We start from the raw sequence: 72,089 nt of genomic DNA, 5'->3' as shown, positions 1-72,089 counted from the left end.
AGTGTAAGATGATCCTTAGACTTACAATGAATAAGTAACTTCAAGAGACTTCTCTTGGAATGATGTTCTTATCCAAGATGAAATAGATTCAGTAATGTCAAACCATAGTTGGAACTTGTCGATCTACTTAAAAGATCAAGATCCATTTGATGTAAATGGATGTTTAGAAGGAAGTATCATAGTGATACACTAAACACCTACAATGATATATTAGTATCCAAGGGATTTTAGACAAAAAAGAAGGTGTTGATTATTTCGACACATATGCAATATAAGCAATCACAACGAAACTTAGAGTTTCCTTTGCACAGTTTCTTTGCATGATCATTTAGTTCATCAAATAGATGTCAAAATGACATTCTTAAATGGATATCTCGATGAGGAGATTTGCATCGGAAAACTATAAGGTTATGTGTTTCCTGGTGATGAACAAAAGACTCACCAATTAAGGGGAGACACCCACTTAGAGGAAGACTTTTCAATCTTATCAAAACAAGAATTTAAAGAGTTTATCATCTTCTAAAAGGGGAAGATTGTGAGAATATATATTATGTCTAGTTTTGATGAAGACAAAGGTTATCAAAGAAGAAAGGGATCAAAAGTGTCATGCACATCAATGATGTAGTTGATCAAGAAGGTTGAACATAGAAGTTCAAGAGAAGATTTTAGAGAAGTAAACATAACTAAGGTACTCATTGCAATTCATACTATTTATTTTAAATTGCTCATAATTTTATCTCTCACTTCATCTAAAAATCTTCTTGCATCATCATGCATGATTATCTAAAAACCTTCTTCATCTAATTCTTGTGATAAGTGTTTGTATACAAAGTTGTGTAAGAATATTGTGATATTCCTTTGTCTCTCTATGTTGATTACACGTTGAACATTATACAAGAGATGAATGGAATCTTAGAAACAAAGAGGTTTCTAACTTCCACAACCAAGATGAAAATCTTAAAATAGTGGACACTCTTTTCGATCAAAGTAAAGCGAAAGAGTGGGGGTTTAAAATATAGTCAAAACACACTATATTGAGAAAAGTTCCACATTCAAGATGAAAGATCTTGGACTAATTGACACTCTTTTGGGGATCAAAGTAATGCAAAAATAGTGGGGGTTATGAACTTAGTCAAATACAATTTGTTGAGAAAGTTCTTGATAAGTTCAAATTGTCATGTTTCAAAAAGTGAATATTCAATTTGATCTTAGTGTCAAAATGATGATGGAAGAGTTATGGCTATATTAGAATACACAAGTGAAATTGGTTTTCTAAATGCAATGTACTATATGCGATATAGCAGTTGCAAATAGTAAATGAGTAGATTTACTAGAAATCCAAATGGTGAGCATTCGAAGAACATCACAAGGATTTTGATTATCTTTTAAAATCAAATATTGACCTCCATTATGGTAGGTTTCCTGCCATAGTAGAAGGATATACCAATATGAGTTGGATATCAAGTGTTGGAGATCATAAATTTATAACTAAGTTGATATTTACACTAGTTGGAGGTGAGATTTCTTGGAAGAGAAAGAAACAAACATGCATCACTCTCTTGACCATGGAGCCATGATGTGTGGATCTCGCTTCCAATGGTCAAAGAAGTTAAATGGTTGAGGGACCTTCTGTCGGAAGTTCCATTGGCTAAATACAGTGTTTCAAAGGTGTTAACACAATGTGTTAGTAAAGCCAATTTAGCAAGAGAATTCATATAAGTGTAAAATGGAAAGTCTGGAAACTGAGGCCTTAGACATTCGTGAGAAAATTGATTAAAGATGTAATCATTTACTCGCATATATACGATCGATCTATAATTTGAAAAATTCATTTACTAAGTCACTGGCCAGAGACTTAGTAAAAACAACCTCGAGAGGTATGAGGTTGAAACTCCTTAAGTAAGAGTTCCGACAGCGGCGGCAACCCAATCTTACGTTAACAGAACATTAACCTCAAGATTTTCAATGGGTAACAACAAGTCGTGGATTTGGATAATTGTCAAACATTTCATAATAATGTTGACCTTAAAACGAGGGTTGAGTTTTATTTCAAACTCTTAATGAAGTTCAATACCGAGGGTACGTGTCTCGTGGAAAAGGATACAATATGAACTTCACCTATGTGAATTTCGAGATGGTGTCGTCTCAAAGTGAGAGTTGTAGTTTCTCTCATGAAAAATTCATGAAACATGATAGCATATGGCCATAAATAAGTGCTAGGCGAGAAATGTGGGAGAAGAAACCTTAAAGAATGTGTGTAAGGTAACGCCGGTCTATTCACATGGATTAATGGTTTAAAAGCATTGCTACCTAATATTCCGATTAGACTTTGTGTTATCTTTACTAAGATTAAGTTTAAAATCGAAAGATACTTAATTGTAATAATATTCTTTGTTTCCCTTTTTCTGGAATTGATCTTGTCATTATTAAAACAAGTGGGGGATTGTTGGAAATTATTAATACTTAATAATATTTAATCACCATGGGTGTGTTCCAAAATGACAAGAAAAATATCTATGTGAAGTTTGTATTTTGAATATGAAAATAGGCAATACTTCGTAAAGTGTTGCAATAGGAAATTTGTAATTTGAATCAGAAATAGGCAACACTTCGTGAAGTGTTGCAGAATGAAAACATGCAACTCTTGGTAAAGGTTGCATTAGGCCAAACATTGTAACTTTTGGAAAATGAATTGTTTCACGAAGGGTCGCTACCTTATGAAACAATACTAAAGTGGCCTATAAAAACCTCATTCTAGATTCAGAAATTAATAACAAAATTGTATATCTAACAAGCCTATCATATTCACTAAAATTCCAGACAATCTTCGCTACATCTAGGGGTGGGAATAGGCCAGGCCGGCCTACAGGGGCCTACGGCCCAGCCTACATAGGCCTAGGCCAGGCCAGGCCTATTTAATAAATAGGTCAGGCTTAGGCTTTTTTAAAAGCCTATTTCGTTAAATAGGCCAGGCTTAGGCTACTAAAAAAGCCTATGAAGCCTTATAGGCCGACCTATATTTTCATATATATTAAAGATATGTTAAATAAGTTGGTCCATGTATGCATATATTAGAAGAAAAAAAAGCTAAATAGACTACCCTATATATATATATATATATAACAAATGCTAAATAGGTCCACTTATATATGTATATATAGGTCGACCTACAAGACTTCTTAAATTATATAAATTAATTGAAAACTTTAATGAGATACAGGCTTTTTATATAGGCTTTCAGGCCAGGCCAGGCTTTTAAAAAGGCCAGGCCAGGCCAAAAAACCGAGCCTATGATAGGCCTTAGGCCAGGCTTAGGCCTTCTAAGTTTATCGTAGGCCAGGCTCAGGCCTTCTAAAGCCTAGCCTAGCCTAGCCTATTTCCACCCCTAGCTACATCCGAGTTTTCGTAGGTCTTACGCAAACTCGATAAAAGGCTGAATTATCCTGGGTATTCCTGCGTTCCAACTCTAAGACATATCGAGAGTGCTTGAAATACTTATAAGGAAAGTGATTTCGTTCACGATTTAGCCTCGAACCATTTGATTGAAATTGTTTTTTCTAACAGTTGTTATAAAAACAAAAAATACTACTCTAATGCGAGGGAGGAATGCGTATTACGCTTTTAAGAACAAGCAATGATTTATTGTAGCTATTGAGTTTAGTACACCGTACTCAAATCTATACCCACTATCATACCCTACGGTAAAATAAATAAAATAATTAAATATATGATTTAGACCGCCTGCAAATTCGATCAAAAAGACCCATTAATAAGTGTTGGAGACGCCACACAAAACAAGTAAATCTTTGTCCTGTTTGATGACACACGCAAGACACTAAATCATATGCATACAATTTTAACCGTTCATACTATATAAAGATTAATTTGTGTCATTTTAGGCATTCGATTCATTTTCATTCTAAAATTATTTTTCAATCATTCATTAACTTGCGCGATATTAACCTTGCAGATTAAACCATCGCATATGAGATATATTTCATCACTTCATCACCTATATCTAATTCCTAAACGAATCAGTGGTGTCATATGTAGGAACCGACTGCTGATTTCTACCATTTTTGAAAAAACCACCGTCTCTTCACCAGATCATTGATCTTCTTCTCACAAAGTATCGTCCTCTTTATCGAATGGATCACATATCAGACTCCCAGAGTCACGGGGACATTGAAGATTACCAGATATGTCGTTAGCGCTAACAAGGCTCCACCTCCTCCTCCAATAAAAGATGATCCATTTATAGTAACCTCTTTATAGGTTCCTACTTAACAAGATTTTGTTCATCCGAAAATTTATCAGGGAATATTCCAATCCATTCCGTTTTCCAACCTTTTGAAATAGCTTTTCCAAGGACAACCTTTATTGCAACCATTAATACTCAAACAAAAGATGCTCCCAAATATTCAGGAGCTGCAAGCTAGCATAAACATGCAATAAGTTGTAAATCTACATAATAATGTTTATAACTTAGGTTCTGTTTGGTAAAATTAGCTGGTAGCTGATAGTTGGTAGCTTATAGCTGGTGATTAATAACTGATAAGCTAACATGAGTGTTTGGTAAATTAGTTGTTTTACTAGCTGATAGATACAAAATGACATAAAAGATCATTTTAATTAATGAGGATAATAATATTTTGTTAAAATAATAATGGTATAAATGAAGAAAAAAAATGTCAGAAGCTAAAAGCTACAAGTTCAAAAACTACTTCAAATAGCTTTTGAAAAAAACTAAAAGCTAGTAAAAAAATTACAAGCTAAAAACTAAAATAGCGTTATCAAACATAGTTTTTTCATTAATGTGAGCTGAAAAACTAAAAACTAAAAACTCTTTTTTGAGTTTTACCAGACATATCTTTAGTACATGAGCCAAATCTCAAAGCCTTGGCTGATATAAAAAAAAGGAAGTAATCGATCATAATAAATTGATAAAATAAATAAGAGATCAATCATTAAAAAAAAAAACATTCATATGTAAAGTAGCAAAAAGTGCAATAAAAACCATTTAAGATATCATAATAGTAAGATTGATGAAGTATTTATTTATTTTTAACTTTGTTAATATCACATTAATTGGCGAATAAAAATATTAATAATATTATATAAATTAATTTAAAATTAACATTTTGTCAATTATTTAGACACATAAGATTGACTCGTGAAATTGTTATTAATAAATTATTTTAACTTCCTAATTTCTTATTCCTAATATGTTATGTGTCGTGCATATGTTATTTCTAATGCCCTTACACTTTCACTATAATAAGATAAATATTTATTTATTTTAAATTAATTAAAATTAAATATTAATTAGTTAATTTAATATTAATTTAAATAATTATTAAAATATTTAATCAATTAAAATTAAATAATCAATTAATTTTTAAAATTATTTAATTAATTCAAATAAATAATAATAAATTAATTTAATAGTAATTCAATTAAATGTCAATTTAATTTATTTCTACATGATTAATTACTTTAGGATTTACATTTGATTAATTTTATTTTTTAATTTATGTATTATTTAAAATAAATAAATATTTATTCTTAATTATTAAGTTAAATATTCATCATTAAAAATATTAACAAAATAAATTGATTAGTCTAATTGTAAAGTGACTACAATTTAATCTGAATGGAATTAAGTTCATATCTTTTATTTCAAATTCAGAACTGTTTAATATTAATATAAATTGTATAAATTATCTATAAACAATGTACATTGGCCTAGTGGTAAAGGCAAAGTATGTGGCTTAAAGGTCCATGGTTCAATTTCTTCTAAGAATGATTTTTGGTTTTTTTTTATATTTTCAAATCTGAATGGTTTAAAAATAAAATCCAACAATTCAGTCATTGTATAAAAGTAAAAAAAAAAAAACGATTCAAAAAAATATTTTACAGATTATCTAATATGGTTCGATAAAATTTTGTAAGAGATTAGATCAGATTTTTTTATGAAAGATTAATTTAGTTTCTGTAATTTTTGTGAGGGATCAAAATAGATTTTCATCCTTGATTATAATATATTTAATTTTTTAATTAAAATTAATTTTGCTTTCAAAATAATTTTAAGTTAAAATTTGTAACGTTAATAAATTTTAGATTACAATGGTTCAATTCAATTTTACATGAATATATGTAAATATGAATCATTTAATTTTGAACTCATTTTTAATTAAAAGCAAATTTATATAATTATTTATTTAAAATCAATTATTATCATCACCTAATCAAAATACACTCAAATTATCCAAAAGAAAAAGGACTGATGATATTCTTCAAAGATACCGTATGTCAGCACCTCGACAAATCTAGTCGTTCTTGATCAACTTTTTCTTTTTGTTCAGACCCATCATCATAATGAACAAAAAGTGAAAGTCTGAAACCATTTTTTGTCATATTTCAATTTTGTTTATTAGACAATGTATGGCAGCACTATAATCCTCAAGTTGACTAACCAATGATTCTTGATTATTACGTAGGAATTATGGCTTTAGAGATAACTTAGAGCATAAATATAGGGGGTGGTATTTGCCACATGTACCACTTGTGTCATAATAGTATGGATAATTGAATGTAAATGGTGTAGTATTACATAACCACCATATCCAAATAATGCTACGGTGCTTTTCAATTTTTTAGTGTATATTGTGTGATTAGTGGGACCCATTTTAAGTTTTTAGATGGGTAGTATGAATATTTACAAATTTTAATTAGTGGTTTAAATAATTGAGAAGTGTGAAATAATATATTATATTAAGTGGGGTCCATTTATACCACCAAATTGGGTGGTATGGATGTGGATGCTCTTAGGAGTATCACTTTGCTGCTTCTTTTTTCTGTATCTTTTAGTTCATGCAAGAAGGCCTACTATACTTTTTCAGATCTTACTTTAGTATTTCATTATTTGACATGGAATCGCATTATAGTTGCCTGGTCATAAAGACTATAGCTTCCTTAATTACTCTTTTCTTACTCAAGAAATTTCTTAATGATGTTCATAATATAAAATTAGCTTTATCTTTCCAAACACTTATTAATGCAGTGTAATTGTCTTAGTTGAATGCTTTAAATATTGTCGAATTGATTAGTAAGAAGTTTGTAGTTTTTTTATAGCTATATTGAAAGGCTAAAACCTTATTTTTATATTGAATTTTGTTTTTCAATTCATTTTTTTTTTTGTTAAAATATCGATTGCCAAACTTAAAATTAGTTGAGAGATCAATTAATAGCTTTCAATAATGAATTTTTTTCAAATGATTCAGTTGAGGTGAAAATTTTGCTGTGAATTTCGTAAGTAGTCCAAGAGCATTAAGTACAATGCGTAAAATATTTTATTTGATTGATGTATTTGAAATGATTACAAATTGTTATATTTATAGAAAAAACTATTCTATTGACCATATAATAACCATGGCTTATAGAGATGATGTCTCATTTGATTATTTACTATGGTGGTGTGCAATTGTTCCCTTTGTTTGGGATATGTTGTGCCTTACTTTTGGCTTATGTCTTCCACTTCGGTGCATGATCCGTTGATCACATTCTTAGCGTGCAAATTTATTCATGTGGTTCCTTAATCGTCATCCTCTTTGGTTATTGGCATTATCAATGTGAAGTTCAATCGAATATCTAATTGTTAAATTATATTGTGTTTTGTAGGCAATTTGTTAAGTAAGATGTCTTGACTTAGTGTGAGATATCTTAACTCAAGAGGATTTGTCTCTCGTGTAATATCTTCAAAAGAAGTTGACGTTTGGTTCTTGAGATCAACCATTTAAAAGCTCTATTTGATTCTTGAGTTTGGAGTCACTTGTCAAACAAGTGATTTCAGAGCCTAACTCGTGTTATAAGACTAAGCATTTGATGGTGAATGATTTGACTTATGAAAAGCTATAATTAAAACTTTTATTGAATCAAATAATTTTGAAATGTGGTGTTTTGTTATCAATGGTCAGTTTATTCCTATTTATTATATTAATTAGTGAATAAATAAGATCCTCTTGGGAGCAAAGATGATAAAAGAAAAGTTAAACTTGGTCTAAAGTTAAGTACTTGATGATGAGTTCTCCAAGCACTAGAGAGTACCTTTTTGTTTTTAATTGTAATTCGACCAATGAAGTACGAGACACTTTTGAAATAGTACATGTATATTTTCCCAAGATTGAGCAAGAGAGAATGAACATACATATTCAAGAAGACAAGTCACCAAGTGAAATTGGAGATTATTTTTACATGTGGTTCTCAAACATTGGAATCCCTAGAGGTTGTTTTAGAAAATGTGTTTCTAATAAATATCTCATACTCAAGAATTGGTATCAAAAATATGATCCAATACTCAATTCGAAGGATGAAAAAGTTTGAGTTGAATTACAGGAAAAATCCATAATGGAGGAAATTATATGGAAACTCAAAGAAGTAATCCAGCTTCTAAAAGATGAAGAAAATTCAAGAATTTTGAAGAATCTTCGTCATCTTCAAAGAAAATACTTGAAGAAGTGATAGAAAAATCAACACCATATGTCATGTTTTAAAGAACTATCACAACAAATAAAAGATCCTCGGAATAATCAACATCCGGGAGAAGTTTTGAAGAATCAACATCCAAGAATTTTTTTTGGAAATTCATTGTATCAAGCATCTCTTACAGAAAATGAATCAATAAGGAAAACCTCGAGAGATCATGTAAATATTCATGCAAAGATGTATTGAAAGATGTATCAAACACCTCGATTGAAGAATCTCATGAAGTGTCTTCTAAAAGAAAGACAAAGGAATCTAACGAAGAAGAACAAGTTTGCTTCAAATCCACTAAAGAGGACGATGACACTAGGGTAACAACTATAACATATAAGCAAATGTTTAAGTTAAGTGTCAAGCTCAATAAATAGAATTAGAAAGAAGCATTGTATAATTTAAATGTTACATTTATTTTCTTTAAAATAGTAATAAAATTCTTAAGGAAGAAATAACCGATACTATAAATCAATCTTTAGAATCAATTAAATATGAAAAACGTGTCTCTTTCAAAAATAAAGTAGATAATCTCACAAAACAAATTAGAGCTTTTATTAGCTTAACTTACAAATCAACCAACAATTTATAACAAGAGATATTACAAAAGAGATAAATTCCTCTTAGGTAAATACAATAACACCCCAACACCAGAACAAACAAAAATGTCTCACTGGTATTTTTCAGTCTCAAAGCACTAAAGCAATTTAGAGAAAAAGAAACAAATGATAAAGTAGATAGTACATAATTATAAAGTATATAGAAATATGTTTATTGGGGTGTTTTGAAAGTGGGAGAATCCTTATATTTATAGGTGAAAATTTTGACTCAAAAAGAAAAATGATCTATGGACTTTTAAATGTCATAATTGATTGTACCATAAGGTTAATAGATTATGTTCTTCAAAAAGACAACAACTCTAATTCCCAAAAAGGGAAGCTTACAACGGCTATTTTTTTAATTTATTAGGAGTGTTCTTAATCTATTAAGAAGATTTATGCCTTGATCTAATCGATAGGCTACGCGCCTTAATCGATTAGGTAGTGTATTTAAGCTTCATAAATGTCTATGGACACCCTTAATAAATTCCACAACCACCTTAATAGTTAATATAAGAGTTTAAACACTTTTGGGTGAGTTTGTGCATTGCCTTAGTAATTTGAGAATTACTCTAATATCTTTATAATACTTTGTTCACTCAGACACAGAATAGGTGAGCCTTAACACTTCCTCTCTTCAAGATCCCTTTCTTGATTCATCAATAATTCAAAACTTCATATGGAACTTGACTTCTTCATAACTAATGAGTCTTGATAAGTCTTCTTAATGGATACCATTGTCAGAGATTTCTTGACAGAGATCATCAAGGATTCCACCGAACTTTATTTGACATTTGGTGTCGTCCTCTGAGAGATAACATTTATCATCTTAATCTCACAAGAAGAATCAAATTGATCATGACTTCAATACTTCACGTCATAATGTTAGTATCATTAAAATTGTTGAGAACATCTGATTACTACAGACATTGTACCTACAAACATATAGATCAATATCTTTAGCACTAGTGCAAGTGTTGATGATCTTGAAGAGGTTTTTTTCAACTACATTGTAAATAGTATTAAGGGCACTAGAATTACCAAGGGAAGCTTTATCGCTAACATGTGTCTAATCCTTTTCAAGTTTCAGGGATTCAGGCTCATCGTCAATTATGATCGTAAGAAGGGACCATCCATTGATGATAGCTTCTAGGTTTCTCTATCCATGGAATTAAGAAAGGCAACCATGGAAGCCTTCCAATAGTAATAAATAGTAACATAAATAATTGGTTGATGATTAACAGATCATCATTCCTTCTCAATGTCCATCTTAAACAGAAAAGATTAGATACTCTAGAACACACCCAAACAGAACAAAGTGTCTGCTCTCATTTTAATTAAAATTCTATTTAACCAGTAACAAGTTATCACACACAATGTTGAAATAATGTGCATGACAATATGACCTGAATTGAGTGATGGACAATTAATCATATCATAAATAAAATACACAAGGAATTGATAATCTAGTTTGTTGCAATTGTCACGTATATTTGTAGGGTTGCAACCCAATGAAAAGGAAATTCATTAATTATAACTAGTCAATAGTACATTGACAGTCTCATCTGAGCACTCCCAGTTTAGTGCTTTTTCCAAATACTACACGCGAATTTCAACTCATGCCCCTGAATCTATGACAAATTTTACAATTACAGACCGAAAATTCTTTCTCTCTAAAGTAGAAAAGATTAACAAAGATCAAATTTTACAAAATAAAATACAACACAATACTCAAAGTGATAAACCTTGAAACGACGTGATTATTCTCTCTCAGTTGATATTGCCACAAGGTGAATGATCTCTTTATATAGAGATGACAATCGGGTCAAAAAAACACAAAATTAGACCGAACTCAATCTTTTGTGAAATAAATCTTTTGATCAAAGCAAATCCAATTAAATTCTTTCATGCCTATTTTGATAATTAAATATTTTCCAACTAAAATATTTTTAAAACATATTAGTAGAATCTTGAGTGAAATAGATCTTTCTGAAATAAATTTTTTAGAAATAAATCTGGAAGCAATCAAGCCAACATAGCTCATTCCAAAAGTGTTCCAGAGGAAAATCGAGTCAGGATGTCTCAACAACATTCAAGATATCTTGCTTAACATTTTACCTATGAAAGCATGCCAATCCAAATATAATAATAGGAAACTCTCTTGTTTTTCACTCTTCAAATGCCACCACCTGATATTTGGAGCTCTCATGTGATTTCTTCTCTTCGTTATCATCTTGACTCTTATATCCATAATCAATACTCTATGTTGGATAGTCAAGATTTCTCCTGGCATAACTTTAAAGTCCAATAAAATCTTTATTTCATACTTTCTAATAAGAAAGAAATCTATCTAAGAACATGTCACCTCACTCTCTTATATGTAATAAGACGTTCATCTCTTTTTTTAAGCAAGTATTACATATAGTAAAATCAAAAGCTGAGAAAAACTTAAGATGGATTTATCCTCCGCATTTACCTCCCTGAAACCATACCCTCATGCACACCCTTAAAGCCTTTTGCTACGCTCGCTAATTATCCATTTAGATCCCCTCCTAGAAAAAAATTCTCCTTTGGGTATATCCTGAAATAAGACTTCTAAATCCTCAAAAAAAATTACTTTAAGGTGTTATAGAAACCCAACATGAGGTGTGTAAGCACTAATAACATTAAATGTGTATTATTCCATTAAATGTGTATGATATGACCTCCTATTTTTTTCACATCCACAATATCCTTCTTCCATCTGTGTTTATGATAAATCCGATATCATTTGTCAATCTAAATGTGTTGGTGTATAAAAGCTTAAAACCCGAGCAATCTATCTCTTTCGCAATTTTTACCTATCTGATTAATTTCATGTAGGCACATGAAATTGATCTTTCTCCTAACCATAATGTCCATTATTTCCGTAGATTTTCTAATAAGTGTGCATATATTCCATGTTCGAAAACGAATCCTACTCTCATGAACTAAATTCTTTACCTACACTATCATTCACAAAAATATGGGAACTCTTGCTTTTTTTACTGCATCCAGTCGGCGATGCAACAACCTTGCTCTTTTGACATCGTACTTGAGCCTTACAGTGACTTGCTTCGGGAGCCAACCTAGCATTCATATTATTATCTATTTGATCCATGTCATAGAAATTTCACAAATTTTTATGTTGGATATCGACTTTCTAACACAACCCTCTCATTTTATCCAGACATGGAACCGTTTAAGCATAACAAACACTAATATAGATAGGATTGTTGATAACACAAACTTAAGAGAGTAATTTTATTTTCTAACATTTTTTACACCTAGAAAGAGTAATGAAGTTACATTAAATAATCTTTTGGTATTAAATAATCTTTTGGTATTAAAATGAATTTGGAAGATATCATATAACATATTGATCACTAATCGTTTTTGAATTATATATGTTGAAACATCCTCTAAGAGCATGTCATGAAGACTTTGCTATGATACCTTCTAGTACACGGACTTAACACTATCCTTTGGTCAAGTGTATTAATTTTAATAATATTTGTGTTTTTTTATAAATATAAAGTGAAATATGTTGAGAGTATTTTGCATAAATATTAATTAAATAGTATAATTAAAAAAGTGTTTTAGGTGAACACTTTGATACCTTTGAATTTAGTAAGATACCGTTATTCTCAACCAATCAAATAGCATAATTTCATGCCACAACGCTTTTTATTTTAATTAATTTTAAAATAAATTTAAATTTTATAATCATTTACACATAAGATACCGATATCAAATAATTTGTCTAAATTTTATATTGAAAAGTGAAAATGGAATTTGGATCTTCTTGAAATGTTAGATGGTCCAATATGGATTATCGAAAGTTAAAAATCTTTATAGTGGAGTAAATATGAGAAAACCCAAAAGAAGCTCAATTCAACATGATTTCAGAAAAATAGATGACTATATTATATAATATTATTTGGCTAATATTTTCTGTAATGTTCCAATTTCGAATTTTTTACCTCATTGTCCCATTTTAGAAAATAAAATACCACAAGAGAAATGCCAGTAACATTCTCTTTTCAACACTTTCTCCAACACTCATCTTCTTCTTATTAGTTTAAACATGTGTATGTCCTACCATTTTATGTGGGATTCATTTCCAAAGTGAGAGACCCACACATGTTCTAACCAATAAGAAAGTGAGTGTTGGAGAGAGTGTTGAAAAGAGAGTGTTGCTAGCACTCCTCAATACCACAATGTCACAACTTAGAAATTTTGCCACTTTTTAAGCGTGACCTATCGATTTCAAGTAATGGACGACCATGTGAACTTCTTTTTTTTTTTTTGCCATTTGAGGTCTTCTCGAGAGTTAGCCGACCCTGAATTAGGTCTATTTTTTTTTTCTTCGTTTTTTTAAATTTTAAATAATTAAATAATATTTTTTGATTTACTAATATTATTAATTAATTATTTAAACTATTAATTGAATTTAAAATAATAATTTAAATATTATTTTAATTATTTTTTTATAAAAGAATATTAAAAATATTTTAAAATTTAATTGAATCATTGTTTTATAATAAATTAATTAATAAAAAATTCTATTAAATTAATTAATTTAATATAATAAGATCGATGTTTCAATGACCGATCAAGGGATAAAACAACATAAAACAACACAATAAAACATAAAACATAACTAAAACAACATTTGAGGATAATGAAATAAAGACAACCACAAATAAAACAACAACACATGCAGTGGCGGAGCCGGAACAATATTTTGATGATGACCGTTAAACTAAAAATTATAAATAAATATAAAAAGTATAATATATAAAACATTTAAATTATAATTAAATTTAATAATATATTTAATAAACATAACTATATATTAAGACTGATTTGAGACAAATTTTAACTATAGAGACTTTTAAGATGGATTTTAGAGAAAATACATAATTGTTTATTAGATTTTAAAGAAATTTTATCCAAAATTCGTGTAAAATATTGAGACAGATTTTAAACGGAATCCCATTGTATATATAGAATTTGAAATGAATTTTAGACATAAAGCACAAATGTTATTTTTTTTACTATTTTTTTTATTTCATCTCAAATCTATGTAAAATATTAAGACGAATTTGAGACAAAATTACGAAGAGTCTTTATGAAAATATTGTCTCAATTTCTTATCAAATATTTACACGAATTTAAATTATTTATATAATCATTAAAATGTATTTTAAACATAATACACTATTATTATTATTATTATTATTATTATTATTATTATTATTATTATTATTATTATTATTATTATTATTATTATTATTATTATTATTATTATTATTATTATTTTGTAATTCTCGTTACAAAACCGTGGAAATATTGAGAAAGATTTAAAAAAAATCAATTATATAGAGCATTTGAGATAAATTTTTTACAAAATATAGGGTATAGCTTATAAAAAATAATGCAAAATATTAGTAATAATTTAAATAATTAATTTAGTTGAATAATTAATAATGACAATAATAGTTAGTTTTGACATGGGGAGTGAAGTTGTAGCTTATAGAGTCAAATATAGATATAAAACTATATAGTTGAGTTGACTATAGTATGTGGTGTGGAACCATAACACCTAATTAGTACTGATAGTACATCTCAATGTTTAGTGTTTACAAATAGTTTTAATGTACCACTTGCTTAAACTTGCTTAAACTTAATGCACTATACAATTGTAGGAGGATATGAATTTTACTTTTAAAAAGAATAATGGGGTGGTCGTGGCCTTCCTTTGCCATCCCCAAATTCCGCCACTGAACACATGAAACAAATAAAGCATAAATAAGAGATTACAACCATCAACACAATATCATTTGGTCCTAGCATCATCATAAGGACACCAACATCATTTTTCACGGGTTTCTAGGAACGAGTTACTCCATTTGGACCTGACACAGTGACTTGCCTGTCAACTATCCTTATCTTTTCACAGTCGAGAATTATCCTTACGCGCTCGACCATCCATTAATCGAGACTACATATGAATGCTCGTCCAACTTATACATTTTTGATATAATCGTTTCAACGGATCGGCCATTGAAGTACCGACCAATTTCAAAGTAAAAATCTTCTACTTTGTGTATATTTATAGATCAAAAAAAACAAAAAGGATATTATAACATTTTTATCCTATAAATGTGTGTCTGGCTTGGCCACTTGCATAACAGTTTCTAGTAAAATCATGATATGGACAAACATGGTTGAATTATATATACTGAATTCAAAAGCCATGAAACTTGTGGTACATTCATTTATAAATAATAATGCAACCGTAACACTATTTTTAGAGGAAAGCAGCAGAGTAGATGCAGGCAGGAAACTGCAGTGAGTGAAAAGTAAAAAAATAATTAATGAATATGGAGATAGTACTATTTATCTGTGACTGAGCACCAATATCAATGCTGCTTGTCTTGGTATCTTGTATAGAGACGTTGGAGATTGATATTCTGTTCCTTCACACGTTGGAACCAAGTCATGATATCACCTTTTTCTTTTCTTTATGACTAGTCTCAAACTAACTGCTGTGGAATTTTAAAGTTTCTGCATAAGAAAATGACCCAGCACTTAAAAAAGTAAGGACAATAAGAGATTGTTAGACTTTGTTTTTTTTCAAATGGAAAAGCTTATGCAGTTTCTAGTTATAAAATTGTTACTCCCTCCCTCCTTCTCTTAAGACTTAAGAGTATCTTATATTTGAACTTTTTATTTATTTCAAACATAATTATTTTTTATAATATTAATATAATATTTAATATTTTCTTACTATTATATTTTTATTTATTAAATTTTTCTTTATCCAACTATTTTATTAATTACAAAAAATAAAGATATTCTAACAAATAATATTAGGTTTATTATTAAAATCAACATACTTAATTATTATCTTAAAAATATCTCAAATAAAATATTTTTATAAGACAGAAATGCTTTATATCAATCTCAAGTGATCAAGAATTAAAGTATTTTTGTTGTTTATAAATGTGTCCAGAAGGTGTATGTTATAACATGAATTTCGCTAACATGGATCTTTAAAGTAAAAAAATCGGTTAAAGAATTTAAAAAATTGTGTGTAAAAGTTATTTATATTTTAAAAAATTCAGTATTCATTTATAATATTGTATTTTTACTTAATATATACTTTTTGAAACAATTTATTTATTATGTTTCATATTTGTGTTTGATTTTATTATAGTGAAAATAAATTTTTAATGAATTTATTCGTAAATTCAATATTATTGAAGAGTGATTTAAAAATAAAATAATTTATATTTGAATGCAATTGTATAAAAGTTAAGTAAATTATACATTTAAATATAATAATTAATTTATGCTTGGATGCATTTGTATAAAAGTTAAGTAATTTATAGCTTTAAGAATAAACAAATATAAAAGGAATTATGTTAAAATTAATTCTATATATTATACATATTTAGTATTACGAAGCATATAAGAATCTCTTATTTGGTCTAGCCTTCTCGCTTAGTGCATGTTGTAATTCAATGGCAAAATCATGTGTTGTCTTAAAGGAGATAGAATCCTCTCCATTTGCTCTCTTCATTTTTCCTCTCCATTATTATAGTTTTGGAGAAATATACATTGCATAAAAAATAAATGCATCTATTAGGTGTCACATTATTACATTTTTATTTCTAAAACTTTAATAATGTACCAAATAAAGAAGGGAGAAAATGGAGAATATATTTGACTCGTCTTTAAAAGGATTAAAGTTAGCTTATAGTAGATGATTTAGAGTTTACTGTGAAATGAGGATTCAAAAGACACCGATAATAAGGATGTGTAAGATAAAGAATAAAAGCAACAACACCAAACACTCTCGAACAATAATTAACCTATCAACTAACTGTTAAAAAATTATTATAACATGATCAAGATAAAGAATGAATACATATAAATAGTGTATCTAATCTAAAATGATCTAGTATGAGAAAGAGAGTGAATCTCCGATCTATAATTATTTAAGAGTTTTAATTAAAAAATTATAAATGAGTTACAAAAAATTGGATCAACAAATTCGTAAGGACACTCCCTAATTTCTATCTATATTAGACTCAAATCTCTTTTCTTCTTAGTACGCTAATATTTCAATATTAATATGTTTAGAAGTGTTTATGACACTTACAATGAAACTAAAGATCAATTTTTCCCTTATAGTAATAATTTCTAAAAAGATCTTTCTTTTTGTCTTAAAAACTCTATCTCTAAAAAACCTTCCAATTCAACAAAAATATTTAAGTATGTCATACAGGGCCGGTCCCGAGTTTTTAGAGGCTCTGGACAAATAAAAAAAATAGACCCTATTAAAAAAAAAGTTGATTTTTTATATGCTTCTAAAATGAAAAAGAAAAGATTAAAATATAAATGTTACAATAAATAAATATTAAAAATAAATTAAAATATAAATATAACAGTTATAATAAAAAACTAATTAAATTTTGAGAAACGGTAATTATTAAAGTCCATATAATTAGTTAACATTAGAAGTTCATATAGTATTCCTGTAAAAATATAAGAATTAAAAATACCAAGGAAATGGAGTATCGAACCGGCGACATTAAGCTTCCAATACAAATACCAAACCACTAGGCTACAAACACTGAGCTATCTCTTAAATTCGCCAATAGGTATATATTTTATTTTTTCATTATTATAATTTCTTAATTACACCCCCAAAATTGAGGCCCCCATTTTTCTGAGGCCCTGGGCTGTGGGCCTGCTTGCCCTGGCCCAGGGCCGGCCCTGATGTCATAGGTTTTGAGGCACACACCTCGCGTTTATGTCACATGTCTTATTGTCTACCTTGCACGTTACCCTATCTGCCGCGTAGACGAGATAGAATCAAAGTACTTCAATTCCAATTTCTCATCTACCTCACGACCCTTACTAAGCGTCTGGAGGTGAGGATGTATCCAAATAGTTTGGATATTAAAATTTTAGAGGCAAACATCCGCATATTTTTACCTTGTCTTCAAAATGATGGTGATATTTATTTATTCACCAACCATCTTGTTGGTCTCTCCTAGCTTAAGTCACTCTTTAACTAAATATATTAAGTCCAAATGGTGGTTGGACCTTGACCTGTGAAATTACTTGATGAATGCAACTAATGTATTGTCTTCTGAAGCAACATTTTTCACGAAAATCTTCTTTGAATAGATCATGTCTCTAATGAAGTGCAAATAACAATCAATGTATTTTTTTCTCCCATGACACACTTTAAGATTGGTCAAATGGATTACACTTTGAAAATCATAATTTATCTTCAAACATTCTTGAGTGATTCTTAATTTTCCAATCACACCTCTCACACCTCTTAACCTAAATGACTTCCTTAAGATTGGTCAAATGGATTACACTTTGAAAATCATAATTTATCTTCAAACATTCTTGAGTGATTCTTAATTTTCCAATCACACCTCTCACACCCCCATCCCTTAACTAGGGCAATATATTTTACTTGAATTGTAGATAAAGTTATTTCCTATTAATGATTTGTTCTAAACAATGTAAACACAAAATCCAAGAAAGAGCTTATAAACATCAAAACCTACTTGAAATATTTTTAATGAAATTGACTCAATAATTATCATAAACTAACTTAATATGCTAAGTCTGGTAAACTAAAACCATCTCATACATAATACTTCTAACTCCACTTGCATAGAAGACGTTTCAAAATCGAAAGCATAGAGTGATTATCTAAAGGAGTGTTGGGATTGGCAAAATATTTAACCCTATTTTTATTGATATCAAACATTTGTTCATCTATTTTATAATTTCATTTATTATTTAGTTTATTTTACTTAGTTAATTTTTGTTACACTTCATATTTTACTATTTTAATGATATTTTTATATATTTTATAATGAATATTTTATGTTTTAATTAAACATATTTTTTAAAGTGCAGATGAAATGGTAGTTCAAATCATATAATATTAAAGAGCATATTGGACAGAAAAAATTTAGAAAAGAAGAAAATATCAAAAATACCATTTAAGATATATAGTAACTATCATCATCAATTTAAAAAATTGTATGTCAATTACATTGAATTTTTATGTTTAACCTTTAAGAAGTTGTCTGTGACTATTTTAAATAAAAAATTTATGGGTAGGAATAAAATAGTGATAATTATTTATAATATTATTTTCTTTATTTATAAAATGATATAACTTTTATTAAGTGTTGATAATAAAAATATATTTTTTATATTATGTTAACATATATTTTAACTATGATCATTCAATTTCTAAAATAAATAAACTATACTCATTAACTTATTTATTGTATTACCTACCTGTAAAAAAAACTTATTTATTATATTAATAAAAATATAAATATTAAAATAATCCCATTATTATATAGAATGTAATTCTAAGAAAAGAAATATTGTTTCTATTTTTGTCTTATAAACTTTTAGTTTAAATTTTCTCTACTTTTTCTAAGTAACTCTTGAAATTTTATTTATTTATTTATAATTTTATAATTCAATGTCAAAGTCAAGAAATAACTGATTTGATATATTTAATTTTTACATTAAAGATAGTTTTAAAATAATCAATAATTTCATATTTAGTTATGTTATATTTTTTTATAATTTTTACTTACACACAATTATATATATATATATATATATATATATATATATATATATATATATATATATATATATATATATAGAAATTGGATATCCTCTGCACGAAACTGTAAAGACTAATTTCTCAAGTTGCTTAGGACCACAATGGGTGACAAATCTATTTCTCAAAAGAATTTAAGACTTGTGCGTGCCTTAGGGGCGGGTTCGAATAAGAACCTCTGATTAATTTGAAAGAAATTAGTATCCCTAATCCAAGTATATTTAATAGTATTCCGGTGAATTTAAATAATATGGTGATAAAAATATATGTAATAAAAATTTATGTTTGTAAAAAAATATATATTCATGACAATTAAATTGACATTTATAACTAAATTTAATTTAGGTGAAGTTAAACTTTTAACTTTGAATTATATACTCCCTCCGTTCCTTTTTAAGTGTCGTTTTAGCAAAAAGCTCTTCAACCAAGATAGTGGATTATTAGAGTTATTTTTCCTATTATACTCTTATTTATTTTTCTCTTTCCTAATAAATTGAATCATAGACTCTCTTTTTTCAATAACTAATTGAAAAATTTGAGGTGGAGTTATTGAGAAAATAAGGGTATAAATGGCAAATTATAACATTAAATTATAAAACGACATTTAAATAGGAACAAAAAAATTCTTCTAAAACGACACTTAAAAAGGAACGGAGGGAGTAATAAGTATAAGTCTGAGATATTATATATGATTTATTTATTGAAAAATCTAAATTTCATACAATATTGAACACAAAAATATATTATTTATCTTTCATTAAATTTGTGACTAGGTGATAAAATAAATATAAATATATTAAATAATACCAAAACAAAAAAAGAATACTATATATTAAATTATTAACTATTGTCTAGAGTAAAAACAACATTATAGCAAACTAAATTTCACAATAGATCAAAAAATGACAATACAATAAGCTTAATAAAATTTATATATTTTTAATTGAATTTAATTGATATGAATTGTTTTAAATTTAATGATAGTCGTTGAGTTTTGACAGTATTTTACTTTTATTTTAATCATATTTAAAATATTACATATGTATGATTGTGACCTAAACTTAATTTAATTGGATACATATCTCTCCATATGTATGATCTGACAATATAAAATATTTTTATACTATTATTTAATAAGAAACATGTATCTAATTAAAACACATTTATTTATGAGAGGTAAGTATAAAGATTTTGATTAATTGAATGTGTAGGATTATTGATTTACACTATACACTACCTTTAAACTAAATTGATACATGTTTTGTGGATATTGAATTAAATTGCTAATACATGTTTTGTGCATATTGAATTAAATTGTCATATTGTGTAGATGCTATTCAATACTATCATTTTTCAATCTTTATTATAAATGAATTGTATTGAAGTAAGAAACCCATTGTGGGGTCCTCAATATCTAGATCATACAATAGTAAATATTTCACCCTTATTCTAAGCCAATATTCAACAAGTATCTTTAATAATCTCACATCAATATGCCACTTTACAACTCAGTTCCATTCCATCCCAAGAAACCGAAGCAACGGTAACATTTCAGTTTCAGTTTTTTTTGGCACTTCCTTAAGGGGCACTATTGGAATATTCAAAAGTTAACGGAACCTTTCATATAGTATTAATACTATACATTATAACTTTATAATATTAATATTATATATATTATTATTTCTATCTCAAAAGCACACATAAAAAGAGAAAGAGTCACAAAATTTCTAACACAACACAGTTCAAGAAACCAAAACTGAACTAAGTGTTAGAGCAGTGAATAGAAACAAAGTGAAATTTCTGTTGCTCAGTTTTTTTTCTTTTTCTATAAGATCATTTTTTCTTCAAGCTAAGTAGGATTTGGAAGGTGAAACAAGAATAAAGTTGCAAAGTTGGAAGTGATTATGGGAGATATAAAGCCAGAAGAGATAAGTCATTCACCAATGGATCAACTTCAAGGCTTAGAGTATTGTATAGATTCAAATCCATCTTGGGGTATGTTTGCATGCTTAGATTGAATCATCTATTTTCTTAACTTTATTAATGTTGGTGTTTTGTTGCTTACTTTGTGTTGTTGAACTATTGACAGTGGAAACAATAGCTCTTGGTTTTCAACATTATATTCTGGCATTAGGAACTGCAGTTATGATTCCTTCTTTTCTTGTGCCATCAATGGGTGGAAATGATGTAAGTCATTCTTCCCAACATCCTTCGGTTAATGTTTTAAAAACCGGACCAGACAGACCAGTTCACGGTCTGTTTGATCTCGGTTTAGATTAATTGTGATTGATTTGATTTGATTTGGTTAGAGACTTTGTTTTTGGATTTTATTTGTCTTGTGATTTGGAATTTGTCACATGATAGAGAGAGGATTGAATCATTGATGTTGATATGTTGTATTATTGGGCTATTGTTGCAGGATGATAAAGTAAGAGTGGTACAAACTCTACTTTTTGTTGAAGGAATTAATACACTTGTGCAAACACTATTTGGAACAAGGTTACCAACAGTTATTGGTGGATCATATGCATTCATGGTCCCCATTGTGTCCATTATTCGTGACCCTTCTTTATCAATGATAGAGGATCCACAATTGGTTAGTACATATTCTACTCAATTAATTAATTAACTTGCAAATTGTGCTTTAGACCTAACTAGTATCAATATGTTTGATATTTAGAGATTTCTTAGCACAATGAGAGCAGTTCAAGGAGCACTAATTGTAGCATCAAGCATACAAATTATTTTGGGATTTAGTCAAATTTGGGCTATTTGTTCTAGGTAAAGCCTTTCTTTTGAAGTCAAAGAGTGAAAATTATTATATAAATGTATGAAATTATTTATGTCGTTTTTCATTCAATGCAGATTCTTCAGCCCACTTGGAATGGTTCCAGTAATTACATTAGTTGGTTTTGGTTTATTTGACAGAGGCTTTCCTGTGGTATAGTAAAACACAGAAACCACGTGACTACTGTAACAACAATATATATATTTTTGTCTCATGTATTGTTGTTCTGTCCTTTTTCAGGTGGGGACTTGTGTTGAAATTGGAATTCCCATGCTAATCATGTTTATAATCTTCTCCCAGGTAAAAAAATTCAGTGTTTAACAAGAAAATGTTTTTTAATTGTCTTGTTCTTTTTATGTACAATATGTTACACCTGCATTGATTTGAAACTGATTTTAATGTATTATGAAATGTTATTTGCAGTACTTGAAAAACTTTCAGACAAGATATGTACCGATACTAGAGCGATTTGCGCTGCTCATATCGACGACGGTGATATGGGCGTACGCACATCTATTGACAGCGAGTGGAGCATACAGACACCGACCGGATTTAACGCAGCATAATTGCAGGACCGATAGGGCTAATCTCATTTCTTCTGCTCCTTGGTTGGTACCAATAGCATCTCGATTGTTGAATATGTTTATGTTATTATGTATCAGTGTAGCAAAGAAGATGTTGATTTCTTGAACATGTTGCTGCAGGATAAAGATTCCATACCCTCTTGAATGGGGTGCTCCTACATTTGATGCTGGCCATTCTTTCGGAATGATGGCTGCTGTTTTAGTCTCATTAATCGAGGTATTTTCAAATACATAATAAACATTTGATGCTCTACCGTTTAATTTCTTAACAAGCGCCCATCGCCTTTGATGTTTTGACAGTCAACTGGAGCATTCAAGGCAGCATCGCGTCTAGCGAGTGCCACTCCACCGCCTGCTCATGTACTAAGTCGTGGTATCGGTTGGCAGGGAATTGGAATTTTGCTGAATGGCCTTTTTGGAACACTCACCGGTTCAACGGTTTCTGTGTATGTGCTATTAAACTTATTCTCATTCATGGTTTTCATTTTTTGTGTGTGACAGAAATTGATTCTTTTAGTATCATGACAGAGAGAATGTAGGCCTTCTAGGAAGCAACCGTGTCGGAAGTCGAAGAGTCATTCAAGTTTCTGCTGGTTTTATGATATTCTTCTCAATGTTAGGTGAGTGACAAACTATAGGGTTGTGTAAATACGTAAATTAACTCCAATCTTAACATAATTTGCTTCCTTGTTTCAGGTAAATTTGGAGCTTTATTTGCATCAATACCATTCCCTATATTTGCTGCTATATATTGCGTTTTGTTTGGTCTTGTGGGTAAGCACAAATAAACCTTCGAATTTTCTTAAACATCAATAAGCTTTTAATCACTCTATGATCTTATAACAATTGTAATTTTTTCGATTATTGTTTTTCAGCTTCGGTAGGCCTATCGTTTTTGCAATTCACCAACATGAATTCAATGCGGAACCTATTTATCGTCGGTGTATCCCTTTTCTTAGGCTTGTCCATTCCTGAATACTTCAGAGAATTCACTATAAGAGCTCTTCATGGTCCTGCTCATACCAAAGCTGGATGGGTGAGTTTTCTCCAATGAAGAATTTTTCTTAACTTAGATTAAACAAAACATTATTAATATATGTTTCTTCATTTTGGTTTTGCAGTTCAATGACTTTCTGAATACCATTTTCTATTCTTCACCAACTGTTGCATTAATAGTTGCTGTTTTCTTGGACAACACTCTTGACTATAAGGACAGTGCCAAAGATAGAGGAATGCCATGGTGGGCTAAGTTTAGAACATTTAAAGCAGATAGCAGGAATGAAGAGTTCTACTCTCTTCCATTCAATCTTAACCGTTTCTTCCCTCCATCATAAGAAAATTTTATAGTAGATAGATGTTAGAGAAATATCATGTATTATATATGATGATTGGTTTGAGAGTGAAATTTGATTATCTTCATGTAATAACCGAACAAAAGGTCATTTTGTTCTTTTACTTTCAAAACATATTAGTATTATTTTTTCATTCATTTTGGCACTTTTAGTGGTTGGATTAAGTTTTCTAAATTTATTGTTCACCCAATTGCTATATTGGAAATGTTTAACATATGTTCTTGGTGAATGAGTTGCTATATTTTTGTTATTTACATGGGATTAAGGATATATAAAAGTATAAAACCTTAGATTTGCTCCTATGTCTCTTTGCATGCACCTGGAAGATCCTTCCGGAGTTATGTGTTGCACCATCTGAAATGTATCAATTAAATTTATGAACCCTATCAATAAAAAAGTAAAAATTTATGAACCCTTAATTAATTAAAAGTGTTATGATTTTTTTTTTTAATAAGCAATTTGTATCTAGCAGGTTTCGAACCTGAGACCTTAAGAGGAGCATACTCTGAAGACCCAAGCGTTTCACCGCTAGATCACACACACGCACACTCTTACGGCATGATAAACTTATTTTTTTATATAATTCTTAATATATTTTTATTTAACCTATTTTTAGACTAGATACTGCACCATTTTTCTACTAGTGCTCGATGGAAAATTGTCAATAGATACGATTAGGAGTTTCCCTATGTATGTTACATTTCCCCAAATAGGAGTCTACAACTACTTAGACGTATAAGAACTCTCTAAAGTGTGTTTTGGCGGATGATATTTGTTTCCCTTGATACATCAATCACCATGAGTCACAACCTTTGGAGGATAACTAGCATCAGCAGTATTCAACTCATGTACCCCTATCTACTAGAGTGTGTGCTTAGGCAGTTTGGATTTGTGCAAATAATTCCTAGGGATCCCACCATTGTCGTGTTCATACATTGACTCTTAGGAATGCTGATATACAGTTTGATGTCTGCATAAAGAACTTGGTTCTAGAGGATGTAGAAAATGTGCTACCAGATCGCCCGTGGATTACTATATTCAGTTGCATCTAATGGTTTACAAAGTGTCACATCCTTACATAGTTCCTTATGAAGACCTCCTCAAGGCCATTTCTTAAGAAGATCTTCCAAGAGGAACAAACTAAGGCCAATTGTGTTGTTGACGGGTTTGCGAGATGCATTTGTATTGTTGCTTTAGAAGTGTGTGTCATCAGAGGAAAGATAAATGAAGGATACTTAAATAGGACATAATGCAGACAATGATAGAAGAGCCATGAGGTACATTATAGAATAAGATACATATGATGGCTAGTGTAACACCCCATATTTTATAATTATTAATTTAATCGGAATTTAAATTATTAATTGGATTAGTCGGTATTTTGGTTAGATTTATTTGGATTAAATTGAGAAATAGAGTTATTGGGTCAGTGTTGTGGTTAGTAAAAGAGGGGTGCTAAGGGTTAGGCCTTCTTACTAAAGATTTACTCTATTTTTCATAAAATAAGAGAAAGAAGGAAATTGGAAACCAACTAAGTGGCAAGGTTGTAATTATCTTTTAGTTGGAGGGCATTATGGACTCTAAATATTCCTTGCATGTGAACCTAAGGTCATGTTTGGTGGATAATACTACTTATCACATTTTGGGTCTGGAATAGAGAGGGAGTGAATGAATAGAAACTTATATTCATCTCCATCTTCTCATTTTTCGCAACTTTTGGACAGCCTCTACTAAATCGGCCATAACTTTCTGCTCATAACTCCAAATCAGGTAATTCTTGAAGATTCGGATTCTACACGAAATTTCCTTAAATTTGATACATTAATTCGTGTCAGGGAAGTTCTTGATGAGAGAGATAAGCGAGTTTGAAGATTGGAGATTCTTGCTGAAATTGAGGGAAAAGGGCTTACGGGTTTGATGAAGAAGAAGGGGGAAAATCCAGATTATTGGCTAAGGTGAGGGGGGACTCTTTCAATTATCATCTCTTATCGTGTTATGAATGATAGGGCATGATTAGGGATATTGTTTGGGTCAATTTGATCATATGTCAGTTGTTGTGTTGTTGTGTTCTTTCATGAAAGCTGAATCTGAGTTATGGGTTTCCAATAATTGGATAGAAAATTAAGCTTTAATGTGTAAAACTGACATAGGATAATAGATTGATAAAATTGGATGAATGCCATATGTTAATGTATGAAAAGATGATGTTTTAGACTTAAAATCGTAGGCTGTTAATGGTGAAAACGAGTAGAAAACGGACTGATACGAATTGTAGGTTTTTGGGAACACTGGCCATTTGCGTATGATACGCGTATGGGGCTAGGCCATACGCGTATGAGGGACATTCCCAAGGGCCGTACGCGTATGATACGCAGCCTGTCCCGTCAAAATACCAGCCTTATGCTGGAACGCGTATGAAGGGAAGCCATACGCGTATGAAAGAGACAGTACGCGTATGAGAAGCTTTTTGTGAAAATCCATTTCTGCTGAGACGCGTATGATACGCGTCTGGAATTGTGTGATACGCGTATGGGTGTGGCTGTACGCGTATGATTGTGCTGTGTGCACGATTTTATGTTTTGTGATTTTTTGAAAGTTCAATGATGTATAAATTTTGAACCGTTGGCCTGTTTTTAGTGCCGTTTCGAGTATGATGAACCTTATGAGATAACCTATGTGTTTAAATGATGAAATGAGGTGTAACTTTCAATTAATTTTGAATCATGATTTTATTGCTTGATGAATGATGTATTGTACATATAGGTGATGAGATGTGACAATATATGCTATGTTTTAAACATGATTCGTATGATGATTTGTTTGATTGTGTGATGGAGCTTATGAGATATTTCATGTGATGATATGAGTATGATGTGAATACTTTTTTTGTTTGATGGATGATATAGTATTGACATATATGATGAGATGTGACATTATGAGATGTGTTGAATGATGTGAATACATGTATATTCTTATTATTGATGATGATGATTACTGTAATACATGTATGTTCTGTAATGATGGTGATGATGATTGATTTGTGATGAATGATGCTGATACATATACATACTTTTAATGATGATGATGATGATGATATAAGTATGTTGTGTAAGTTCAATTCATTCATAGCCATTTGTTGAGGGCTGAATCCTAATGATGAGGGGATTCAGTGAAGGGCATAATTCCCATTGTGTGGAATTTGTGCTGGCAGGGCCGTATCTTGATGATGTTAGATCGGTCAGTGGGTTATTCCAATTGATGATGTTTGATACCACATGCATATAGTCAGTTGCATTCATATGCATGAATTTTATAACATGACTGAATGTACTTCATTGTTATGGTTTGGTGATATGTGTTTTGTGTGATGATGGATTATCTGAATATAGATGAATTGGGTGAATAATATAACTATTGATGTGTTGTTATTTATGATGCAATATTATTTGTTAATTGAGAATGAGACTCACCCTTACATTACATTTTTCAGATTGAGGATAGCGGCTTTTCGGCTTGGTGAGGATTAGCTAATAAGTCATCGTTTAGTTTAGCGTCAGGTGTCATGCTCTGATATTGTAACACTAGGGGACAAAATGTTTCGAGTTTAATAGAATAACTCCATTCTGTTTTAATTAATTTTGAGGATTGTGGCATCGATGATGTGATGTTAATTTTGATGATTTATTCCGCTGTGCCAACATGATAGTATATTATAATTATGAGTTATGATGAAATGTTCCTTAGTGAATGCATGACAACGACGAATGATAATTGTTTTATTGAATTGTGACACCCTTGTTTTCATGTTTACTCTAAAAAATTTATTTAACTGCCGCGGGGTTTAGAAGGGTGTTACAGGTAGGATTATGAATCATACTTAGTGGATATGTTATTTTCTTATCATTTATTAATTTGTTTTTAATTTAAATTTGTAATAACTACTTTTAATCATTTTAGTTTATGTTATAAGATAACTACATTTTCTACTAATTATTGAGTTATAAGCTTTAATATCCTTATTTTTTCTTTTATAATATACCTGAATGATTTGATATATATTATATTGTGGTAGAAGCAAAGTTTATTGGTAAGCAAGTAGGCATACCTTGTTGTAGTGGTCTTTAACTTTCTATACGGTAAAGAGATGGCTAACCTACCAGGTTTGTACTCCAACACTCAAGTTAGTACCAGAGTGAAAATTGATGTTTGAATGAAAATGAATTTAAATACTTGATAAATGATGCACTTTCCTTCTTAAATAGGAGAAGTTGTTGGAAACTGAAAGTGTGGAGTGCGGTGTGGATTGCGGTCAGTTGTCAGATTGATCTAGACTATCAGCAGGGCTTCCGTATGTTAGAAATCGCCTATGAAGAATAGAAAAGAGGTTCTACCTATTCGGCATTTTATTATTTCACATCATCATTTGGCCTTTATCCTCTGGATCTTATGAATGGCCCAAAATAATTCCCCCCTAAGCCATTGCTTATGCTTTGTAAGATGAGGGTTTGTGACAGATGTTCTTACTCGGCCCCTGAATCATGGGATGTGGAAGCCTTTGACGAGACGTCTTTTTCCTTGGGAATAGGTGCTTTAAATGTCTTTCTTTTAAGAGCTAATGTTTTGCTGGTAGTGAATGACATGTTTCCCTACGCAAGTTAGTGATTTTGTTTCTTCTTCTTCCTTAAAGCATTCGAGTACTTCAAACAACTTTTTGAGAAGATCTCAAAATTGTTAGTGGTGTGTATTGGATCATTCTATCCTTAGAGGATGAATACGGTATAATAGGTTTTTGAAGCATCATTTTGGATTTTTCTGCGATTAAAGATATGAAAAAGAGTTTTTTCTACTTCCTTTGTTATTTTTCTTTGTGAGCTTCTTATTCCAACATTTGATCATGTTCAAAAGATCTTTTTTGATGGTTCAGGTCATGCATATTTGATCTTTCAATATTTTCTAAGATAAATTTTAGGGTTTTACCTTTGTTCCCTTTTCAAGAGTTTCAGAATAGTGAACATTTGACTTTTCACCTTCTTTCATGAGAGATTTTTTTCTTCTGTTTTGGAATTTTCTTCAAAGGGTTCTAGTGTTTGAACATACTTATGTGTCATATCTTGTCTGTATTTTACTTTTCTTCGTAGATTTTTTAATCATGAAGATTGTATCAACTTCAATTAGGAAGGCAAGTAGGGATATCTCAGGTGACTAGGTAGACTCAGACATATTAATGTTTGTTTATCCTTGTGTTCATGACGGTGTTTTAGACCAAACTTTGATATGCTTGGAGTTATTTTTGCAATGAATTTTGCAAATAGTTGGGCTTTCAAAGCTTTCCTTGGATCAAAGGAGATATCAAATTCAGACAATTCAATCGACCACTTCGTCAGTCGTCCCACCAAATTTAGGAGTTGGAGTAATTGCTTCAAGGAAAGATCTGTCAGGAATACGGTGGCATGTGCTAGAAAATGTTGTTCATGGCTTCCTGGATACCGTCACTAAGGCTAACACCGCCTTCTCTATATTTCAATAGTGTACCTCTGATCCGGCTTAGGCCTTAGAGATAAAGTAAATTGGATTTTGAGTTGAACTTTACTCTTGCACGAAGACAACGTTAATTGCTTCATCGAATATGGCCAAATAAAGGAGTAAGTTCTTCCTAGTGGAAGATCAGGACAATACTAGTAAATTTTATAAGGATGTCTTCCAGGATACAAATGCTTACTCACATTCTAGGGTACATTCAAAGTGTGCTTCCATTTTCAACAGTTTGTAAAATAGTATGGCATGCTAAGATGATTTTTAAATGAATATGTTGAGAGCCGTCAACATTCCATTTAGTCTCATCACCTCATTATCCGTGGTTGGTGCCACCATGCAGATGACATCTTGACACCTATCTTGGTTTGCCTCTATGCCTATATTCGTCAAATAAAAACCTATAAATTTGTCCTCCATAACCTCAAAGGTACATTTCAAAGGACTAAGCCTTATATTATAGTGCCAGACTCTTTAGAATACGTAGGAGATATGCTTTTTGTGTAGTTCCTCTTTCCTAGACTTGACAATCATGTCATCCATGTATACATCCAACATTTGGCCTATTTCTTACTTAAAGACCTTGCTCATCATTCTCTAGTATGTTGCTCATGTATTTGCAAGCCAAAAGGTATCATGTTGTACTAGTAATTGGCGTGCTCGATTATGAAAGGTGTTTTTTTTCCTATTCGACATGGACATGGGTATCTAGTTGTAACGGGAATATGTGTCCATGAATGATAAAAGCTTGTATCCGGCTGAATTGTCCACCATCTTATCCAAATTTGGAAGTGGATACGAGTTTTTAGGGCACACTCGATTGAGATTTGTGTAATTAATGCACATCATTCACTTCTCCAAAGCCTTCTTGACCAATATGATATTGGAGAGCGATTATGTATATCTAATTTCATAGATATAGTTAGCATCGAGTAAGTCCCGGACCGTCTTCATAGTTGTGTCGACCTTTTGATGAGTTCTTTAGTGTTGCCTCATGTATAAGACGAGCTCTCAGTGAAATGATGAGGTAATGCCTTGTCGCGGTGGACATGTGCTCCCAGTGTAGTAGAGAGGGGTTGGCCTGCAAGGTTAGTACTCCAATGCCCAAGTCAGTGAGAGAATAAAAAGTAATGTGTGAGTGAGAATGAATGTAAGTCATACATTTTTTCACGTGAGATCCCTTATAGATGAGAGATAATTGTGATTAGGGGTGGCAAAAAAACTTGTACCCGCAGGAAAAATTCGTCACGGGCACGGGTTGAATAGTTTAATGGATATCCACGAATAAAATAAACGGATATTTAATTACTCGTTTCTTTATGGATACATATTTGATGGTACCCGTGAGTATTCATATTCGTTAATAATTAGCAAAATTACTTAAATATTAATTTGTTTAATCTAAAATTATTACTATTACTATTATTATTTTGTTAAATATAAAATTATTAAAATTATTATTATTAATTTGTTGAATATGAAACTATTATTATTTTGTTGAGACTAGTATAATTATTTGATAAAAGAAAAGATAAAATGAATGTGATTTATTTTTGTTATTATTATTATTTGTTAAATTTAAAAAAAAAAATTGTCTTAGAGATAAAAATTTTAGTTAATTATATTATTTAAAAAATATTAAAATAATAGTATGTATGGATCAATATCATGGATATTTCAAAATATATTGATATTCATTTGACAAATACCAGCACAAATATAAAACGGATACGAATATCATATTTATTAAACAGAATTTATAACGAGTGACTATTACCTATCGTCATTCCTAATTGTGTTATCAAATCAGTGTAGACTTTCTCTTCTAAGAACTTTGACAGATTAAAAATACATAAAAATTAAAAATTGAATTTTCACTATTATATATTTATTTGGTTAAATGATCTTTCCAACACTAACAATGGAAGATTCAGCAAATCAATTTGCAGACTTACTTATTTCGCATTTGAAATCTATTTTATTTGACTTTGAAGGCTTTTTCACACGGATATATACATCTTTTCATTTTCGACATAATTCACACGGATATCTTGTTCTTATCTTACCTTCATTATATTTTCCCTTTCACCTTTCACTCATTGTGCATTTCATCCACAATTATCCTTACAGTGGCTTCCTCTATATGTGGTTAAGTGGTTTATTGCTTGTATTTGATATGAAAATTGTAATATTACATCCTCTATACTTTGAAAATTGAGATGAAATATTACATTCTTCAATGAAAATTGTAATATTACATCCTCTATACTTTGAAAATTGTAAAATTACATCTATATATTTCTTGTATTATCAATATTCTAAAATAATCTTAAAAATTGCATGCAAAATGTAAATCAAAACTTGTATTCTTTCTATTTCTAAGATAGAAAATAAAGTAACATTTTCTTTTCCCTTTTAATTTGTTTACTTTGAAAATTTAGTTTATGACTTTTATCTCCACCATTTATTTTAAAATTTAATCGTTCAGATTCATTCTCACATTCTCATATAAAGATGACATTCTCATATGATATATATGAAAACAACTCAAGTAAGAACACTTGGTTATTATGAGAAATGAGAACAATGAATCACGACTATTAAATTTTGATTTGTTGATTTCAATGAACTGGATTGGTTTCTCTCTATGTTGATTTAAAATAAATATCAAGGATAGAAAGAGAAACCAATTCAGTCCATTAAAATCAACAAATCAAAATTTAATAGTCGTAATTCATTACATTTCTCATAATAACCAAGTATTCTCACTTGAGTCGTCCCCATGTATATATATATATATATATATATATATATATATATATATATATATATATATATATATATATATAACTTTAATTAAAATCGTTAGATTAATGAAAATCAATGGTTATGATTTGGAGTAAGTGTTGAACACTTACTCCTGGAGTCAATATAACCCTCCTCATATAATAATAATAATAATCAAAAGTTAGTAAGTGTTCAACACTTACTCCAAATCATAACCATTGATTTTCATTAATCTAACGGTTTTAATTGATCATTTAATCTAATTATTTTTGAAAATATTTTTTTTATATAAAACTTTAATTAAAACCGTTGGATTAATGATAATCAATGGTTATGATTTGGAGTAAGTGTTGAACACTTACTTTTGGAGTCAATATAACCCTCCTCATATAATAATAATAATAATCAAAAGTTAGAATTAGAATATTGGATATTTAAGACGTTTCTCTAAAATATATACAAATAAACAAAATTTAAGTTTAATTATATGTTATTAAGACTTTTGTCTATTTATATGTTATTTTAGACAAAATTCTTAAAAATATAAATTTTTCTCTATTTTATATATATATATATATATATATATATATATATATATATATATATATATATATATATATATATATATATATATATATATATATATATATATATATATATATATATATATATATATATATATATATATGAGGAGGGATATTCTTACTCCAGGAGTAAGTTATCAACACTTACTCCTCATCATGACCATTGATTCTTTTCAATCCAATGGTTAAAATTAATGAGTATTATTTTTCTCTCTCCACATTTAATTACTCATTAATTTTAACCATTGAATTGAAAAGAATCAATGGTCATGATGAGGAGTAAGTGTTGATAACTTACTCCTGGAGTAAGAATATCCCTCCTCTATATATATATATATATATATATATATATATATAATATAATATATATGAGGAGGGTTATATTGACTCCAAGAGTAAGTTATAATAACTTACTCCACATCTTGACCATTAATTCTTTTCAATCTAATGGTTAAAAATAATAAGGAATAGTTTTCTCTTTCCATATTTAATGACTTATTATTTTTAACCATTAGATTGAAAAGAATAAATGGTCAAGATGTGGAGTAAGTTATTATAACTAATAACTTATTCTTGGAGTCAATATAACCCTCCTCTATATATATATATATATATATATATATATATATATATATATATATATATATATATATATATATATATATATATATATTCTGAAGAATAGTCTAATTAAAATAGTCTTAAAAATATAAATTTATATGCTATTATTATAAATGTTAAGTATCCAATGTTTAAGTTTATTTATATGCACAAGGTAATTGATGTTAAATTTTTTATATAATTATTTAAGAAAATATATTAAAAATAAAAAAGTTTCTCACTTGTATAAACATATTGATTCTTTTTTCATGTAAATCTTTATCTCTTCCAATCACTTTCATAAATAAATATTCTCTTCATTCTCTTTTATAAGTTAATTTTTTTTAATTCATCGAATAAATGTTGTCTTTGGACGATATAAAGACTAAATACATATAAATAGGTATGGAGGAAGTATATTTGAGTAATTAATATATTAAAATCAAATATATTCAATATTCAATAATTTAAAAATAGAATATTTTGTATAGTAATAACAAAATTGATATTTAAAGTCAAATATACTAAATATTCAATAATTCAAAAATAGAATATTCATTTATAATAATAACAAAAAGTATTAATCAATGTTAATTATAGTAATTTTCTCCATTTGTTTTGATAATAATCTTGTTTTGTGGAAAAGAATGGAATATACATATATTTTGCTTACTTAGCATATATCATGCCGTAAAAGTAAAAGGGTTTTATATGTAAAAGAATGGAATAAAGACAAACCCTCAATTTCTTATCCTTTGCTTTATTCACTCTCTCTTACTCATTCCATCAAACATTTCAAATGCACTCAATCTCTTGTATTTTTTCTCACCATTTCCCACTTACTTTCTTCACCTAACCCTGCCACTCTTCAATCAAACTCATATTGTAGCGCAATCTTTCCAACAACATCTTTTGCGTCGATTCAAACATACCAAGATTCAGTTTTTTTCTTCTAGAACGGTATATTTTCAGGTGATTCTTTGTTTTTGTGATGACCCTTTCTTTTGTTGATGATTTTGTAACTATGTAGGTAGATTCTGGCTTAAATCATGAAATGGGTCGTTGAGAAATTTGGGCTCTCTACCTTTCATTTGATCACATTGTTATTCCCTTAAAAAAGTTATTTTTTGTTCAATTTGTTGAGTTTATGACTGTGGGATTCTTGTATTAATGGAATTTATTTTCAGGTTTTGATATATTTATTGGAAGGAATTAATTGGTGTTATGGATCAGGCAACAAGCAAAGGTAGTGGTGAAATGTTGGATCATGTTGTTAATAAAGGGGTTAATGAGAATTCGAGTTGTTTAGTTGAAGGAGTTGCAACTGATGCAGGAGCTGGACATAGCTTGGGTGGTAGGGTTAGTGTATGCGGTGAAGATCGGAATTCAGAAGAGTTGTGCAATGATCTTGGATTGAATGAGGAGCTAAAGGAGGGACAGCCTTTAGAAGTTAAGGATTGCAATCCAAACTTTGGTGGTGATCCTGGAAAAATCAACAATGAATTACGCGGGTTTGATCAAGGGACTAGTTATAATTCAAGTGATTCAGTTAATGGGGAAGCACTTGAGACCCGTGTTGTAATAGATTCTTCTGCTCAGGTTGAGTCTGTCGATGGAGATAACAGAAAATTAGAAGCTAAGACTAATGAATCAAGGTTGAACAAGCTATTGGTTAAAGCACGGAAAGGTGTGTCTGAGACTGATAAAAATTCGTGTGTGATTGATGTGAATTGTGGCAGCGGCAAAGATTTTAGTGAGAATTTGGATGGTGAAACGATTTGTAGGATTTGCCATCTTGCATCTGGCCAACCATTAGAAGAAACTGCTGTTGGAACTCCAAATAGTAGTGTTGATGATAAAACAGGTTTGATTATGCTTGGTTGTGCATGTAAAGATGAGCTCGGAATTGCACACAGTCATTGTGCTGAGGCATGGTTCAAGATTAAAGGAAACAGGTAGTAACTTTTACCTTTGTTACTATCTGTTTATTTCTAGTTCGTGATGCTGTGCGCTTATACTTTGATCACGGGTGTGCGTACTGCATACACGGCTTATATATATCTTAATTTGTCTTAAATGTTTATGCTATATTTATGGCTGAATAATCTTGTGATTCCTTAGTTCTTTTAGCATTTTCATGTACCTTTTCTGATCATACAGGTTGTGCGAAATCTGCGGTGAGACTGCAAAGAATGTTCCCGATGTTATTAACAATGCATTTATGGAAGAATGGTGTGAAAGTGGATTCATCGATAGTGGTAGCACCAGCACTTCACCGCGCGGGCTGGTTGGATGCTGGCGCGGGCAACCATTCTGCAACTTCCTAATGGCATGCCTGGTAATAGGTTTTGTTCTACCATGGTTCTTTCGTGTAAAAATGTTCTAGCTTCTGATTCAAAAACTATTCTTCCCTGTCTATACGATGAGTGCATCAATGATTCGTAGCACATATTTATTTAAAGATGTCGCATTGCGTAATTAACCACGTGCAAGGAAGTTAGCAGGCTTGGCAATGTCAAGATTGCTTTCTTAATGAAGAATTCTTTGGATTGGAGTGCTTACTATGTTCTGAATATAGATTGATTTCGGGAGAAGCGAAAATAAGATATTTTGCTTGTGACATGATGTTGTATAGAAACAATATATAATTTGCAGTAAAACAAGCAAACAGAAAGAATTTCTTCTTTAGTATCTTTTTAATTTTCTTGGTTGACTTGCCAGCTAAGAATTCCAAGAAGAATCCAATGTCATATGATTGTCATCAATGTTCATATTTCCTCCTTTTGTTTATTTATTTTTTTTCATAAATTGCAAATGTCTAACCTACTCTGGCGTTAGGAAAGTTGGTTCTGTCTTTCTGCTAAAATTGCTTAAAATTGATATACTTGAACTTGCATCATAATGTGTATGAAGTTAATAACAAGAGGAATACAAGGTTACATGTATTTGTGACCATAATTCTAATGGAGCCATAAGGGGTACTTATACACTTTGTATAGAAAATAAATTGTAATTTGTCTTTAATTATTAGTAATATATCTTAACATAACTAAAAAATTTAAGAAAATAGTTCATTAACCTTGTTTTTTTTTAATAGTTTAACTTAAAGTTTTTATAGGTCTTCTATTTCTAAAGTTTTGAATATTTTTCATCTGATCACTTTACTCCGAGTCGTCTCAAGTTTTTGGAGGTCATATTAAACCACAGTTTAATTATAACAAATTCTGATCCTTGTGAAGTAGTCCGTCTTTGCATGCTTTCAAAAACGATTTCTACTCTACTAAAAAACAACAAAGAAATAACAAATTCTGATTCTTGTGAAGTAGTCCGTCTTTGCATGCTTTCAAAAACGATTTCTACTCTACTAAAAAACAACAAAGAAATAACAAATTCTGATTCTTGTGAAGTAGTCCGTCTTTGCATGCTTTCAAAAACGATTTCTACTCTACTAAAAAACAACAAAGAAATACAAAAAGTTGTAACAAATCCGCATAGAAAACAAAGTTAATTACAATTCAAAACACAACAAAGAAATTAAACAACCAATGATTAAGGTCATATCTATATATTCTTGTTCTCCCATCTAGCTGCATATATGTTGCTAAGCATGAATAAGAAAATGATCCACAAGGAGCTCTTTAGACCTGTGATTTCACATTTCACATCAGATAGCTTATTTTTGTGCCAAGCCAAATGGAAGAATCAACACGTGGACCTTGCCTTTTGATAGCCCTAGCTTTTATAAGAACAACTCACTAAATATTACATGTAAAAAGATTCCAAACATGATTTAACATGGCATCAAGATTGATTCCTCACAGAAAGAACAAGATCCGTTGTAGTCTAGTTGGTTAGGATACTCGGCTCTCACCCGAGAGACCCGGGTTCAAGTCCCGGCAACGGAAACTTTTTATTTTTCTTTTCTTTCATTTTTATTTAGTTATTTTTATTTATTTAGTTATTTCTAGTAGAATCATTGTTGTTGTCCTGGAGAGATAGCAGAAGAGACCAATGTCAAGTACTATGTTGAAAACCATACCAAACTCAACCGTCTCTTCACATTCTCATAACCTTAAAAACAACTCTAATTATCCCAAATCTCGTAACCGCTTCATCTTCTTCAAACAACCTCGGAGAAAATGTCTTGTACTATATTCCAAATTGGATTCTTATTCTCGCGCTACTGTCACTCACAACGTAACCCAAAACCAAAACGCCAAAATTTGCAACTTCTGTCAAATGGGTAATCTCAGAAACGCCATGGAGTTGCTCGCAACTTCAGAAAGAGATGAACTTGGGTTGAGTACTTATTGTTCCGTTTTGCAGCTTTGTGCTGAGAAGAACTCTTTGGAAGATGGAAAAAGGGTTCATTCCGTTATCATTTCGAATAGGGTGTTGATTGATGAAGCTTTAGGGGCTAAGCTAGTTTTCATGTATGTGAATTGTGGTGATTTGGTTAATGGGAGAAGGATATTTGATGGGATTCTTAATGATAAGGTTTTTCTTTGGAATCTTATCATGTCTGAATATGCAAAGATGGGTGATTATAGGGAAAGTTTGAGTCTTTTTAAGAAAATGCAGAAGATGGGAGTTTTGGGGAATTCGTATACGTTTACTTGTGTGTTGAAGTGTTTTGCTGCATTGGGAAAGGTTAAGGAGTGTAAAAGGGTTTATGGGTATATTTTGAAACTTGGTTTTGGTTCTGATACTGCTGTTGTTAACTCGATGATTGCGGCTTATTTTAAATTCGGTGAAGTTGAGAGTGCGCGTAATCTGTTTGATGAATTGGCTGATAGAGATGTAGTTTCGTGGAATTCGATGATAAATGGATGTGTTGTGAATGGTTTTTCCAGAAATGGACTGGAGATTTTCATTCAGATGGTGGTTATGGGGGTTAGTTGGGATTTGACCACATTGGTTAGTGTTCTTGTGGCTTGTGCGAATATTGGCAGCCTTTCAGTTGGTAGAGCTCTTCATGCTTTTGGAGTGAAAGCTTGTTTTGGTGAGGAAGTTGTGTTTAGCAATACCTTACTAGATATGTATTCAAAATGTGGTGATTTAAATGGTGCAACTGAAGTTTTTGTGAAGATGGGTGAAACGACTATTGTTTCTTGGACTTCAATCATTGCTGCTTATGTACGAGAAGGTCGATACGATGATGCTATTGGGTTATTTGATGAAATGCAAAGCAAGGGTGTTAGGCCTGATATCTATACTGTCACAAGCATTGTTCATGCTTGTGCTTGTAGCATGGCTTTGGATAAAGGAAGGGATGTACATAGTTACATTATAAAGAATAGCATGGGATCGAGTTTGCCTGTCGCTAATGCTCTCATGAACATGTATGCAAAATGTGGAAGCGTGGAAGAAGCTCGGTTAGTTTTCTCTCAAATTGTAGCTAAGGACATTGTTTCGTGGAATACAATGATTGGAGGTTATTCGCAAAATTCACTTCCCAATGAAGCTCTAGAACTTTTTTCGGACATGCAAAAACAGTTAAAGCCGGACGATATTACAATGACTTGTGTCCTTCCAGCTTGTGCAGGCTTAGCAGCTCTAGACAAAGGAAGAGAGATACATGGACACATACTAAGAAGAGGATACTTTTCAGATTTGCATATAGCTTGTGCACTTGTTGATATGTATGCTAAATGTGGGTTACTTGTTCTAGCAAAGTTACTTTTTGATATGATTCCTAAAAAGGATCTGATTTCATGGACTGTTATGATAGCTGGGTACGGCATGCACGGATTTGGGAATGAGGCGATTTCCACATTCAAAAAGATGAGGATTGCAGGTATCGAGCCTGACGAGTCCTCCTTTGCCGCCATACTTAATGCTTGCAGTCATTCCGGAATACTACACGAGGGTTGGAGATTCTTTAACTTTATGAGAAATGAATGTGGTATCGAACCGAAGTTAGAGCACTATGCCTGCATGGTGGATCTCCTTTCCCGCGCCGGAAATCTACCAAAGGCGTACAAGTTCATCGAGTCCATGCCAATTGAACCAGATGCTACAATTTGGGGTGTGCTGCTTTCAGGATGCAGGATCCATCACGATGTGAAGCTAGCTGAAAAAGTAGCAGAACGTCTTTTCGAGCTAGAGCCAGACAACACAAGGTATTACGTTGTTCTAGCGAATGTCTATGCAGAGGCAGAAAAGTGGGAAGAAGTGAAGAAGTTGCAAGAAAACATGCGTAAAAGAGGATTCAAACAGAATCCAGGTTGTAGTTGGATAGAGGTCGGAGGAAAGTTTAATATCTTTGTTGCTGGGAACACTAAACACCCTCAAGCAAAAAGGATAGACGCGTTGCTGAGAAAATTGAGTTTGCAAATGAACAACGGAGATTACTCCACTAAGTTGAGGTATGCATTGATTAATGAAGATGAAATGGAGAAGGAAGAGATTCAGTGTGGACACAGTGAAAAGTTAGCAATGGCTTTTGGTATATTAAATTTGCCACCTGGGAGAACCGTTAGGGTCACGAAGAATCGAAGAGTATGCGGGGATTGTCATGAGATGGGGAAGTTCATGTCCAAGACAACCAAGAGGGAAATTTTATTGAGAGATTCAAACCGGTTTCACCATTTCAAGGATGGTTTATGTTCTTGCCGAGGTTTCTGGTAAATCATTCGAAAAATTCAACAGTGTACATATTTTCCAATCACATTTCACCTGGGAGATTCCAACTTTTGTTTCTGACAATGCTTGCCACTCACTCATAATGAGAATGGCCATAGAAATGTTATTTAAATTTTAAATTAGGGAACTTAGTGCTGCATACAGAATTGTTCAAGTACGAGGATAGTTGCATTGTACTATGTGGGAGTACTATGTAATGAAATCTGACGTGTTTTGAGTAATCCTAGGTATTTTTAGATTCAAATGGTTCTCCATTAGCATCTGATGCAGCCTGAATAGTGAACATTGCATAGTCACATTGCTCTTTTTTATGAATAATCAAAAGGAATATTGATTATGTAATGTGGTGTAGGTTCTATGTTATCATAACTTATATACACTTAATGTTGACGCTTAGGCACATGGGATCTTGCTATAATTATGCATTGTGCTTGCAATATACAACTGTCATGTATAAAGGCAAATATGGAAACTGCAAGAGTAATTTAGCATTATACAAAACTATTTTATTTTAAGGTTTAATCAGGTAGTTTATTGATGTTGTACGCGGTTAAAATAATCGTATATTTTAATTGTAATGTGTTAAATCGTGGTCGAATAAATAACAAGAAATAAGAGTGATAACAAAAATAAATAGGTAGTTGCTCAAATTAAATAACTTATAATTAAACGAAAAAATAATTGAATTAAGAAACCAATTTACTTATATATTCTAAAAGATATTTATTTAGTATTATTAAGGGTTAATACGTATTTTACCCCCTGTCATATGGGGTGTAGTTGAAAAACCCCCCGCCATATGGGTGACTCACTTGACTTATGTGGCATTTTAATTATTTTTTATTTATTTTAATACCACGTGGCATTTTTATTATTATTTTATTGTTTGGTTTTAGAAAGGTATATATTACCAGCAACATTACCACTAGGCTGCATGTTTCGCTTTGATACATTGTTGCCCAATATTAGTATTATAATAGTTACGGCTAATGTTTATTAGCATTAATAGTTATTGTTTTCATAATTAATTATTATAAATATTATTAGTTAATAATTAAGTATTAGTTATTAGTTAATATTTATTAGTTAATGTTATTAATTAATATTACTTAAATTATAAAATAATAATTAATATTTATTATGAACTATTAATTAATAAATTCATTATAAAATAATAAAATAATATTTGTTTACTAATTAACGCTAATATTTTTATATTTATATAAAATAAAATATATAAATATTAGTTAAATTAGTAAAATAATATTTGTTTACTAATTAACGCTAATTCTTATGCCCACATATTTTCTCTATTAATTAAACTATATTTTACAATTATTTTCAATTATAAAATAAATTTATGTTTAATTTAAAATATAATTAATATTAATTATTAATGCTTAACGTTAACAGTAACTAAAAAAATATTTAATTTACAATATTTATATTATTTAATTAATATTTGTTAAATTTATATTAAATAGTTTATATTAATGTTTATATTTAATTTAGTTTAATTTCTCTTACTGTTAACATTATTAATTAATATTAGTTTATATTAATTTAATTTGGTTTATATTTTATAATTAATATTAGTTTCATTTAATTTAATTTTTATATTTAATTTAATTAAATTAATGTTATTTTACTTTTAACGTTATATTTAATTTAATTAATTTAATTTAAACAGTTTATATTAATCTTTATATTTAATTTAATTTAATTTACTGTTAAAGTTGTTAATTAATATTAGTTTATATTCATTTAATCTAATTTAATTTACTATTAACTAATAAACAAGTAATAAAAATTAACTATTAACTAATAAATAATAACTATTAAAGTTAATTTGTTAATTTGTAAAATATAAACTAAATTATAAAATAGTTTTACTGTTAATTTGTTTTACTATTAATTAATATTAGTATTATTTAATTAAAAAAGTTACAGTATAACTAGTTGTATATAAATAACAATTAAATGCAAATAATGTTTTTGGATACTATAAGTCTATAAAAATAATTAGATGCAATAATATAAGAACTTGGAACACTAGCCTAGTGGCTAGGCGATGCCACTTGAAGTGGGACGGAGTGGGTTCAACTCCCACCTCTAACAAATTTTTCACATGTCCACGTCATTAAAAATAATAAAAAAATTAAAAAAAATTGCCACATCAGACATTTTAATGAGGTGGCGTAAAAAAGTTTCAAAATCAAACTTCTGAAATTTTACGAGTACTTCTTGAAACTTTTTTTTTGGCATGGGGGTTTTTCAACTACACCCCATATGGCAGGGGCCAAAATAGGTATTAACCCTATTATTAATGTTTGAATGTTGATAGGACTCAACTAATTGAGAATGACTTGCCACGTGAGCAGTTGATCCACAATGAATCAAGTGGACCCAAGGTTTGGAAAGTATATTCTAGAAGAAGGGGTATTAAGGGAAATAGTGGCTAGTTAGTTACAAAAGGGTGACGTGTCCATGAAAGAAGAGCACTAGTAGATTCTATTTCCATGATATAAGGAATGTGAGAGGGGGAATAGATCTCACCTTAGATTTCCATAATATTCTCAGTATGAATAGGAGGCTCTAGCTTCCTATTAGGAGCGCTGCTCTTGTCAGATCTAGGGATTGCATCCCCTTTTTTCTGTACTTATTCCAATATTCCTCAAGATAATAAAACTCATTATTTCCACTATTTTTTATCTTTACTGTTATATTACTTTTCTTTTGTTCTGGTACGTATCAAGTGGTCCGACCTACCGGATTATTTGACGTCTGAGCCAGTGAATGCCACCTAAGAAGGTGACGTTTCCGGAGTTCACGAAGATGGAAGCAAGGGTCGAAGCTTTAGAGAGTGAGATCTCGAAGGTGCGATCTACTCTCGTCGATGTGCAGAACTCAGTAGCAACAAACCATGTTAACCTGATAGCGATGCTGGAAAAGTGTCTGGGTAAGTCGTTGACGGAGGATGAAGGAGACGAGAGTGTTTCCGTCAAAGGGTCGACGGTGGTCAGAAACAAAGGCGGTCACGGGAGCACCATTGTAAACAACTTACGTGGAGATGCTTTGACGGAGTTCCGTCAGTCTGTTAAGAAGGTGGAACTTCCCGCTTTCGACGGTGAGGACCCAGTAGGATGGATATCACGAGCCGAGGTATACTTCCGCGTTCAAGACACGACGCCGGAAATGAGAGTGAACTTGGCGCAACTGTGCATGGAAGGTGGAACAATTCATTTTTTCAACTCTTTAATTGGAGAAGAAGAAAGGTTGACATGGGAAGCACTGAAAGAGGCATTGTTGGAGAGGTATGGAGGACACGGTGATGGCGATGTCTATGAGCAATTAACGGAACTAAAACAAGAGGGAACGGTGGAGGAGTACATCACTGAGTTTGAGTATTTGACAGCTCAGATCCCGAAACTCCCCGAAAAACAGTTTCGTGGGTACTTCCTACATGGGTTGAAGCCGGAGATTAGAGGGAAGGTGCGAAGCTTAGCGGCGATGGGGGAGATGAATAGAACGAAGTTGCTCCAAGTAACAAGAGTTGTTGAGAGGGAGGTAAGAGGTGGAAATGGCACGAGTTTTAATCGTGGGCCCAAATCTGGGTATGGGTCGACTCACAATGGGTCATCCGGAAGAAAAAATGGATCTGATTGGGGCATGATAAGAGGGAGAGATATTGGGTCGAATGGAGGTGTAAAGAGTGGGTCAAGTGGGTTCATAGGAGACAAACAGGCCCAAATTGATAAGAAACAGATTGGGCCTCGCGATAGGGGTTTCAAACATTTGTCTTATAATGAACCAATGGAGAGGAAGCAGAAGGGGTTGTGTTTTAAATGTGGAGGTCCCTTCCACCCTATGCATCAATGCCCTGATAAACAACTTAGAGTTTTGGTTGTGGAGGATGATGGAGATGAGGAAGAAGAGGCTAAACTGTTGGCTGTAGAGGTGGATGAAAGTGATGAAGAGAAGGGAGAGATGAGTCTGCTTAACTTGCATCACATTGCACACAAAACTCACCACACTATGAAATTCCAAGGATCAATACAAGGAGTGGAGGTACTGATTTTGGTAGATAGTGGGGTAACACATAATTTCATATCTCAAAAGCTAGTCCACCAAATGGATTGGCCTGTTGAAACCACTCCTCAGATGACTGTCAAATTGGGGAATGGGTTCCAAGTGGCAACACAAGGGGTGTGTAAGGAGATGGAAGTATGTATTGGAGAATTTAAACTAAGGCCAGAGATGCACTTATTTGAGTTAGGTGGAATTGATGTGGTTTTAGGCATTGAATGGCTTAAAACATTGGGAGATACTATTACTAATTGGAGGCAACAAACTATGAGTTTTTGGAGTGAAAAAAAGTGGGTGACCCTTAAAGGACAGGAGGGGTGCAGGGAGTCTGCAGTAGCCTTGCAAAGTATACTAAGTAAGTGCAAGTTGAATACGCATGGGGTTTTGTGGTAAATAGAAAAGCAGAAGCCCAAAGGAGTTAGAGACAACACGTTGACTGCACACCAACAAACGGAGTTGGACATCATATTACACAAATATGAGCAAGTTTTCCAAACACCTACTGGTCTACCACCCAGGCGAGATAAGGAACACGCAATCACCCTGGTAGAAGGACAAGGAGCGGTAAACGTGAGGTCGTATCGTTACCCCCACCATCATAAGAACGAAATAGAGAAGCAGGTGAAAGAGATGTTGGCCGCAGGGGTCATTAGGCATAGCACGAGTTCGTTCTCAAGTCCGGTAATCTTAGTGAAGAAGAAGGATTGCACGTGGAGGATGTGCATTGATTATCGTGCCCTAAACAAGGTTACTGTACCTGACAAATTTCCCATACCAGTGATTGAGGAATTATTGGATGAGCTACATGGAGCGAAGTTCTTTTCAAAATTAGATTTGAAATCAGGATGCCACCAAGTAAGGGTGAAGGAGTCTGATGTGTACAAAACAACTTTTAGGACACATGAGGGGCACTATGAATTTCTTGTGATGCCGTTTGGACTCATGAACGCTCCCTCAACGTTCCAAAGTCTCATGAATGATATATTTCGCCCCTTGCTGAGAAAACATGTGCTGGTCTTCTTCGACGACATACTCATTTATAGTAGGGACTGGGAGACTCAGAAGTGTTGAATATGTTAGCTAGTCACAACCTAGTAGCTAATAGGAAGAATTGTTATTTTGGTCAGCTAAGTGTGGAGTATTTGGGGTATATGATCACAGAGCATGGTGTGGCTGTAGACCCGGGGAAGATGGCGAGTGTGCTCCAATGGCCACAATCAAAAAATGTGAAGGGTGTAAGAGGCTTCCTAGGGCTCACAGGGTACTATAGGAAATTTATAAAGGACTATGGCAAAATTGCTAGACCATTAACAGAGCTTACCAAGAAGGAGGGGTTCAAATGGGGAGAGGAAGCTCAAAGGGCCTTTAATGAGTTGAAAGAAAGGCTTACAACAGCACCGGTATTAGCATTGCCAGATTTTTCAAAAAGCTTCTTGATCGAATGTGATGCCTTAGGAGGGGGACTTGGGGCAATCTTGATGCAAGATAAGAAGCCAATTGCATATTATAGCAAGGCCCTTGGAGTAAAGAACTTAGCTAAGTCTGCATATGAAAAAGAATTGATGGCAATAGTGTTGTCAATACAACATTGGAGACCCTATCTGCTAGGAAGAAAGTTTATGGTGTTAACTGATCAGAAAAGCCTCAAACAACTACTGCAACAGAGGATAGTAACTGCAAAACAACAAAACTGGACTGCTAAATTGCTGGGTTATGATTTTGAGATTGTGTACAAGCAAGGCAAATTAAATAAAGGGGATGATGCTTTATCAAGAATTCATGAGGGAGGAGAGTTAAATACCATGAGTTACCGGTTGAAATGGCTCCAAGAAGAACAAGTCAGAACAGAGAATCAGCAAGATGAAAAGTTACAGAGGATAATAGCAGAGGTTCAACAAGATGCAGAAGCATGGCCTGGTTATGAGTACAAGCAAGGTGTCTTGTTGTATGAAGGCAGGTTAGTACTTTCCAATAAGTCTATGTTAATCCCTACACTGCTGGAAGAATTCCACTCAACACCCCAGGGTGGACATTCTGGATTTTATAAGACTTATATGAGACTAGCTACTAATGTGTATTTGATAGGCATGAAAGGAACAGTGCAGGATTTTGTGAGGAGGTGTGACATCTGCCAAAGACAAAAATACATGGCTTCATCCCCAGGAGGTTTGTTACAACCTCTGCCCATTCCTCATCAGATTTGGGAAGATATATCCATTGACTTTGTCACCGGTTTGCCAAAATCAAAGGGTTTTGAAGCTATTTTGGTGGTTGTAGATAGGTTGTCTAAATATTCTCATTTTATCCCTCTAAGACATCCCTACACTTCCAGGTGTATTGCTGCTGTGTTTGGCAAAGAGATAGTCAGGCTCTATGGAATACCTCTGTCCATAGTGAGTGACAGGGACCCCATTTTTATGAGCAGTTTTTGGAAGGAGTTGTTTAAACTGCAGGGAACGAAGCTTAAAATAAGTACTGCATACCATCCGGAGTCGGATGGATAGACAAAAGTTGTGAATAGGTGTTTGGAGACATATTTAAGGTGCTTTATTGCTGACCAGCCTAGAACATGGGTGTCTTGGGTACACTGGGCTGAGTATTGGTTTAACACCACCTTCCATGCTGCTACAGAGAAAACACCATTTGAGATAGTTTATGGGAGGCCACCCCAAAAACTGATTCAATGGGCTCAAGGGGAGACTAGAGTAGAAGTTGTGCAGAGAGATTTGTTGGACAGGGATGAGGCTTTGAGACAATTGAAGAACCAATTGTTAAAGGCACAAGAAAAAATGAAGAATCAGGCAGATAAGAGACGTACTGACAGGAGCTTTGTATGTGGAGAATGGGTATTTGTCAAGTTGAGAGCGCATCGACAGCAGTCTGTGGTGACTAGAATTAATGCTAAACTATCAGCAAGGTATTATGGTCCTTATCCCATTGTTGAAAAGATAGGTACAGTAGCCTATAGGTTGAAGTTTCCTGAGGGATCCAGAGTGCATCATGTTTTCCATGTATCCTTATTGAAGAAAGCTGTGGGAAATTATCATGAAGACGAAGAGCTGCCAGAGTTATTGGAGGAGCAGGCTGACATGTATGAACCAGAAACAGTACTAGCTACTAGGAAGGTTAAGCAGCAAGGTGATGTAGTCAAACAGATCCTAGTACATTGGAAGGGAAAGACAGCTGAAGATGCAACTTGGGAGGATGAGATAATAATCAGGAGCCAATTTTCTAAGTTTAAGCCTTGAGGACAAGGCCATGACAGAAGGAGAGGGTATTGATAGGACCCAGCTAATTGAGAATGACTTGCCACGTGAGCAGTTGATCCACAATGAATCAAGTGGACCCAAGGTTTGGAAAGTATATTCTAGAAGAAGGGGTATTAAGGGAAATAGTGGCTAGTTAGTTACAAAAGGGTGACGTGTCCATGAAAGAAGAGCACTAGTAGATTCTATTTCCATGATATAAGGAATGTGAGAGGGGGAATAGATCTCACCTTAGATTTCCATAATATTCTCAGTATGAATAGGAGGCTCTAGCTTCCTATTAGGAGCGCTGCTCTTGTCAGATCTAGGGATTGCATCCCCTTTTTTCTGTACTTATTCCAATATTCCTCAAGATAATAAAGCTCATTCTTTCCCCTATTTTTTATCTTTACTGTTATATTACTTTTCTTTTGTTCCGGTACGTATCAATAAGTCTAATCGGTCAATCGACGATTAGTTTTACACAAATTTAAGTTGAACAAACATTACAGATTGATTTTAATTCTTGCACAAGCGTTTCAAAGAAAACATAATGGTTTCTAATCATCAACGGTTGATATATGTTCCGACAAACTCTATTTGAATTAAAATTAATAACAGTTTGAATCAAATTGAATAATCTTATTCTAAATTGAATTATCAACCTATTACTTCAATTCAAGTTAAAAACAAATGCAAATTTAAATATTCACCAATAATTAGAATCGAGTTTGCAAGACAACATGTTTGAAAGAAAATAAATAACATTATAAAATTGAATTAATATTGAAAATCAAACCTCAATATCTTAATGAACAATCTAAAATCAATGAATTGATTTAGGGATGTTAGCCTAAAGAAACGGTTAATCACTTTCTTCAAAGAGTTGTGTTGTGGTGTCTTTCTACGAGATGAAGCTTTAAGAAAACGTTCGAAGCAGCTCATCGAAACTCGTCTATTGATGAACGCTAATATCGAGGAGGAGATGAATGTCATATTGGTAAGTTTCTAGTATCTCTATCTTTCCATATATATCATCTTTGTCTACAATATTTTCTGATGATTTGACAATTGTCATATGTAGATTCAATGAAGTGTAAACAAGTAATTCTGCAAATGAATAGGGGAGCTCGAGATGTCCTGGAAATTTTTGGCCCTTTGACTGTTCCAACACTGGACATCGCCCTTATTCTGGTAAGAGTAATGAAACAACTAACTTAATCCTCTCCGTTGGATTTACCGCGGCCTTAAGGAGGAATTACTCTGGTGCCAGATCATGATATTTAAATTCTTTGGGATACACGAAGGGTGTTGCACACTCCGGGCTTTTTACCCTGGACTTTATGTAACCCGACTCCCGTCTTTTTGACCCAGTTGGGACCTTGTACTCCAAGAGAGAACTAGACATCAATTTCGGAGGAATATTGCTCTTTTCTTGCCAATCTGACGTACAATGCTCTTGAGGAGGAATCATCGACTTTGGCGTATTATATGCGTCGAGCTTCTATCGTTCTGACCATTGGTGATGTCATTCATAGGGAGGTTTTCGTAGCTGTTTGGATTCGTAATGAGAGATAATTGTTGCAAGATAGTATGTGTGACGCTTAAGGGTGATATATACCTGCAAGAAGTAAAGAAGGCTTCTATTGTCTTACCGAGATAAGTGACGCCTTGAGTGCTTTCAAATTATCTATCTCTTTATTTGATAAGGTAAAATTACTAGCAATAGAAATAGTAAAGAAAGACAAAGTTATGGCTTCAACTCGGGCGTCATTATCTGCTACAAAGCATCCCTTTAAATCGCTCTTGAAAATACTTCCTTGGCTCAAGAGCTGGACAAGGCGATTGATGTCAGTCTTACGTCTATCTCTGACTCTTTTGAGAATGTCTTACTCCTGTGAAACAGGCCTCTCCTCATAATTAATGAAAGTTTGAGCCCTATTCTACAAAGCTTTCAAGGGTCTTCTTACACCTTAACTTCTCTTTAAAGGAGTTGTCTTGTCTCAAGCCATTTTCAAAAATCTAGCACTTCATATTTTCGTCGGGGCCTTCCACTTCTTTAGCTACTTTTATAAAGCGGTCAATATACACCTACAAACTCTCCTTCTTACCTGGGTGATCCCACTGAGCGCAACTATTGTTGTAGGTTGCCTCTACTGGGCAGTTAAGTGAGCAGTAAAATTTTCACACAAGCCAGTCCATGAAACTATACTCTCGTCAAAAGAGATTTGAGCCAAATCATAATTGATCCGATTAGAGTTAGCGCAAAGAGTATTCACTTTGCATCATCATCAATATGATAGTAATCTAGATGGTCGTCAACATGTTGCATATACTCATCTGAATCTTCCTTTTCTTCATAAGAGTGGTTTGGATATTTCTCCAACTATTTTAGGAGTGTTACTGCCTCTTCCTTGCCTTTGCCTCCCCCTCCTTCTCTTAGTTATTTAAATATCCACACAAGTATATTTTAACATTTCAAAATTAATTTTATGTCACTAAAATCAGTTTTATGTTTTGCATAAATAAATCTAAGCACTTGATTGAACTTGATTGAATCCAATGTGATGCAATTATCAAAAGTCTAAAGTAAAAATCATTGAATCAACAGAGCGGCGGAATAAAGCAAAAGTTAAGAATAAATGCTTATAGCACAAGTTAATTAAATCTTGCTGGATACCATACCACATTCATTACCTCTACATATTTTACTCATTAATTAATCTTTCACAAAGTTTTTAATTTTGACGGCACGTAGTATAGTATAGCACTATAGCTATCAATATTCCTAACCAAAATTATATAAAATGAAAAAATAAAAATAAAAAAGTTTCTTCAGCGACAGCATTTTGAACATAGGATTAAGAAAACAATCAAAAAGACAATTGACGAAAGAGCAATTGCCACCCCAAGAACAATTTTATTTGTTCCATGATGATGTTCTCTTTTATGGACGCTACCATCATCATCATCATCATAATCTGAATCACTACTGTCATCTTCAGATGAATCCTTAGCAGGTGGAGGAGAGATTGGCAACCCATGTTTATCACAAGGAGCAATCTCAAGCTTCAGTTTTGATGACAGAACTGAATGGTTATAACACAAGTTACTGTTCCCGACAACCTTAAACACTGTCAGTGTTTTGATAAAACTCATGTTGAATGGCACAACACCATGTAGGTTGTTGTTAGCTAGATTCAAGTACTTGAGGTTCTTCATTTCTGATATGAAGTTTGGGATTGTTCCGTTGAGCTGGTTTGAACTTAGATCCATGTGAGTTAAATCGGGTATGGCGGAAATTGAATCTGGGATGGATCCTGAGAATGAGTTTGAAGCCAAGGAGAGATTTTTAAGGGAGATTAAGTCTCCTAATGAAGAGGGTATTTCACCCTTGAAGTTGTTGGAAGAAAGATTCAAACTTTCTAGGCTATCGAGCATGGTGATGGAAGAGGGTATGTTTCCTTTGAGGTTGTTGGATGAAAAATCAATGTGGGTGAGGTTGGAATGAAGGTATTTTGGGAGATAGCCAGTGAGGTTGGTTTTTGAAATGGTTAAAGTTTTGAGCTTTTTCATGTGAGGGAGGAAAACATAAGGACCGGAGGCTTTTATTGGGACATTTGAGATGGTTAGATCGGTGAGGTTTGGTAGGTGAGAGAGCCATACACCAGAGATCTTGCGGAGGCTGTTGATGGAGGTGAAGGAGATGAGGGAGTGTGTGAGTTGAGGAGGGAAATGAATGGGGGCAATGGGGCAGTTAAGGAAGTGAAGTGATTGGAGTGTGGAGAGGGATTTGAGGGCATTGTAGGAGAGAGAAGTGGAGGTTGAGCAGTTGGAAAGGGTTAAGGAAATGAGGTGGTGGAAGGGTTTTGAGGAGTCACATTGTGTGGCATTGTGGAGAGATGGTTGGATGCAAGGGTTTTTGGATGTGGGGATGTTGAGGGATTGAAGGGCTTTGAGTTGGTTTGGGTCAAGGGTGGAAGTGGAGGGTGAAGAAGGTGATGATGTTGGTGGGAGTGATAGAGAAATTGAGGTGATAATGGTGGGGGAGAGGAGGAAGAAGATGGTGAAGAGGAGAATGGGAAGTAATGAAGATGGTGGTGATGGTTTCATAGCTTGATGGAAGGTAACACATGCACAAGCTGAAGGGTTGAAGAGAGATAGAGAGAATGTGGCAGAAAGAGAAAGAAGTATGGAAGCAAAGGGTTGGAAAAGTGAGATGTTAGAGTGAGCACAAAGATTGGTATGGGAAAGTAATACTAAAATAGAGATGGGGCTCATATTTAGAAGAGAGAGAGTGAGAATGAGAGAAGCTTTTGCAAATTTGGGACTTGGGATTATGGATTGCTTCATTGCTTAGCTTTCTTTGTTGCTTTTGATCCAAGACAATTTAACACATTGTTAACAATCATTAGTATACTTTCTTTTTTTTTAGAAAAACTTGATATTTTTCTAAAGTTATTCTTAAAGAAATTATAGGGAGATAAGTTAATATAACCGTCCATTCTCTTGCAATGGCAAGTTATATCTAAGCTTATATTTGGTAACGTGATAGGTCACTGCTTCCACACATTTATTTAAGACCTTTTCCAATGTGATTATAAGAAATTAGTATGTTGCCGCACGTTTAAGACCTTTTTCAGCATGATTTTAAGAAGTTGGTATTGGCATGATTTTAAGAAGTTGGTATGTGTAATTTCTGTCCCACTGTGATTTTCTATCATATTTTTCGTATTTTCCAAACACACACTAATATACTCAATACAATTGAAAATTTGTTGTCTTATAAAGATTCTGAAAAATTAACTCTCAAGAAGATAATAATATATGGATGAACTTTGATGATTTTTTAAGAGTTGTGTTATTTAAATAGAAAAAGTCGAACACCCCATTTGACATTGTACAAAAATACAATTTAGGTCAAAGAGTAAGCTATTGAGTATCATGTTTTTGACAGTATGTAGTTTTAGGCCAGTATGCTACTACACCCCTTAGAGAGGAAGTTTGTCCAAAGCTTATAACATATATTTCCAATCTTAGTTCAACATGGTTACACATTTCAACAAAGAACCAATCCTATGATGAGTTATGACTTTACACAAACAATGGATCGAATCATTATCCCATGTATGCATCTTTTTACATATAGTTCCCAAAACTCTTCAAGTGACTCAACAATCTATAGCAACACAAGTTTCAGCAATGGTCTCACTGTCAACTTTGTTCACAAATGGATCTATCTTAACCCAGATAATAGAGAAGACAGAGGCTAACAACACTGACCACAGAATAACAATGGTAGGAGTGCGGTTTTGGCGACCCATGAGACCCTTTAGGAATGGATAGAGATGAAAAATCACCCAAAAGGCAAAGAAAACCTTCCCAAAAAGAGGCCCCCAAGACTCATATCCTCCATTTAGTGCATCAGAAAATCCAGCAACAACGCCAACCATGTTAATAATGATAAGGGTTGTTGGTGGAATCAAGAGAGTAGTCCATTTGATAAGATAAAGTTCGCCAAACTCAGTATCCTCGGCAGCCTTAGCCGTGACAGTGAAGTTGGTGTCAACACCAGCCAACATCTTAAGAAATCCTTGGAACACGGCGAACAGATGAGCCGAAGAACCTCCGATCACCCAAAACTGCTCGTTACGCCACAAATCTTCAATACAAACACCACTCCATCGCAGCTCAAGCACGCTTGTCACTATAATTGAGAGGAAAAGTCCAAGAAAGAGAACACTTGCAACGTTGGAAAGCTGTAAAAAAACACGATGTAAGGCGTTAGTAGAATACGGATATGTTAAGACTGAAAAATAAAGAGAAGGAGAATACCGTTGGGATGATGAATTTTCCTGTAAGAAGGCAAATTGCTGGCAAAGTACAATACGCAACTAGAGGAAGTGATGTAAAAGGGTAGACAATGGTGTTTATATAAGCTAATCTCTGAAGCCATTTGAGACGGCCTCCTCCAATTGAATACCAAAGGGGACAGTGTCGACTTAAGAAAATTTCAACGGATCCAAGCGCCCATCGAAGGACTTGGTGCAACCGATCAGACAAGTTGATAGGTGCTGATCCTTTGAATGCAGGCCTTAAGGGCATGCAGTAGATTGACCTCCATCCTCGGCACTGCATCTTGAATCCTGTTAAGATATCCTCGGTAACTGAACCATAAATCCATCCAATCTGAAAAAAAAAAAAAACATATGTTGATTAATCAAGAACATTAATGCAGAACAGTAACATTAACATTTAAGTCAAACCTCTTTTCCCCATTCAGTCTTCTCTTCGTATCCACAGCTAATCACATGAATGGCCTCCTTGATCAGCATTGCAGGATCTAAGGTTTCTGGCACCCCTCCTCCATTATCCATTAATGCAGATTCAATGAAAACAGTAGACAAGCCAAAAGTTTTTTCAAAGCCTATTTGTGAAATCAACATTGACCTCTCGTTTTCGTCATAATCTGCAGAAAGAAAACAAACCAGAAAAATGTTACACGGTTTCCCCTAGGAAGGTCCTGCTATATGCTTCTCTAAAACTGATAGGCTAAAGTAACTATGCTTACTGTCAATCTCTCTGAGATTATAAATGGCAGCTTCAAGATCTGCCCTCTTTGCATCTCTAGAAACCCGCGACACGTCTTTGGTGGATTTTGAGGAGAAGCAACAGCATGAAGATATTGATAAATTGGCCAGAGAAGGTGGGCTATAGCCATAAAGTGCTTGTCGATTGAAAACACATCCAGTCCCCACGTACATCGGTCCTTGAATGCCATCAAGTCCTCTCATGTTAACCTGAAACGCAATGGAATTGAACTCTTGATCACACGGCACAGAAAAGAAAAGTTCCTTTTCCTTGAAACTAGGAAGAACATTTCTGCAAAACACTTGTTTGATGAGATAAATTTTCTGTCACATCAGAAAATAATGCTTTGCCATGAACTTACATCAAAGAAAACTGTATTGCGGTTGGCATACCGATCACTACGATCAATACCATCAAATCTTTGGGGGAACTGTACATAACAAACATCTCTACCAACTTCTGGATCCATGAGAAAACACATAGCTTCTCGGACAGCCTTACTGTTGTTAACGTAATGATCACAATCAAGATTGAGAATGAAGGGGGCATTTGTGAGAACTGCAGACACTCTCACCTGCATAAATCCATACAAACATCAAGCATTATAAAATCTTAATGACCTTAGATTAAATATTATTAAGGTATCTATACATACCAGCGCATTTTCGGCACCTGCTTTTTTGTGGTGTTGGTATCCTGGTCTTTTCTCTCTAGATACATAAACCAGCCTAGGAAGCTCATTTCCTTCGATATCACGGGCACCAGTGTGTCCGAGGAAGACCTGGAAGAAATTTAGCATTGAGAATTGTTGATTACACACAGAAATTAAAAATAATGGATATACCTGAATCATTCCAGGGTGATCACGCGAATTATTGCCAGGCCAAGGTGTTCCGTCTTGCATAGTCCATCCTTCTTCTGGTGTTTTCTGAGCCTTAGATACCATAGCATTAACTCGTACTTTATACTCTTCATATTCTCTCTGATAGAATTGAAATGCAATCACAAATAAGTCGGTTAACCAATTATTGAAGTTCCAAATGAGTCGAGGAAGCTTCACATGCTTACCTTCATTGCTCTACGTTCCTTCACAAAAGAAGGTTGCACTTTGTCTTTCAGGTAGTCAATCTTTTGTGAGAAGTAAAACTCAGGTGCTCTTGGTTCAATCGAAAACTTTTTGCAAAATGGAACCCACTTCCTTGCAAATTCAGCTGTCTCCACAAGAGATTCAAATGTGAGCATTGCTGCTCCATCATCTGATACATAACAAGATACTTTATCGACTGGATAGTCCACCGCGAGGATAGAAAGCACTGTATTAGCTGTAATCAACGGTGGTTCTTTCAGAGGATCGACCGTACTGACAAAGAAATCAACAGAAGCAAGTCCAGAAGATTCACCCTCTCTTTCAAACCTGGTAAGGTCACAGCATTAAACATTTTAGTCATGCTCGCATGATTGTATCAGTGTTTAATAATATTAATGCTATAATTTGTGTACTTACCTTGCAGACAGGTTTTCGATGAAAGTGTGTCTATTAACAGGAGACCATTTAGGGAACTGATCCAACACCCAGGAAAATGCGAACCAAATCTCACATATGATAGAAGTCAACCACAGAGGAAAAGCACTTTCAACAGGATTTGTAACTCGATAGTGGAAGAAAAGACCCAAGATTATTAGGCGCACAATTATCACAGTTCTGTATGGTGCGAGTTTGGATTTTACTATTGGCACAACTACTGAAAGTGGCAGGGAAGCAGCCTCTGTAGACCTGCAAAGCAGATCATGCAAAGTATAGAATGAAACATATTAAGAACAAAATCAATAGTTTTTCAGGTACAACCAGATGCTTACAACAATTTGTTGAACTTACCGAATTTCTTCCATCTGCTGCTCTGATGGAACAGCAGCCTCATTTTCAGCCTTAGAAGGCGCAGCCTTTTTATTCTTGTTCTTTTTATCTTTTCCCTTCCCTTTCCAGCTTTTCATTCTCTTTCTCCATGTTGAATTCCCAGATTCTTCGGTTACTTCTTCTACAAGAAAAACCATATTGCTATGATCAATTAGTACATCTAAATAAATTTTACCAAAATATGTGGCATAGAGTCTCTCATTTACCATTATCAACTGCCGAAACTGTATTGACATGTCTAGCATGAAGTCCTCCAACATCCTACAAAAAATTCAGAGCAATGTTTGTATTTAGTAAATTGCCGATTCCAATAACTTCACAATATCCTGAAAAAAATCAGATACTAAGTCCATATTTCCCCTGAAAAATCCTATCACTGCCAAAAACTAAGGCCGTTCCATATCATCTAATAATTATTCACAGAAACTCACTACCTCGGAGTTATTGATTTCGGAAGCCACAGTGGATGGATTTTCGTTAACCTCGATGACATCACCATCGTTGTTGCCATCATCATCATCATTGCCATCCTTTGTTCTTCCTACGAAAAAAAATACAGGAGGAAACATACTTTAGCATAGCATATTTAACAAAAATAAACATGTAATAATCGAGTATAATATGCACATGAAAAGATTACCTTGATAGGGACTGCCGCAGTTCAAGCAAACACTACGTCCCTCATTGATTTCATGTTCAAAGCATGCCTTACAAATTGGATAATTACAGTCATGACAAGCCACAAACCTTTCACCATTCTCACTAAGCAAAAGTTGTTCCCCGCATATGTTGCAGAGGGGAGCACCAGATTGCATCATTTCTTCACTCAGAAGTATAATATCTCTCTGACTATTTGGTTCTCAATCTATGCTCATATCATATGGCCTTTATATGAAATAGCATGAGTCTATTGAGTGAGTAGTTTGAGAATGCAGTTTTAGTACTAGTGTGTAAAGGTTGGTAGTGGTGGGGGGTTACTTTTTGAGGTTGAGTTGTTAGTGTCATGGTTTCACAAAGGTACCAGCTGAGAATGACAGAGTTGAGAAGCAACGTCAATTTTTTCGGATGAAGAAATGAACAATGTTTCAATTTATTGCGGGAAATTCTCCATTATGAACAGTGGACAGTTGCAAGGAGTACATCTTTCAGATTTCAAAACTATACTACCTCTTCTTTTTTTTATAATAAGTGTCTTGGGAAAAAAAATTGTGTACCAAATTATAAGTAGTTTTAGAATACTAAAAAATCATTGATGTTATTTATGTTTTAGTATTTATTGTATTCTATTCTTTCAATTATTTAAATTTATTTTTCTCATAACAAAAGATAATTTTATAAAATCTTTTATAATTCCTTTTTTTCATACAATAGTTATTACATTTTTTAAATATAATAAGACCAAAACAGATAATATCAATTTAGTACCTTAAAAAAAAAATCATATTAGCTTATTTCTCAATATCAATTTTTTAATTTTTTTTGGGTATGTTCTCTCTATCTAGTTTTATTTGTCACTTTTACAATGGTGGTGTGTCTAGTATTATTTTTAATTTAATATTAGCTTTTTTTTTTAAATAGTATCACTAAATGCATCTATATGATGCACACAAATATTGATCCTCTACTCTCATTATCATAAAATTATGTTTTTCTCAGATGATGCAAACATGATAGATAGCACACACCTTCCAAACAATGCATAAAGGGAAAACTATTCCCCTTTATGCAAAGATGTATACTTAGCTTACAGAACACTCCCTATAAATGATGCTTATCTATCAAACAAAACAATTTTGTTTTTTTAGGGTAATCAAAAATCAATGAGTACACAATTGTTGATTCGATTAGCGGTACCAAATTGTTGCGACAACTGACAACATTAAATCACTAAATCCATGATGAATGACATAAGACCTTACAATAAGAAATTACAAGTTGTGCATCTCTATATCTTTTCATACTAAAGGCAAGCCAAACGAGGGGGCAAGCCCAACTCGCACACACGCTTCACCGATAAACCAGACATTTCGCTCAATGTGATAAAGAACACGGGTCAATTAGTTAATCTACCAAAATATCTTATTTTTAAAAACATCAATCAAAATTCATTAAAGAACTGCCATTGTAAAAGTGACACTGCATAATTGTGGCACTGCATAATTTAAACAGGTATATCTAGACTAAAATCCTGTGTGCTTCTATTTTCTTGTCATGGAGCATGATCTTTCATACGCAACATAACTATTTTGATTGCTCTCCAGGAAAACTCGGCTTGAAACTATGCTATAGAATAGACTTTTACGGTTTTAGATGTGTCGCACACAACAAGGTTGTCTGTATCAGCTGAAGTGGTACATAGCCAATTGACCTGTGAAATTAAATATAAAAGTGATCACATAATAGACAAATTTGGCAGAAACAAGGCACACAGAAAGTTACAATGAAATATGCTGCAAAACTCACCTTCTGAGGTACACCAATGTTCAAATGTAGGATATCATTGTTGCTGTCACTTGACCCAGCATCAGTACAACTAGACCAGTTCCATACCTTCACCAACTTATCATTTCCCCCCGATATTAAGAATTTCCCTCTTTCCCCAAACAACGAAAACGCCCTGTGTCACCCAGATCAGTTAGGGGAAGCGTGAAATTAGTCCAACAGTTTCTTAATTAGAGATAACAAAGGGAACTCACAGGCTAGATACAGCTGAAGTATGGCCACCCATACTGTAATCAAAATGCAACCTCTTTTTTACATTATGATCTGCGTCCGTATTGCTAGTCGAACTACCGTCTTTTAATCTTGATTGTGATCCTTTTCGTGTATTTGAAGAGCTTTTTGATCTTACAGCAGCAATTTCTGATTCAATATCAATCACATTAATAACTCCACCCCCTGCAACAGCACATATCTTGCCTAATTTATCTACCATGTCAATTTCTGGGACAGCTATTGCATGAATCAAGGAAGGGTTGAAACACTGCCCAGCCCCACTATTACTTACAGTACCTGCAGTGAAGAAAGGACGACATTAATAAAAATAAAAGGATATGAATTAGATGATTCTATTCATCTCGTTTGAAACTTGAATTAATAAATACAAAGACATTTATAGAAATATACCGAAATTGACTACTTTGTAGGGACGAGCTTTGGAGAATTCCCACAGCACAAGAGTTGAATCAAGACCACCACTAATTACTGGAAGAAAACAAACATAGGAGTTATCTTTCTATCAATAACTAACTCAGGTTTCTAGAAGACTAGCATAAATACCAAAAAAAAATTGCAAAATTTAATTAAGAAAGACTTTGTATAACTACCTTCCCAAGATCGCCAAGGAAGGAATTCCACCGTGCTACATATCTACAATACAAGGTCAAGGTGAAATAGACAATATCAAGATATCAAATTACCCATTAATTGATTATACAAGAACAACAAAATAGGAGAAAATATTGGACAAAAAGTAGAACGATGAAATATTAATTGGTTTGAAAACTTTGAATATTTCAAATTTATGTAATTAGAAGCCATGTAATGAAGAACAGCTAAAAAGCAATAAGGATACACTTGTATGACCAGTTTCGGCTCTCAATGTTTTGTAAAGGCAATGCTGCTTTATGTCAATTATCTGTCAAAAAAACTACCGTCAATAATAAAGAAAATAAAAATGTAGAATGCAACATAAACAAAGGTTACTCGAAATTAAAAGAAGTAAATTAAAAGTGCATACAAAACAATAAATCACAGTACAGAGGAAAAGAAACAAAAACAGTTTCTAAATAATACATAATAAAAACAAACTGTATGTTACCATGTTTTGTGACTAGTATTGAAGCTTTTAGAATACAATACAAGCTTATGGTTTCTTATCAGAAAACATACCAACATTATTAGGAATCTCTTTGAAAGATCAATAGTTAGAAAGTTTAGTAAATGTGAACAAACAAAAAAAAAAACTCATAAACTTTTTGCTGCAATTTACATCATTTTAGATTGAACTCAAAGCATTGGTCACATAGACTCAAGTACCAAATGAAGGACCAATTGATCATCTCAAAAGCTTAAGCTATAGCACTAGATCAAGCTCAATGGCTTTTAAATCTCTAACACATTGAAAGTGGAAAAAGATATATTTATATTAGACAATAAATGTGGTATTAGTATTACACAAGGAAAAGTTAGAACGCAGAACATGAATATATACGATTACGAGGCATACCTTCACCTCGCCACTATCATCTGCTGCAGCAAGAAATGAGGACCTTGAGTTGCATGTAACCTGCAAAATCATACATATAATTGTAATATATAAGCATATTTTAACAAATAAAGGGAACCTCTAAACAAGGAGAGGATCGATTAATACGTAATAGAATAGAATAGTATACAAGTGACTATAAGTTCAGGTATAATGAAGTAATCTAGTTTAACAATTTCAAAATCCTCTACGTCTACGGAACAAGACACAATTGATTGGTTGTTACTGTAATCAAGCTATAGATAGGGGATCAGGCACCAGTGTTATCAAATATCCGCCATGGCAGCGCTATGGCGGATATACATGGCGGTTTTTGGACTCGCCGCAATGGTAAACGCCGTTCGATATTGTGGGTTTTTCCGCTATAACGGCACCGCAAAGCGGACGGTATGGCGGTATTTTGGCTCTCAACCATGGATCGCCATCCGCCATCGACAACACTGTCAAGCACACAGCCATACATAGAACTTCTCTCAAACTCTATCACCATGGTATCAAAATGGTTTCAATCTCAGACTCAATGATCTAAGTATGTAGTATGCACAGTCTTGCGGCTGGATTCCATATAAGTTGTAACCATAATTTGGTGTCTACTTTCTCCAAGTTGTAAATTCAAGTGACTGTCTTCTCTTTTCAGACAAGTTTTAGCTCTACATCGCAGCTACCACCTCCAATTATTCATAGCCCACTTCTGCCGCAGCTCACTTCCAAGTGCATGAGAGTTCCTAGCAAAAATCTGTGAATTGTGTTGTATCTGACGATGCTTTTTGGATTGTATTTTTAAGCCCCCTGCTTATCCTAAACAATTGTACTGGCCACCAGGCTGTGGAACCACTTAAACCTTTGCTCCTTTTGCAGGCAATTGATTTTTTTTCTCTCCCAGTCAGCTTTCCATATTTAGTCGTGTTTCCTGTCTTTGAAAACTCTCAATCCCATTCTGAGCAAGCATATCTACTGTTGCAAACACCACCAAAGATCAGACACCCTGCACTCTATTTTCTCTAAACAGACCATGCAACCTCCATCATTCAACTCCTGCTTGAACCCCTTTCAAACCTAAGATCCACTGTGCCCATCACTCAGAGATGGATTGAGGAGGAGAGTTAAAAAGTTAGCAGTATGTTGGTCAACTGTAATTATGTGAGTTAGCTAGGGATATTAGGCTATAAGTTAACCGCTGATTGCTGATCGGTAATTTAGCTTCTAATTTAGTCCTAATTGATTAACAGCGATCAAGCTATATGTAAGTGACCAAGTCTGTAGTAACAAAAAACAGAAAAACAGCCACAATATATGATTAGTTTTTCAATATTTTATATTTTTGTTTATACTTTAAAAAGCTATAAACATAACAAATAAAAACTGTCTTCGTTGTTCCAGCCTAGTGGTTTGGTTGTGCCTGTAAGGACATTTCATGTGGAATACCAGATTCTAACTCAGATTACGACATTTTTGTACACCCAAAAACAGTAGGAACATTCAACAAGATCAAGTAAATGAATAACATTATATTTACATACTAGTCCTCCTATCTAGTATCTACCTTGTTTATCTCCTCTTTGTTATAATTATAATTCTCCAGTGGCTCCCATTTGGCGGCGGCCTTCAGAACGGAACATAGTATACAGAGGATCAGTATAATAATTAATGATCGTTCTAAACAATGTACATATCCTTTATATGAAAATGAATATTGCAATAAATGTGATGCCAGGTGCCTACTAGTAATATAAGGAGACAAGGGTTTCCTGTAAAAGGAAATAAAAAAGTACTGGATTCAAACATCTTTGCTGCCCATAAAATGCTTACCAGACGCACATCAAAACAGTTGATTTCTTTTCCTGACGAGACATAAATATTATCTTCATTCCCTGAATCAAAGGACATGTTTGCAAAAGATATAAGTAAACTTGTCCACTGAACACGAAATGTAAATTGCTGCTTCAGAATATAACCCAAACAGATGTAAATTGCTGCTTCAGCATATAGGACATAAGGTGCATCGCTAAGATGGTAAAGTGCACCACTTAACCGAAACCGAAGGAGACGCAATACTATATTTCTAGAATCTCAAAAGCCCGTGACATCCCTACCAATGAAATTCCCGTGAAAGCACTCAAGTAAAGCTTCTGATAATTAAAAAATCATTGGCCATCCTCAGGCTAAAAAACATATGCCTAACTCAATGATTAATCTTTGAAGCGGCCACAATATTTCCTGTATCAACAATCTTCACCAGGCATTTACCCATAACAGGTTACTAAATCCAACCCAATGATAAATACATTATAAAAAAAAAGTGGCTACACAGGCTCACAAGCCTTAGTTCAACTGGCACTAAGTCCCTAAACCTCCTTCATATCATGATAAAACAAAAATCCCAATACAAAAAACAAGATAAGTAGTAAAACTTGAAGTAAAAAACAAAAATAACATAGCCCGTCTGTATTTGCAACACAGCGGCAAGTTTAAAGCAAAGATTAAGCAGTTGGCAGTGAAATCAAACCTGACTTGAAACACAAGGAAAGAATCGAGTCCTCGCTAACATCCATAATGAGCCGCGGTTCATCATTGCATCGTAAATCAAACCAGCAAACACGACCATCCTATTTCACGTTAAAAAGAATAAAATTTACACCAAAGAGTAGAATTTACAAAACAACACCAATAATCATGATAATAATAATAATATAAGAGATTCCTTAAAATGAAGCAGTGTTGAAAGAAGAACCCTAATGAGTGTTAATTTGAAAATGGAGAAAGGTAGTGACCGACCTCGCCGGAAGTGACGATAAGATGAGGGTTTTGAGACGAGGCAATGCAGCAGTTAGTGCTATCTTTGTGACCTTTCAATCTTCGAGCCTTCAGTTTAGTCTTTGGAGGCTGGATATTAAGCGCTCGCTGAGCTTCCTGTGCCACCGATGCCATTTCCGCTTCTCTGAAACCTAATTTCGCTGTATCTGTATGCAATGGATATGGTAGTTTTTTGAGGAAACGGGAAGAACCAATGTGGTGTTTGGAATTTGGATGGAATCAGACGCTATCGAAGTTGGTGTGATGAAACCGCGCAACGCCGCAATGACACCGGGCACTGTTAAACACGACTGGTCCATTTCTTTTTCTTGTTTTGTTTTTTTACTTGTTTCTAGCAACAAGCAACGGAAATTTTTTATAAAAAAAAAATCTTGGTCTCTCTTTTTACTTGTTTTTGTACTACTACGTCATAATAATAGTTATAATTTCTTTTATAATTACACCAAAAGAAAATTAGAGAATTTCTTCCCCATCCCATTGATCTCTTCCGCATTTACGAATTGGCAAAATTGTCCTCTGTAGATATATTTTTGGAAGCATTTTTTTGTTTAACGTTGATGTCTTCTGTAGATGCACATACATAAACTTTTGTAGATACATATACGGAAGAATTTGATGTTAGAATTCGCATCACACTCTTCTCCTTCCCATTCTTGACTTTTCTCTTCTTCAACTCTCATACTCTCTCAACCTCAAAAATCAAACTTCTCCAAAGCTTGTTTTCTTTCTCTCGAGTTCGACTGGTAACGTCCACAACAACTATCAACACATTCTATCAAGTTCAAAACTCAATTTAATCGATAAGTTTTCGACTTTTTGAGTTATTTAAGAGTATTAATAATATAGAGTTAGAATTCGACTTTTAGGTGTAGCAATGATTGGATTGTTTTAGAAATATAGTTTAGAGACAATTAAGGTGTTGTTTGATGTGTTAAAATGACGCTCAACCCACCAAATGGGATTTTTAACCCTCTGCAACAGTGACCCGACGCCATTATTAGGTTTTGGAGGTTTCAAAAACTTCAATAAATGCATCTATAAAAGAGCAAAATATAACTTTTTTGACGTTATCCAAGATAACTGAACTCTCCGGAGCATAGTCAGTCAACATTACCATGTGTTGTATGATGAAATTAGATATAGTGCAGATCAGCTGCAAAGTTTTACAAAAACAACTAAAACTTTGGAGTTGTTCTGCACTGAATCTATTTTCATCATACAACACATGGTAATGTGTTGGTCGACTATGCTCCGGGAGAGTTTAGTTATCTTGGATAACGAAATTATGTTTTACTGTTGATGTTGGCTAGGTTTTTTTAGGGGCCTTATTTTGTTTGAATATGGATTAGAACTACTAGCCTCATTGGTCTCAGTTTGAGACACTTTTGATGTCTGTATTTTTATTAGGTTGATGTAATATTATTTTTATTATGTTTGACACTATTTGTAAGATTTATAATATGTTTTATTTTAGTATGCTATATATACCATTACACTACTATGATATACTGTGGAAAAATCATGATTCTTAACTGTTTCAAGCAAATGAATACATCATTAGAAGCGGAAATCACGAACTCGATTCTATAAAAAGTTTTTAAAATATATCAGCAATTCTTCTGTAGATACAACTACAGAATACTCGTTTTGAACACGTTCCGTAGATGTACCTACGGAAGAATTGCTGAACTGAAATTCATTGTATTTTTCCACCGTTTACTATGGTTTTTTACACTTCCATAGATGCATCTACGGAAAAAACCAAATTTTTTGAAGAAAAAAAAAGTTTCCGGATATACATCTACGGAAGCGGGGGGCATAAATGAAAATTCGCCAGGTGACTTAGAGAATCATAGGGTGGATTGAGAAATTATCAATAAATTATTCAATAGAAAAAAAAAAGTCATAAAATACCTATGTGATATGTGCAATTAAGGGTCATTTGTTTTGACTTTTTTTAAAATGATTTTTATAGTGTTTATAATTTTGTATAAAATAACTTTTCATTAAAGGTTTAAATGAAAATTTGTTTGAATAGTTATTCTTAAAATATTATTTTAGGTATTTCATCTTTTTATTGAAATATTTTTTAAATATCAAACTTTCAAAAAAATCACTTAATTTTGAAGCTATTTCAAATAGATTTTCATAAAAATCATTTTTGAAATACCACTTTTTGAAGAAGTTGCGATTTTGATTATGTTTTGGTCTTCAATGATGTTTGTTTATGTTATAGGATGTCAAAAGTAATATTTCAATTTAGAAAAAACTAATATTAAAAAACTTGTAATATTTTGAAAAACAGTTTTATAAAATATATTTTTTAAAATACAAAGAAAAAAATTTTATTTTGCCTTTTGTCGCCGAGAGCTTATTCTCGGGAATGACCCAGAGAACCTATTTTATTATTATAAATAATAATAAAATAATAAAGTGTTTATTATTTAATACTAAATATTGATGTAATGTGTTAGTATAATTTGAATGTTCGTTATTGAGTATGCTTCGCAATATGACATTTGTATGATGAAGCATTGATACTTCGACCATTCATAAGTGATACAAATATAATTAATAAATTTATATATGATATAAATATTTTTAATGCGAAGTTAGTGTATTTGATACACTATTTTGTTTCGTCCATTCAAATGGTGTAATGATTATTATACATCTAAAAGATCAATGTTTATTATGCTTCAGAATCTAAGGGTGGCAATTGGATCCATTAAGCAAAAATTCATTCAATCCATCCACCAAAAAATTCATCAAATTCATCCACCACATAAAAAATAAGTTAATGGATGGATTAAATCCATCCACTTATATACATGGATGGATCCAATCCATCTGACACATTTTAATAATCCAATGGATTGTTTTTATTGTATACTTTAAATCCATTAAATTATTTTTTTTTTTTGAAATAAAAGATTTCATTTATTTCAAAGAGCACTAAGCTCAAAGTTATTACAACCTATAACTTGACAAAATTACATAAGGATATTTACAATGTGTTTTCTATACTTGGGCTTCATCCACCCCCTATATACAATAGAATCAACAATGTTTCTAGTAACTCTATGCATATCACTATAGGACCCTTTGTTTTCAAAAATTTTGGAGTTTCTATACATCCAAATTCCATAGCAAGCTTCAGTTGCAACAACTTTGAACACGTGATTCTTCCACCCTTTACCTTTGGCAATCTTCTTTAACCAATCAAGGGTTACTTGTTGGTGTATGTCCATATTCATCCACTTCAAAGTATCAATCCAAACCTGAGCAGTTTCAGAACAATTGTACATTAAATGCTCCAAATCTTCCTCCTCATTGTTATAGAGCTGGCAGTTGGAACTCTGTAGAATCCCCATGTTTTTCAACCTCACTTTAGTAGGGAGTCTGTTGAGGCACACCAGCCACATGATCACCTTAGCTCTAGGTCGAGCAAAGTTATGGGCAAGCAGGTGATACCAATCAGTTCTAGTGTTATCATCAATCAGAACATCATAAACTCTCATCATGCTGAATTTCTTTTGAACCTTCATGTCTTGCCAAAGATTGCCAATCCTGCCCAGCATTTCTTTAGAAGCCATAATGCTTTTAGTAATCCAAGTACAGTTGGTATTCTGAATATCACTCAACACATCCCTGCCTTTCAGATAATAAGAGTGTATCCATTTAACCCGCAAATTATTCTCCTTCATACTAATTTTCCAGAGACATTTGAGAGCAGCTACAAGATTCCATACCTGCAGATTCAGAATGCTCAGGCCTCCTTGTTTGATAGGTGTGCAGACTCTCTTCCATGCCACTGGACTCTTCTTGCTTAAACTCGAGGAACCTGCCCATATATAGGATCTACACATGCTCTCCAGTTTTTGAATGATACTAGCTGGAAAGGGCAGACTAGCCATCCAAAACTGGGCTATGGCAGTGAGTGTGCTTTTGACCAGTTGTATTCTCCCTGCAATACTCAAAAGCTTAGCAGTCCAGTGTCTGATCCTTGCCATGACTTTGTCAATTAAAGGCATATAATGGTTAGCATTAAGCTTCTTGCTGTCAAGAGGGATTCCCAGGTATCTAACAGGGAATTTTCCATCAGCAAACCCTGTTATCAGCAATCCTATTAGCATCCATTCCACCATAAATTATTTTTTTAAAAACAATAAAATTAGAAAATACAAAAAGTCGTGTTTTTTTCGAAGAAACGAAAAAAATCGAATTTTTTCAGAAGAACGAAAAAAGTCGAGTTTTTTTCTGAAAAATGAAAAACTCGAGTTTTAAAAAAAACGAAAAATATTGAGTTATTTTGAAAAACGAAAAAGTTGAGTTTTTTAAAAAAAAAATGAAAAAATCGAGTTTTTCGGAAAAACAAAAAAAACTCGAGTTTTTTTTAAAAAATAAAAAATCGAGTTTTTTCAGAAAAACGAAAAAAATCGAGTTTTTTCGAAAAAAACGAAAAAATCTAGTTTTTTCGGAAAAACGAAAAAAATCGTATTTTTTCGAAAAAATGAAAAAATCGAGTTTTTTCGGAAAAAACGAAGAATCGAGGCTTTTAGAAAAAACAAAAAATTGAGTTTTTTCAGAAAAACTAAAAAATCGAGTTTTATTCGAAAAAACAAAAAAATCGAGATTTCTTTGGAAAAACGAAACATCGAGTTTTTTTGAAAAAATGAAAAAATTGAGGTTTTTCAAAAAAAAAAATCGAGTTTTATCAGAAAAATGAAAAAAGTCGAGGTTTTTTTCTTTCGAAAAACGAAAATTTGAGTTTTTTCGGAAGAACGAAAAAAAATATTTTAGAATATTTAATTTTTTTATTAAATTTAAAAAATATTTTAGAATATTTAAATTTTTTTTTATGATATTTAAAAAAAATTAAGAATTTTTTAATTATTTTTTGGATGAATGGATATCCATCCATTATAAATATGTTAATGGATGGATTTAATGGATTTTATTCTTTAATAGATAGATTGGATTGAATTTTATTCTTTAATGGATAGATTGGATTGAATTTTTATTAAGGGATTTTAGTGGATTGGTAATGGATTAATGGATTGGTTAGGTTCATCCATTATCCATCCAATCCATCCATTTTGCCACCCCTATCAGAATCTGACATTTGTATGGTGAAGCAATGACATTTCGGTCAATCATATTGAATAATTGATCATTATGTTTTGATGGTAAAAACGCGTTTTGCATTAGGGTTTATGAAAGCACAAGAGTTGTGCCTTTAGGGTTCGCAAAAAGCGTCAAGTGTTGATGTATCATTATTTATAAATTGATAATCTATTATTATTATAGTTATTATTATTATTATTATTTATATTTAATCATTTATTATTAAATAAATTGATATACAGTTATGACCTTAGATTTTGGCATTTTGTTTATTTTAAATATGGTTTGTGTGTCATAATTTATTTTATTTAAATACGGCATGTGTGTCGTGATTCATTGTAATTAAATACGACATGTGTGTCATGCCACTTAATTATTTATTTTATTTATATAAATATTATAATTATTTAAGTTCAATAGTTAAAGAGAAGGCAACGACAAACGATGACATTGGTGGAAAGGCTCTAAAAGCTTACGCGTGGATCAAAGAATTGTAATAGTGGGAGCATCATGGCCCACTAGAAAATTTTCCAACGGAATTTTCTGAATCAAATGTTGACAGTAATTTGGTATGACTAAAAATAGTGGGAGCATCTTAATAAAAGTCCTTATTAAAATTATTTAATTTGATACAAAATATTACACGTTTTCTAGTTAGAACTTCTCTTGCATTTTATTTGATATTTTACTATGAAATGTCCTTATGAAGGATGTAAGGATCATAAAAGAGTTTCTAAATTGGTACATAAATTGAGAATTGTTCTCAAGTACGAGAAAAATTGTATGTTCTCAAGCAACCAATTCCTAACAACCGAATATAACTAGATTTGAAGAACGATACTTATGAGAAGGATCAAATTGAATGCTATAACATATCTCATAATTGTAGTCGTCACGGAAAATGATATAATCATTACCTTAAGGATTTTCTTTTAAATAAGAAATACAAGATATGAGAAATGTAAAAACTTTCCAAGATCTTTTCTGTACAAGTTAGGAATCCAAATGGGTGTAAAATAATTTTGAGATAAAAAATTTGGATTTTCCATATAGACCAAATAGTTGGTCACAAGTTCTATTTGAAATCTATAATATAAGAAAAGTTGTTGTTCTAGAAATCACAAAAATACTCTTTTGTTATCTTAGTCTAAATTATAAATTTAAGGACAAAAATGTCTTTTGTTGGTTTTTTCCAACTCCCTTTTCACTTTTCACTTTTTCACATTTTACTTTTTCACTTTTCCAACTCACTTTTCACCTTTCACTTTTTATTACATTATTATTATTTCTAATAATCTATAATAGAAGAAAAGTTGTTATTCTGGAAATCACAAAAATACTCTTTTGTTATCTTAGTCTAAATTATAAATTTGAGGACAAAAAAGTCTTTTGTTGATTTTTTCAACTCCCTTTTCACTTTTTACTTTTTCACTTTTCACTTTTCCAACTCACTATCAAAGATAGTATTTGCTTAACTTCTGAGGCCATAAACATTCTTGACAGTAAAAGTTACAGTGGTAATGTGGCTCTTAAGATCGACATCTCTAAGGCCTTTGATACCTTGAGTTGGGATTTCCTCCTTAGGACTCTCAGAGGCTTTGGGTTTTGTTTAAAATTCTGTAACTGGATTTCCACTCTTCTTAACTCTGCTAATCTCTCCATTGGTGTTAATGGCAAACAAGCAGGGTTTTTCAAGTGTTCTAATGGTGTGAGACAGGGAGATCCCCTGTCTCCCCTTCTTTTCTGCATTGCTGAAGAGGTTTTGAGTCGAGGGATCACTCACTTGGTTTCCAATAATCAATTGAATCTCATCAAAGCCTCTAGGAATTCTTATGTTCCATCTCACACCCTATATGCTGACGACATCATGATTTTTTGCAGGGGTGATCAAAAGTCTATCAAATCCATTGATAATTTATTGAAGGAATATGCGCTGAATTCTGGCCAACTTTGTAACACTGCCAAATCTCTCATATATGCTGGGGGCATGTCTTTGGAGAGGCACAAATCCCTGGCTGATATTCTGGGATTTGCTTTGGCTTATCCTCCTTTTATCTACCTTGGGGCTCCTATTTTTGTGGGTCGACCTAAAGCTCATTATTTCTCTTTTATTGCAGACAAGATCAAAATCAGGTTGGCTCATTGGAAAGCTTCTCTTTTGTCCATGGCGGGGAGGCTTCTCTTGCTGAAAGTGGTGATACATAGCATGTTGCTGCATTGCTTTTCTGTCTACAAATGGCCTGCCTCCATTGTTAATCAAATTAGCAAGTGGATGAGGAATTTTCTGTGGAGTGGAAATATGGAGCAAAAGAAGATCATAACTGTTGCTTGGAAGGACTGTTGTAAAAGTTTGAAGGATGGAGGGCTGGGCATAAAATCTCTTCACTCTTATAATCAAGCCACTAATCTTCATCTCTGTTGGAGCTTTGTTAAAGGGGATCAAAGCTGGAATTCTCTTCTTGCCTCCAGAATCAAAAGGAATAACAAAATTATTTCTTACCACATTAAGTCCTCAATCTGGACCAGCATTAAAGACAATTATGAGACTGTCATGGAAAACTCTAAATGGATCATTGGAGATGGTGCTAAAGTTAATTTCTGGCTGGACTCTTGGTTAGATGAACCCCTGGCCACTAAATTACACATCCCGGCTGCTTTCCACAAGCATATTAATGTTAAGGTGAAAGACTGGCTGCTTAACAATGAATGGCATATTCCTAGTAACATCATTTCTGCTTTTCCCAACTTAGTGCAGCTTATCAATGATTCAAAAATCCGGGTGTTGGACATTGACGACCATCTCATTTGGAAAGATACCTCTAATGGAGATTTGAGTCTGAAGCAAGCTTTTGGCAGATTTGAAAAACAAAATTTGCGCGTGTCTTGGGCTGCTTTCATCTGGAACAAGCACGTTCCTCCAGCTTTTGCCATGGTAGTTTGGAAGATCATTCACAACAGACTGCCAACGGATGACAATTTCACTAGAAGAGGATTTGCTGGGCCTTCCATCTGCTCACTATGTGGGGCTGCTGCCGACACTCTGCAGCATGTTTTCTTTGCTTGCAATTTTGTTATGAACATATGGTCGTGGCTGCTCGATAAAATCCATGTTGCAGGTTCTGTTCGTAATATGGAGGACTGTTTGAATATTTTTCAAACTCCCCGGTCGCCTCAAGCTAATGTGGTGATGCTTTCCACAATTTGCAGCCTGTTCTATTATGTTTGGAAAGCAAGAAACTGCAAAAGATTTGAAGGCAAGAAGACACATTGGAAATATTGTATCTCTCAAATCTCCGCTCGTGCTAAATGGGATGGTGATCATACAGACTGCGT

At 32.7% G+C, this 72,089-nt stretch overlaps 7 protein-coding genes and 1 non-coding gene across 10 annotated transcripts; 5 read left to right on the top strand and 3 right to left on the bottom strand.

Moving 5' to 3' along the window:
* The first annotated feature begins 21,528 nt into the window (after window positions 1-21,528).
* On the top strand, window positions 21,529-24,700 carry LOC131607900 (nucleobase-ascorbate transporter 2). The gene is made up of 13 exons (XM_058879857.1): window positions 21,529-21,834; window positions 21,929-22,026; window positions 22,259-22,435; window positions 22,520-22,620; window positions 22,705-22,780; window positions 22,868-22,927; window positions 23,051-23,235; window positions 23,332-23,428; window positions 23,512-23,657; window positions 23,740-23,831; window positions 23,908-23,985; window positions 24,087-24,247; window positions 24,333-24,700. The coding sequence occupies exons 1-13, from the start codon at window positions 21,744-21,746 to the stop codon at window positions 24,543-24,545; spliced, it is 1,575 nt and encodes a 524-aa protein (XP_058735840.1). The 5' UTR covers window positions 21,529-21,743; the 3' UTR covers window positions 24,546-24,700.
* Window positions 24,701-34,787: 10,087 nt separating this feature from the next.
* On the top strand, window positions 34,788-36,748 carry LOC131607899 (uncharacterized). 3 transcript variants are annotated; one of them, XM_058879856.1, is made up of 3 exons: window positions 34,788-35,038; window positions 35,300-36,021; window positions 36,227-36,748. In XM_058879856.1, the coding sequence occupies exons 2-3, from the start codon at window positions 35,324-35,326 to the stop codon at window positions 36,450-36,452; spliced, it is 924 nt and encodes a 307-aa protein (XP_058735839.1). In that variant the 5' UTR covers window positions 34,788-35,038; window positions 35,300-35,323; the 3' UTR covers window positions 36,453-36,748. The 3 variants fall into 3 exon arrangements, with proteins under 3 accessions (XP_058735839.1, XP_058735838.1, XP_058735837.1); XM_058879855.1 differs by having other exon boundaries at window positions 34,801-35,026; window positions 35,254-36,021; XM_058879854.1 differs by having other exon boundaries at window positions 34,801-35,038; window positions 35,254-36,021.
* Window positions 36,749-37,898: 1,150 nt separating this feature from the next.
* TRNAE-CUC (transfer RNA glutamic acid (anticodon CUC)) lies at window positions 37,899-37,971 on the top strand. The gene has a single exon. It is a non-coding gene; the product is annotated as a tRNA-Glu (tRNA).
* Window positions 37,972-38,046: 75 nt separating this feature from the next.
* LOC131603375 (pentatricopeptide repeat-containing protein DOT4, chloroplastic) lies at window positions 38,047-41,107 on the top strand. Its single transcript, XM_058875679.1, has one exon. It carries the CDS (start codon window positions 38,078-38,080, stop codon window positions 40,694-40,696), a length of 2,619 nt encoding a protein of 872 aa, XP_058731662.1. The 5' UTR covers window positions 38,047-38,077; the 3' UTR covers window positions 40,697-41,107.
* Window positions 41,108-43,546: 2,439 nt separating this feature from the next.
* Window positions 43,547-45,868, top strand: LOC131605817 (uncharacterized). The gene is made up of 2 exons (XM_058878127.1): window positions 43,547-45,152; window positions 45,195-45,868. Exons 1-2 carry the CDS (start codon window positions 43,547-43,549, stop codon window positions 45,866-45,868), a joined length of 2,280 nt encoding a protein of 759 aa, XP_058734110.1.
* Window positions 45,869-50,858: 4,990 nt separating this feature from the next.
* LOC131607898 (receptor-like protein 51) lies at window positions 50,859-52,378 on the bottom strand. Its single transcript, XM_058879853.1, has one exon. The coding sequence runs from the start codon at window positions 52,321-52,323 to the stop codon at window positions 50,878-50,880; it is 1,446 nt and encodes a 481-aa protein (XP_058735836.1). The 5' UTR covers window positions 52,324-52,378; the 3' UTR covers window positions 50,859-50,877.
* Window positions 52,379-53,045: 667 nt separating this feature from the next.
* On the bottom strand, window positions 53,046-63,978 carry LOC131605816 (cellulose synthase A catalytic subunit 8 [UDP-forming]-like). The gene is made up of 25 exons (XM_058878124.1): window positions 63,591-63,978; window positions 63,322-63,421; window positions 62,625-62,686; window positions 62,359-62,418; window positions 60,777-60,836; window positions 60,123-60,185; window positions 59,875-59,917; window positions 59,675-59,752; window positions 59,245-59,560; window positions 59,012-59,165; window positions 58,828-58,916; window positions 58,666-58,700; window positions 57,189-57,407; window positions 56,983-57,089; window positions 56,755-56,809; window positions 56,510-56,669; window positions 56,138-56,407; window positions 55,702-56,047; window positions 55,478-55,615; window positions 55,289-55,414; window positions 54,995-55,207; window positions 54,614-54,842; window positions 54,309-54,511; window positions 53,878-54,231; window positions 53,046-53,801 (listed from the first exon to the last, which is right to left on the bottom strand). The coding sequence occupies exons 1-25, from the start codon at window positions 63,741-63,743 to the stop codon at window positions 53,214-53,216; spliced, it is 4,221 nt and encodes a 1,406-aa protein (XP_058734107.1). The 5' UTR covers window positions 63,744-63,978; the 3' UTR covers window positions 53,046-53,213.
* Window positions 63,979-66,622: 2,644 nt separating this feature from the next.
* LOC131605815 (uncharacterized) lies at window positions 66,623-67,777 on the bottom strand. Its single transcript, XM_058878123.1, has one exon. The coding sequence runs from the start codon at window positions 67,775-67,777 to the stop codon at window positions 66,623-66,625; it is 1,155 nt and encodes a 384-aa protein (XP_058734106.1).
* Between the last annotated feature and the right edge of the window lie 4,312 nt (window positions 67,778-72,089).

Source organism: Vicia villosa, linkage group LG5 (genome assembly GCF_029867415.1).
Source record: "Vicia villosa cultivar HV-30 ecotype Madison, WI linkage group LG5, Vvil1.0, whole genome shotgun sequence".
NCBI classification, from domain to species: domain Eukaryota; kingdom Viridiplantae; phylum Streptophyta; class Magnoliopsida; order Fabales; family Fabaceae; genus Vicia; species Vicia villosa.
The sequence above is the reverse complement of the archived record's forward strand: the minus strand, read 5'-3'. Positions and strand labels throughout refer to the sequence as shown.

What these genes read in the sequence shown, in the direction of transcription:
- LOC131607900 (XM_058879857.1), top strand. Translation starts at nt 21,744, where the DNA reads ATGGGAGATATAAAGCCAGAAGAGATAAGTCATTCACCAATGGATCAA. An exon ending in AGATTCAAATCCATCTTGGG is followed by an intron (nt 21,835 to 21,928) that starts GTATGTTTGCAT and finishes AACTATTGACAG; the next exon opens with TGGAAACAATAGCTCTTGGT. An exon ending in TGTTTATAATCTTCTCCCAG is followed by an intron (nt 22,928 to 23,050) that starts GTAAAAAAATTC and finishes TGTTATTTGCAG; the next exon opens with TACTTGAAAAACTTTCAGAC.
- LOC131607899 (XM_058879855.1), top strand. Translation starts at nt 35,291, where the DNA reads ATGGATCAGGCAACAAGCAAAGGTAGTGGTGAAATGTTGGATCATGTT. An exon ending in TTCAAGATTAAAGGAAACAG is followed by an intron (nt 36,022 to 36,226) that starts GTAGTAACTTTT and finishes CTGATCATACAG; the next exon opens with GTTGTGCGAAATCTGCGGTG.
- LOC131603375 (XM_058875679.1), top strand. Translation starts at nt 38,078, where the DNA reads ATGTCAAGTACTATGTTGAAAACCATACCAAACTCAACCGTCTCTTCA.
- LOC131605817 (XM_058878127.1), top strand. Translation starts at nt 43,547, where the DNA reads ATGGAAGCAAGGGTCGAAGCTTTAGAGAGTGAGATCTCGAAGGTGCGA. An exon ending in AGCCTTGCAAAGTATACTAA is followed by an intron (nt 45,153 to 45,194) that starts GTAAGTGCAAGT and finishes TGTGGTAAATAG; the next exon opens with AAAAGCAGAAGCCCAAAGGA.
- LOC131607898 (XM_058879853.1), bottom strand. Translation starts at nt 52,323, where the DNA reads ATGAGCCCCATCTCTATTTTAGTATTACTTTCCCATACCAATCTTTGT.
- LOC131605816 (XM_058878124.1), bottom strand. Translation starts at nt 63,743, where the DNA reads ATGGCATCGGTGGCACAGGAAGCTCAGCGAGCGCTTAATATCCAGCCT. An exon ending in ATGATAGTGGCGAGGTGAAG is followed by an intron (nt 60,186 to 60,776) that starts GTATGCCTCGTA and finishes TTTTTTTGACAG; the next exon opens with ATAATTGACATAAAGCAGCA. An exon ending in ATCGAAAACCTGTCTGCAAG is followed by an intron (nt 56,048 to 56,137) that starts GTAAGTACACAA and finishes TGACCTTACCAG; the next exon opens with GTTTGAAAGAGAGGGTGAAT.
- LOC131605815 (XM_058878123.1), bottom strand. Translation starts at nt 67,777, where the DNA reads ATGGTGGAATGGATGCTAATAGGATTGCTGATAACAGGGTTTGCTGAT.